The sequence below is a fragment of the Aptenodytes patagonicus genome, chromosome 4, assembly GCF_965638725.1.
Source record: "Aptenodytes patagonicus chromosome 4, bAptPat1.pri.cur, whole genome shotgun sequence".
In the NCBI taxonomy this organism is placed as follows: Eukaryota; Metazoa; Chordata; class Aves; order Sphenisciformes; family Spheniscidae; genus Aptenodytes; species Aptenodytes patagonicus.
In genome coordinates, this window is record NC_134952.1 from 81,374,867 (window position 1) to 81,446,955 (window position 72,089).

Here is a 72,089-nt window from a genome sequence, read left to right on the forward strand (position 1 = left end):
TTCACCAGAAAGGTCAACTCCAGACACAACATCTCTTTTCCACTGTGATCCTGATTTCACCAAATAATTTTGCATGCTGCTGAAGTTTTCAGGAAAAAGACAAGATTAATCAGCCGTTTCAGGGGACTTTCAGCAAGATTCTGAAATATTGTTACAGTCATGGGCACATAGCAAAGTCATTCTGGATGAGATTCAGCTTGGTGTCTTACAGGAAGAAGCTTGGGAAGAGATATCATGAGGTGAGAAAACAGCTAGCTGGAAGGAGAACCATTATGAGATGGGACATATACAGTTATTAAGTTGGAGAATTAACCCTTCAGTAAGAGAAGGATACAAAGCGGGTTTATAGCCTAAAAATGTGTTAGTTAATATTTATAATGTGCATCCGTCTTTCTCTGTTTCTTGGCTGTGTGCTTAGCATCGGTCTTGGCTGGTCTCACATCAAGTGAAAATGACTATATAAACCAAAGTGATTAATGTCTATTTGAGACAACTGGAAAGTAGTTTTCGTCTTTTACAGTGCTGCTTTATGTACAACATATATGCACAGTACATGAGGTATTCTACTAACAACACAGAGAGATGTTTTATTGATCTCCTCCTGTTCCACTTCATTAACTATGCCTATTTTCAGTGAGGCATAGCACCAGGTTAACAAGTATGCATTTAATGTTACGAGTGCACGCAGCTATCTGAAGAAGCTAGGTCTAATGAATTCAAAGAAATAGCAGACTTCTAAAACTTATGGTGAAGAGAGGAAGAACAGGGGAAAAAAAATAATATTCTGAGGTAGTGAGGTTAAAATGGTTTAAAGCACATTGGAGACCTAAAAATACGAGTTGTCATTTAAAATGGCAAATGCAAATTGTACTCCGAAATTAAAAGACATCTAGGCAGATTTTGAAAATGAGAGTTGTATGTTCTAAGCCATATATATGCTCTTGAAAACACTCACCCAAACTGACAGATTCTATGCAATGCAAAAATAAAGCAAGAAGAGAGAATTATTAAGTAGAATGGTGAAAAATAAAGGGCTTGTGTCTGTATACATTTTCAACATTTTTTTCTACTGGGACTTTCTATATAAAAATGTAATTACTTGGTAAATATTGAAAAACATAAATGCTTGAGCTGGCTGGAAACACAAAAAATGTGATTAGAATCTGATTAATTATTAAATAACAATTTTAGTAATATATTTTCCCTGTAGACATAGTTATAGTTGGTATAACACATATTAAGCTAATTGAGAAAAGCGTGTCTTTATGTACAAGAGTATACATATTATCCAAATGGATTCAATTAAACCCATATCAACAGTCAGTGTCTCAAATATTAGGAAATAGCTGATATTAGCAGTTCGAGGGCATACTTAATTTATCCCCACTTGTATTTTAGTAATATTAATTGCACGGCCATATTATTTTTTCTGTAGAAAATATTGTAAGCGTACAGCAATTTTACAATAAGTTGAAATGTACAAAGGGGAATGAAACTAATTAAATGAGCAGAAGAATAAAACAAAAGACAACGATGAACGCTTTACTCAGGAAGCGGACTCGTTCGAGTATCACAAGATCAGCTGCTAGATTTAGTCTTTCCTTTACATTTTTCTTAACAACCCTGTAAAAAAGTAAAGGGAATATCAATTAAATTATTAATTAACTTCACAGTTCATACTCCATTGTGAAGTGCTAAGATAACAGTGCGAAGAGAAGTAAATCGAGGTTTCCGTGTTCCAGGTTAGCATCTGGAGCACTGAACTGTAGAGGGAGACTTTTATTATAAATCTGAGGGAAAATGAAGACCTACTTGATTGTAAGGGCGTTTATTATATTTTTAGTTTTCATTGTACTGTGCCATAATTTGGAAAATCTTTAAGAAAGATGGTGGTCTTAAAATTACATCTGAAGCATGCTGTATGCTAGGATTTCCATGAGTATAATGCTGGAATAATTACGTCTAATAGGGTTATGTTGGCCCTAAAGATAGTTAAGTGCAAGTCTAGCGTGATGAATTATTCTGCTTAGGTCAGCTGAACTACATTTATGCTAAAAATAAATGCAGGTTGGTACATTAAGAATGAATACTAGTTTCAAATTCTAAGTATTTGTCAAATATGATTCTATAAATATTTTAAGTGTTATGGCACTTCGGATTACTTGTTTTAATTGCTTTTTTGCAGCGATGTTTATGTAGTTTTTCAGAGATGAGAAGGTAATTAGTGAACACTGTTACGCAAAGTGTAACAGGAACAATTTATAAATTGTGAGAGCAATTTTTAAGTCTTGCAAAGGCATCTTCTCATTAGTTCTTGACTAACCAAGTTTAGAGTAGTGGGAGAGTTCCCTCAGTTAATTCTTCATTTCCTTCCACGTGTTGTCATGATCTGAAAGCATTACAGTGAGCCCAAACCTGTCATTGTATTGGAGATCAGCATCTTCGTGACCCGTTTGTCCAGCTGTGGCGATGACCAACTGGGGTTTATACACCTCTGTGAACCTATCCATCTTTTTTCAGAAGTGGACCAACCTGAAACTGCAAGTATTGTTGTTTTAGGGGTAGTCAGTGTCTCAGAGTCCTGGTCCTGCAGCTACTCTGATTCTCTCAGCTAGAGATGAGAATACCAGGCAGCTCTGTCTGGAAAAGTGTATGTAAGATCATGTTGTCTCCTGGACATCTATACCCATTAAAAATTTTTTGAATTACTCTTACCTAAATCTCTAACTAGAGCTGATAGCAATATCAAATTTGTTGTGAAAGTATTTCGTCTGAAGATATTTCTATTTGGTGGGAATCACACTGAATGCATTTTTCAATTTGTGACTATTTTTCATCAAGCACTTAGGAAAGGAATGGCTGATCTTTCTCGTTAGAGAAACAAAATTCATGCTGACAAAAGCTATTTGAAATAATTTGAATAGTTGTAATTGAACAACTTAAATTGTGGGGAGAAAAGGCAAAAGTTACTCAGCATCTTTTTCATTATGACTCGGACAAAAGGGACCTACCAGAAGGATGTCAGCTTCGAGGCTGAGCAGTATTACAGCACTGAGCAGGTGGAAGTGAAGAGTTTCTACAGGAAGAAATTCAGCATTTTTGAGATTGGAAAGCTGTTCACCTGCAATATAGTATTTTTCTGTTAGGATCCAGGCAGTGGTAAAAGACATCTGGTCAAAGCAAAGAGTTGTGATCGATTACTCAAAATTCTTGTAATAGGACCTCAGAAAACTGCTAAGAAACATGCGGGAAGGGAATTTAACTGCGTAGGATGTAAATATGTTTTAAAAGATTTTTTTAAGCATTGAATTTGGCAAAGGAGTTGGTATAGTCTCACTGATACGTAGAAAACTCAGTTGTGTTTTCCTCCTAGAGAGCTATGAGGTACCATTGTTGGATTACTGGAGGAGGAATTTCTTTAGTAGTGTGCATGTTTTGATAATAATAAGCTAAATTTACTCTAAAACTTATGTTCTGATAAAGCCTCTCATAGAATAATGTATGATATTCAATACAACTTCAATGCTTCCAAGATTAAAATGTGCCACTCCTTTAATTGATATGTATTTTGAATGTATCCAAGTATTGTATTGGTAGGCTCTGTTGTTTATGATATGAATATGATAAAAAAGGAGCACTAGCTCTCATAGCAACAGTGAAATTGATTTCGCTCGTGATCTTGAGTGTCAAAACAAAGGAGAAGGAAAACAAGCAAGGTAAGCAGTGAAAATTAGAGGTTTAACATCTTGTTCACGTTAATAGTTTAAACTATTTGGAGTAAAATTTTGACATAGATGGTTTATATGTTCAGACCATAGATTTTCCGTCATGAATGTCAGAACAATTACGTTTAAGGAAAAATCAAATAAATGTGTTGTTCTTGTTTCTTGAGACGGACTTGGTTCGTTTTTTGTTTTCAAAAGGTGCTGCTACTCTGGGCTGGTTCTTAATGATCCATTCTTCAATTGCTGGTAATATCCATGGATCAAGACCCTTTGGAAAACTGCAGGTTTTTTGATGGGGATAACTAACGTAAGGGCATTGGCTGGTAAGAAAACTACTTAAATGTAGCAAACTGATAAATGCTGCACGTTTTTGCATCTGTTTTTTTTTTTTCTTTTGTCTTCATGCTAATGAGATGAATAGTGCTCTCTGTGGTTGAGTCCTATAGTGCTCAATAGTGGTTGAGTCCCCATCCCTGGAGGTATTTAAAAGACGTGTAGATGAGGCACTTAGGGACATGGTTTAGTGGGTGGTGGTGTTGGGTCAACGGTTGGACTCAATGATCTTAGAGGTCTTTTCCAACCTCAATGATTCTATGATTCTATTCTATGATTCTATGATTCTGTCTACATGAAAATGAGAAGGATTGTTCTCTAGCGTAAATAGGTACAAGATGCTATTGAAGATGCTTGTGGCCACATGTTTCTCTACCATCACCACCACTTGTATTTTTCATTTTGGGGATTACAAGTTGATAGCAGCCTCTGTCAGGAACACTGTTCAAATCCCTTTGGTTTCATATAACTCCATTTTGGGAAAAGCACTGTTTTTCCTTTATTACTATTGAATTTCTCCAATGTCTCTGCTTTGAGGATGTCCTGGTTTCGGCAGGGATAGAGTTAATTTCTTTTCTAGTAGCTGGTACAGTGTTTTGGATTTAAGATGAGAACAAAGTTGATAACGCACCGATGTTTTAGTTGTTGCTAGGTAATGCTTACACTAGCCAAGGACTTTCCAGCTTCCCATGTTCTACCGACTGAGAAGGCTGGAGGTGCACAAGAAGCTGGGAGGGGGCACAGCCAAACTGGCCAAAGGGACATTCCATACCATGGGACGTCATGCTCAGTACATAAACTGGGGAAAGCTGGCCGGGGGGGCCGCTGCTCGGGGACTGGCTGGGCATCGGTCGGTGGGTGGTGAGCAATTGTACTGTGCATCACTTGCTTTGTGTAGTATTATTATTATTATCATATTATTATTATTATCATTTTATTGCAATTATTAAACTGTTTTTACCTCAACCCACGAGTTTTTCTAACTTGTGCTCTTCCAATTCTCTCCCCCATCCCACCGGGTGGGGGGGAGTGAGCGAGCGGCTGCATGGTACTTAGTTGCCGACTGAAATTAAACCACGACAGAGGACATGCATGTCTTCTGCATAAATAGAAACTGCCATAGTGAGTCTGACTGCAGAGGTAGATATTTCAGTATAGCATCGGCTATAATGATCTTCATTGACTTATTTCAGAGGAGGTACCAAAAAAAGTCCAGGAGGACTGTAGTTAATGGTTTAATGTATGGAAAGAGATGTTTCCCCCTAAACTTTAGTGATTGAACGTTAGCTTGTATCTGCTTCAGAACAGCTGCTGTTTCTTTCATACATACCTTACAGTAATTGAATAGTCCTGCCATTTACTACACAAGTACCCACTCCTCCTTTAAATCCTGCAAGTTCGTACTGGCTGAGATAGCTTTCCTTTCCCATTTAACGCCCACCTTTTTGCCATGCCAAATCCTTTATACCCAAGAGTTTAGATTTTCCTGCCATAGCAACCAGGTATGGTTATTATGTGTTTTGTCAATACCTCAAATAGCAGGAGCTATTTGTGTCAAAGGCATTGAAAGCCTTTGGTGATTTTTACGGGAAAAAGCAGTGCTTAATCACAAAGCTATTATGAAAATTACTCTAAAGGATGTGTTCTGCAAGATTCAGAGCCTTTGGTTCTCACAGAAGGTCACCAAAATGTTCAAAATGAACTAACATTGAAAATCGTGTATTTATGAAAAGTACTAAATCTGAGAATTACTGAAGTAAACTGGTGTGAGGGGAGAATTTTTGTACTGAGTCAAAATATTGTAAGTCAATATATGAAGGAAGAATGTACTAAACTGTATTATAAAATTACAATTAATACTATGCAGTAATGAAGCTGTAAGTGAAACTGCTCCACTAGCAACTGTAATTATTCCATAAATTAAAGAAAAAAACGCTTGAGAGAGAATGCTTGTCGGGCACTTTACGCAATCAGGTTACTTTAACTGCATTTTTCTTATCAACTATACAGTCCATAGGTGGTAATGGTTTCTAGGCAGGCGCAGATTTTTTTTGAGATATGTGTGCTCTGCATTTTTTTAATGTGTTGTGTAAATACTCAATTTGCGAGTTAGTTAATAATGATAAAAAGGGTGATTAAATAAAGGTGCTGGTTTGGTATAATTAGCACAGCTGTTCGTGGCTCCATTTCAGATACCAATGATGTTTATTTCATGACAAACATGTAAGACAGAATGGAGCTGTTGGGATTAGCTTGATTCCGATCACAGGAACTGCCTCACCAGCAGTTTCTTGTCAGAAGTCAACCAGAGGCCCGAAATAGCAAGGAACCAGGCACCCATCGCTCGGGCTGCCCATCAGCTAGGGGAGCAGCAATAGTTAGACGCTGTTGTCAGAATTGTGCAAGCAGGAGGGAGGCATCCCTTAAACAAACCAACCAAATCATTGCAGCATCCAAAGGTGCTTCTTACTTCTTAGGAACAGCAAGCCTTTGCGTACGTATTTGAGGGTAGGAGGTGACAAGCGAGGAGGACGAGTGCACGAGTCTACAACGTCGTGAAAACATGGAGCATCAGCAGTAGGAAACAGGTCGGTCTCAATCAGTCAGCTATTATCTGAAGACTTGTGGGTTTTTTTCCTCTTTTTTTTTTTTTTTTTTTCGTCTGGGAGAAGTGGGCTAGTTTGTGATTGGAACCCCTCGCTTGAATTTTGAAGCTTAACAGATTAGACTTGTCTAGCTGCAGTACCCTGCAGATAAAAGGCATCATTCAGCCAGCCCAGTCTCCAATAATTAGTACCTGAGCTTCATAAATATCTAATTTTATCAATGCTTCTGTGACTATACGTGGATGAAGTCATAAGCTACTCTGGGTGTAGACTATAAATGAACTGGTAATATTAACTGGATGTGATGTAAATCAGGGCTCATCAGTGAGCAGGAATCAATGTTAAGGAAATTGTAAAATTTCAAATATTTTTTCTCTGATAAATAAATTGATTACTTTGGGCTCTCCTGGGAGGAAGCACAGCATAATAGTTCTACTAGCACTGGAGTGGAAATCTGGATATCTGCTTTTCACCTTGCTTTGCTATAAAATAGTGACAATACCAGTAACATATATTTGCTTGAAGCTTTCTCTATAAACGCAGTCCTAGTGGTTTTACATCCTTACAGTCTAATTTCAGTTAATGTTCATCATTTACACGCACAGATAAATATATCCTGGGGATACATCCTACCTATAATAAATAAATAGAAATATTTATAGTTAATAGTTTCAGGATTAGAATAACTCTGCTCTTTAATCCATATTTCTCTCTCTCACTTCTCCAGGTAACTGGAATTTTTCCACATTTCAGTCAGTGCAACAAGTCATTTCCTCTTTGAGAAAAGTGCCAATTATTTCTATTCTGAGAAAGCTCCCAAACGAGCACCTTCTCTGGCCCCCAAGGCCAAGATTATCACCGTTCTCGCTGATCCATCAGATCAGGCGTACTCCTGGTATCAGGTATAATGATGCAGCCTCTTGTTACCACCTTTTATTGTAGTTTTTCCCCTATGTTAAACTATCAAAAGAGTGCGGTATGACACCTACCATGCTATATCTGGAACAGTCACATTTGTTTATGTCACCCACTGAATACATTTAGCATGGTTGTGGTACTGTTACGACACTCCAACAATGCATTAGGATTTAAAAACAGTTTTCCAGCAGCACCAGGGCGTGCTTGAGGATCCAGCAGCCCTGAAACACACCTTCCCTGAAGTGGTCACAGCGGGACCGCACAGCCCAGGGGGGATACAGATCCTGCAGAAGGGATGCCTTGAGCCTGGGTGGTACAGTACTCGCATAGGAAGATGGTTGTCTTGCGTTCCCTGCTTTGATGGGAGAAATAGAGAGCTAGATCCTGTAAGTTTATTGAAGGTCCAGCTTTCCACATTCACCATCTAGGCTGGGCTGCTCTTTTTCACGTATAGATATAATTACCCGCACATAAAATAACTCACATTCAACATTTGTGTCCATCTATTATACCTACTTCTTCTAGTGCAGACTAGTGGCTGTGTATGAATGCTCAGGTCGACACTGAGGCTTCTCCTTCTGTGCTTTCTGAATCTTGGTGGCCTTCCTCTCCTTTTGGTGACTAGAAGAGGAAATAAAGGTCCCAAATAAACGGGTGTGCTGTCTTCCTGACATTAGACAGCACGTATGACCATAACTGACGATGGGTGTGGAAATTAACTCCCAGGCTGTGAAAGAGTCTGTCTCTCTCCATCTTTGGACATGAGGAAAAATGTCTTTACTGAAAGAGCGGTTAAACATTGGAACAGGCTGCCCAGGGAAGTGGTGGAGTCACCATCCCTGGATGTATTTAAAAGACGTGTGGATGAGGCGCTTAGGGACATGGTTTAGTGGGCACGGTGGTGTTGGGTTGACGGTTGGACTCGATGATCTTAGAGGTCTTTTCCAACCTTAATGGTTCTATGATTCTATGATTCTCTCCACTCACTGTTGAAAAGCCTAATGAGACTAGCCTCCTAATTTAGGCAGCCGTGTTAGACATCTAAGGCTAGATAGAGCAAATACTCCTAATAATGGAATTTGAATACATGATAAAAATAACAATGACTAAAGAAACTGTAGTTTCATTTAGTCTACTACCAACAGTAGGCTGGTGGTAAAACCTGCTCTTAGCAAGTCTAATCAATGCACACCACAATTGGTATCCTGCACCACCTATGCTAGGGCTCCCAATATTTTTCATATCCAAGTGGCTGAAGTTATGGCAGCGATATTAGGAATTACTGCAAAAAAATTCAAAGGCAAGGAAGGAAAGCACTGGAAAAAGAAAAACCTCGCTTGCGGTGTTAGAGGCTTTATTATATTTAAGCAACAGCTGAAAGAACTTGCATTTTGTTGGGGTTTATTTTATTCCCCCATCTGTTCTACCCTTTTCACTACTTACTTTCTTTTTTCATTTTAAATTCAAGTTCTGATGATAATGGAGTTTTCTGAAAGGCTTTGGGGAAAACATTTGTGTTGATGAAATGAGAAAACTTGTGAAAATAAAGGTTTTGAAAATAGAAGTGTTTTTTAGTCAGAATGTTTAAAGAAATGCAGAAAAAAAGACAATAAAATCATCTGAACATACAAAGACATTGTTATAATTTTGATTTCTTTAAGAAAATTCTTCAGGCTTAGTGATTCCTCCTGAAAACAAGGAAAAACAGATTTTTCTATTCAAAGTAATTGTATAATAGGGCAGATGAATATACATTCAAATCACTGTTATATACCACTTTTAAGACAACAAAGACTTTCTCAATTCATTTGTTGAAATAGCCTGTCTTTTTTTCAGGACCTAACCCAAGCCTAATTAAAATCAAAGGTAGAACTCCAGTAGCTGATAAAATATGTTAATCTACTAAGTTCTGTTAAAATGAGTATTGGGAAAAAGATTTCAGACGCAAGGACGTGAACAAATTTCAGCTAAGAGAAAATTTTGGAACTTTGTGGTTCAGAAATGTCTGCATACCAGCACCTCATTATTGCTGGCAATGTTTGCACAGCTTAGAGGTGTGAACCCCTATTTAAATGCATATTCCCTGAATAGTGGATTTTGAAAGTCTGTCAGAAAATCAACCCTCTTAACACAGCATTTAAATCTGTACTCAGCCTTCAATGTTGCTGAAATCTCCGTGGGACTTAAACTTATGCTTAAATGCTGTCCTTAAGAGAAATTTTCCCGAGGAAGTAATTTTCTGAAACATGGCCTGTAAATGCTCTGAAAAACAGCAAAGTGTCTTTGTCTTCCTATTTCACGAACCTCAGATCGATTATAAAAATACCAATTTTTAAAAGTTCTGCAGAACGAGCTCTTTCTGTCATGCATGTGACACGCGTGTCAGTCACATTTCTAGCCGGCAGTTTGAAAACCAGCCTGCAGAAGCAGCTACCTTTGTCATAAATTTAACTCGACATCTTCTCTGCAGGGCTTTCAATTAGGATCTTTTTTTAAAAAAAAAAAACGAAAAAGAATGAAAGTGTCAGTCCAAATGCGATGAGCAAATGCTATTTTACGGGAGACCTACACATACTGCTTTTTGTTCAGACTCCATGACGATCAGGAACCTGCAATGCCACGTGTTGGATAAAAAGCACTTAAAAAACTCATTACAGCGACATAAAAATACCTGCTTTTGCCGTTTGAGGGGATGCGTGCATTGGATGCCGGGTGGCACCTGAGGCCTGGTGGGCTTTCCTGCCGAGCTGAGGGACGAGGACAGGAGGTAGCGGAGTGGATCTGTGACGCTGCTCAAATAATCCCATCTCTCTCACTTAAACTTTGTATGCTCGATTGGAGGACGTTTCAAAAAAAACCCCTTCCAATTTCAATGTTGGTTGCTGAAAGCTTTGATTAAGAGGCGGCGGGAGCTCATGTGCCTGGAAAGAGGTAAAAACCTCAGGCACGGTAAAAGCTTTCTGTGCCTCAAGTGCAAACTGCTAGGCGGTGTTGATACGATAATTTGATCAGCTTGTCGTAGCTGCAGTCCCTGGCAGCTCTCCTCCCGCGGCTGCCTCCCAGGAAAACCCTGGCTGGTTTTTAAGTCACGAGTGATCATGTCTGACCCTGCGTCAGGATTGCCACCGCCGCCTCTATCAGTCGTGGTAAATGTTATCTTCCGGGCTTCAGAACAGAAAGTTTTTCTTGTGAAGCGTGGAGAGAAAATGTATAATTAAGTTTCTATCTCAAAAAGTGGTAAAACTATCCTTGAAGCAGTCGTTAAATGTAAATCGATTCAATGATTTCTGCCTGAATCTTCAGCAAGCCTTAAACAACGGGGATGCAGGAGCCCCTGTGTCTGAATGAATGGAGGGCCAGTTTCTGAAATCACGTTGACTTTATATTCACCACTGAAACATATGACTGGAAAACTGATAAAAACACTTAGGATAGGCACAAAGGGTGAATGTACAAAGGAGGCCGAATAATATCCCCCCACCACCACTCTTTGGATGTGTACCACACTGGCGTTCCTCACCCACTGCCTCTCTCTCTTCTATTAAAGCTGTAACTGTGGCAGCTTAACCAGGCATGTGCTAAATTTATTGAAGATATTCTTTTCTTTTTACAGCTATTAATTACAGACGGGCAGCAACTGAGAAACGGTGCAACTGTAGAAATGGATGAAGTTCAAAAGTTTGTTGGAATTTCTCTGCGTTGTAATTATTCTGATGTCTTCACGTGATTTATACGATGATTATCTTGCAGAAAAAACATTTCTATGAAAATGTTTTCAGACACCATTCAGCAGGGGACATGTTGAGGGGGGCTGAGCGATGGTAACTTACAGCCATCAGGTCCTTTTGATGGGTGTTCAGAAACTCTCAACAACCATTCCTCTAAGCACGGGATTTTTTCTAATTCATGAATTCTGAACTTCAGGTCCTTCCTGGGTAGCTAGAAAATGTCTGAGACTGTTAATTGCCAAATTGTCTCACAGCACTAAATCTCCAGCAAACAACCAGTGTAAACTAAAATTTAAAAAGAGCTAGACTAAGAAACAACATTCTCCTTTTGAAAATATCAAGACTTTTTTTTTTTTTCAGAATCCATATTAATTCTTTAAACCAACTATTTCCAGTTAATATTTACATTTCAAGAAAGGAAGATTTTAAATTAAGCTTTATTTTCAAAATTCTTGCTCAGCTCTTAGTATCTCACTATTTTGAAAATAATGGCACCTGCTGAGAGCCAGTCGTTATAAGCCACCATCTTTTGTGGCAAGACTGAGAATCAGAGGCTGGAAGAATATGGGAAATGTCATTCACTTATCAAAATAGTTGGTATATGGATATAGTTCTGAGAACATTATAAGAAGGTGGAAAAAAGGAGAGATCATTTTCCTCCGAAGACTCACAGAGTGAAATCTTACTGTTTTGGAACTGACACCAAAATTAATGTTAAATACAGTGGGGCCAGCCAAATAGTTGGCAAAAAAAGACGAACACAGGTTAAGTAGTCTTATTTTAAAATTAACTAGAAATCTGTCAAAGAATTCAAGCATCGAGGAGGACTTTTAAAAGTAATAAGACACCTAATTTTGTGACTCTGCACATCTTTCAGGTTAGAAACCTGCTGGTTTCATGTCCTCAGGAACAACTTTGTGGACTTCTTAATGCTGTTGAAAGGAAAAAAATCAACGAAAACATTCATGATTATTTTCTTTTGCTGTTGCATTTTGTGACTTTGTGTTAGATATCTGTATAAACGAGATTTTTAGCTGAACCATATATTCAGCTCAGTGATGCTTTTCTGTTTGTAAAACTCTTGAAAAAGTCTCAAGTAGCAGAGCTGAGATTTTCCGAGTTACAGAATTTCAAAGTTTCGCTTGTTGATACACAGAACTTTGTTGCATTTTCTGAAAATGAAAGAAAAGGAGACATTAGGGACATAGTTCTGGATCTTGTTAACAAAGCCATCAGATGTAACCAGATTTACAACTGTCTGTAGATACAGGAACCAACTTCTGTAGCCCTCCAGTATACCAGTCCCCTGAGCTCTGCCATTTCTCAAGAATTGGGTTTGACATTTTGATGCTGTGAACGAGTTAACTTCTAGAAAAGAGAAAAAAAAAAAAAAGGAGGAGGGCGGGAAAGTAGAGAGAAGATGGAAGGAGGAGGTACTAAGATTGTAAGGTAGTTCACAGGTACTTGCAGGAGGTGAGAAGGTGGTTTCTAAAAGGTGAGGGGAGGACAGAGAGCGCTGGGTAGATGCACTGAGCTGGCACAGCAGGGGAAGAAAGACAATATTCCTGGCAGAGAGGGTTATTATGGAAATATATTTATTAGCTCTCCCCTGCTATACACATGTAAGGTCTACTTTGCCCAACCACCCCAGCCATGCTTTTCCATTCTGGTTAACTTTAGCCCTTAAGCCAGTTAAGAGTGCCTTAAAAAGCTCCCTTGAGCTGCTCTCTGGAACAAAGCCGATGACAAGCTCTGTTCAACAGTTTTGACACCCTCATACTGAGCCAGTGTGTGTCTGAAGGCAGCAGGAGGAAACGGCTCCGTAAGCCTTTCCCACTGTCACTCCCGAGTGAGTTTGTCACGTCCAAGGGTGAGACAGCTCTTCCATAAGTAACGCGCCGGCACTCAAAGGGGTGCTTCACACAGCCTGTAACTCAGCACAACGGGAGCATATTTCATACTTTTAGAAAGCGCTGTTACCTGCTTTAGCGTTAACACCTCAGTCGGTCTTTGCTGCGTCAGTATTGACTTGCTCCTCACTAAAAATAAATAAATAAAGGGCAGTGCATGCCTACAGGTGTCTCCTTCCCCCTAAATTTGACAAGATGAAAGCTTACAGTTGGGCCGTATGATTTCACTAATAGCACTGTAATTGCGGTCTCTCTGCTGATATTCTGAGATCTAAAAAGAAAAATGAGGCACGAGAAAGAACCGGCTGACCAAGTCTGATGTTCACTGAACAGTGCTTTGTTAAACCAGACATCAATATTTATTGAGCATCTATCTGAAAGGTAAAGGTGAGAGAGCCCAGTAACACTACTATCAGATTGCCATTTTGGATTCAGTTAACTTGTGTTGAAGTTTTCCTGCTGTTCCGCACCTCATCTTCAGCTGTTCATCAACCCTTCCCTGAAATTACCAGCCTCTCAGAGATGTCAGTGTCACTGCACGTGTAGTCTCTCCGTGAGCCAGTTTTGCCGAACTGAGCTGTGTTAGATAACCCCTATTACTGGAAGTGTTTTAGCTGTTGGATTCATTTAGACAGAACTGGGTTAGAAGCAGTTACACATGCCATTACGTGACAGTTTGGAGAATTCTGTAACCTCCAGTAGTGATGAAATGGGAGATGGGATCAGGAGAAAGTAGAGTGATAACCTCTTAATCTGGCACAATTGCTGCCCAAATAGTCTTACTTAGCATCAAGGACCCTACGTGGGCAAGTTGCATTCGTTAATACTGAGAAGGTAATATAATTATTATACCTGAAAACCTGACAGTGTTGCTGTTCTACCTGCTACTTCCTAAAAGTGGCAGAATCAGACTTGCAGTTAGGCTCATAATTTTCTGTTACATGAGGAAAATAGTCTTCTATCAAGAAGGGATGTTGTGTAACTCTGGAGCAGTCAGTGGCTAAAACCTCAGCAGGTTACCTTCTTGCTCATTAGGTAAAGAAAACAGTTGTCAGAAGTGTTTTACTAAACATTAAAAGTAAGGGAGTCAAACACAACTAAGATGACGTGAGTTACAGCAGGTTACAGCATCTTATTTGTGTGAAACTTTCACTGAGTATGTGAGAGAGAATGAGATTGGAAGACGTGTCATAAGCCATGCATTTTTCCTAATAACCTATTAGTATGTGAACTAAAAAGTGTCCATATTTTTATGTATGACATTATTTTCAAATTTGACCATGAGAAGGGGTTTTGGTGTCAGCTGCTAGAATAAGAAAAGTCTAAGTGCACAGAAGAGTTTGAAAACCAAAAACGTGTCCATGGACCAGGAGGTAACCTTTAAAAAACTACAGAAGTTTTAAACTTCAGTATTTAGGGCACTGCAGTATTAATGCAGCCAGAGGATAGTACCATAGATGCAAATACTATCTAGTACAGTATAGTAAAGTCTAGAACAAGTCTGAATTTATTTTAAAAATACACCTGATTTTCAATGCAAAATTGTATTTGCACTTTTAACTTGATGGAGTCTTTATGAACAGTTACGTGAAGGTGAATATTTTTCCTAATGACACTATATTTTTAAATTTTCTCAGTCCAGATCCTTTTTGGCAAGCTTATCACTGGGCTGTCCAACCTGCGTTGCTGCACAGATTGGGGCAACCTCTCCCATCCTGACTGAGACAGGAGCTATAGAAGGTGAGATGGCATTGAACACGGAAAGGAAATGAAGTGCTCCTGTCACATGGGAGACTTTCATACAGCCTAAAAGATAAATATAAACCAAAACCTAATTCATTAGGTGCAGACACTTGGAAGCATATTAGCATTTTCATGTTTACTTAGACTCATGTGTAATTAGTTTAGTGGCTGTAAACTTCTCTCAAGGGAATAAATTACTGAAAAAAATCCCTTCCCAAATACTGTATTTAGTGAGGTAAACCAGCAGATCTTAAAAGAACCTCAGCAATCCAGACAAAATGGGACATTGTCATGTAAAGCATTATCCCATTTTTTTCCACCAGGAAAATGGTTCCAAAACAGGAAGAAAAGGAGTAGAACTCCAAGAAAAAGAGGCTGCTTCTGACATTTTAAATCGGTATTTAAGAATGGAGGTGGTAGGACGTTGGCTTGCCTCTGAAGGTGGCTAAAGGACATATGAAACCAGGCAAAGATACTAATTTCACATTACAGTTTCTTCTAAGCAAGGTAATCCCATGTATGTCCCACTGACAATGTGCACCGTGTTGCATATGTCCAGATTGATTAAAATGTAATTCTGAGCATTAAATATGGTACATTACAGAAGGGTAAAAATAGTGAAAGATCCGACTCTGGGGATCTTTTTAAAAAAATTGCATGTGTTTCTGGCTGGTAATTCTGCCTTGAAGAATGAAAAAAAAAAAAGTTCTAAAAGTTATACACCCCCCCCAATTGAAAGAAAAGCAATTAAAGACAAAGCCTAGACTAGGACTGACTTACTGACCGGAGCACCTGACCACATGTTTAAGACCCAGTGACGAGAGCAGCATTTCAGCATGTGTGTTGAAGTGTATATGCTTTGGTGGGTACAAGAACTGTTTCTTGGGCTGACAGCAGTGGCAGGAGAAAGGAAAAAAAACCTGCTTGTGGGAGGGCTGAGTCTCTTGGTACTTCTGTGTATTACGTTTTGTAGTTCTGTCCGAGTTCTGTGAACAGATGTGTTTTTATAAACCTAAATAAACAACCCAGAGAGCTCATAAACACCTGGGATGGCTACCAGACGGGTGGTCATCTGTTTGAGCCTTCAATTGCATTTTCTCTATAATTAGTTGTCTAATTACTTGTCCAGAGTTGCAGCTAATGTATTTACACGTGTAATTAATTATACTTTAAAAAAAAAAAAAAATCAAACAACCATTTTCAGTTGTTTGTCCTTTTTACTTCATTTGTGGAGTGTCAAACTATCATGCTACTGAACTATTACCAGATTTATTTATGGACTACATTATGACTCCATTCTGGATATGTCTGTAGAAGGACATATGATACCTAATTATTTCTCAGGCTAAGTAAGGAAATAATGAATATCAATTGCAACTAAGTTAAGCATTGTGGCCAGTGGTAGGCAGGGCAGGAATACCTCAAGAGTACCTCCAAGGCTGGGGAGAGAGCTGAGACATGCTAACTAGCCATGATTTTTATTCTATTTTTTATTAATTAAGAAGCGGGCCCCATTGACTTGTAACAGTATGTTCAACTTTCTGAAAGCTGAATTTGGAGAGGGAGCTTAGACTTACCAGTTTCGTGAGACTCTTGGCAAACTTCTGGTAGTGGGCAAAATTTTAATACTCACCTGTGAGAGAATTCTGTTATTACGAGGTGTCCAAAGAACAGCTTTGCAAACGTGCCTTTCTCCACTTTGTGTGGTGTAGGTGGTGGTGGTCACGGTGTTAGTGAGACTGAGAGCATGGGACAGGGCAGCTGCGTGTTGCCTGATCCCCAGATGCACACCCTTCTGTTTCTGAAGCCATGGCAGCTCGGGGCTCTGGCTGAGCTGCTGGTTTTCCTCTTCTCAAGTCTTCTTCTCTCATCCGCACTTAAAGCTCTGTTTGTGCTTTCATTTTTGCTCAACTCCAGGATCCCTGTGGACATGCCCTTTCCCCCTTCCTCCCCATGCCAGGATGTGGATATCTCTCACTGCCCATTCTTCCCACGTTTCCTCTTATTTCCTCTTTTGTCAGGGATCTGTGAAGCCACCACAAATCCCACCTTTCCTTCCCGTTGTCTAGGATATGTCATCCTGTGGCCAGCACTTTTAACTCCACCGTGACAGAGAAGAGAGACCGGGCAAGCTGCTGCTGTGTTACTCAAGCTGCACAGTAAAATCAAAGGCACATAAAAGAGAAAAGCATCACTAACGATTTTTACAAGTCTGTCCAATATTAGTGTAATTGAAAAGAATTGCAATTTTGTTTTGAAGACCGCTTCAAATATTGATCAGTATTTCTAGAATTAACTGAACTTTGGGGAAAACTCACCAGGTTTACAGATTTTGGTTTTGTCTTTAAAATGTTAAGCCACATTCAATCTGTGTTATAGTCACTGGAGAGTCTGAATGAAAAACAAAGGCTGAGGAGGGAACCTCATAATAATTAAGAAATATTCCCAGCTGCTGAATGGTTTCCAGGACAAATGGCAGGGAACTGATATGTCTGTGACACTGTGAGGTCAAGTGCACCCTCCCAAACCCATCTGGCAGTAAGTAGTATTAAGAACAGTTGTTATTGTGTTCGGTGTAAAAGACTAAAAACTGACTGTATTCTGGCAATAGGACTACTCAGGTTGCAGACTGAAGATCTTAGGGCATAAAAGGTATTAGATTAGATACTATTCTCTGCTTTGGTCTAACACATAAATGCTTTATTGTGGTCAAACTCAACTCTTGGATTCAGAGTCAGTACCAAACAAATCAAACAGAGATATCAAACAACAGCGAATCGAAACCTCATCCAAAAAACTCACTGAATAGATAGGTGGAGTTTCATAGGGCACCTCTGCATGGACCAGTGCAATGCTGTGCCAAGAAATTGGCTCAGGCCCAGAAAGCGGCCGCAACCCCCTTGGCATCGGCAGGGGCTGTGCCAGTGCCATGGCCAGCGCTCCTTCTGCAGGAGCTGAAGAGATGCTGCTCTCTGTTCAGCCACATCGCGTACCCACGGCGTGCGTGGGCTACTCCAAAGGAGATGGATGAAGGAAAGAAAGCCAAAACAAAGTCTTAAGCCACAAATAATGAAACATCTACAAAATGTTGGGATTAGGAAAAAACTGAAATCAGAAGTAAAACTGGCAGGACTAACTCATTGAACTACTAAAAATGAGGACTAGGACACTGTCCACTTACTTCCTTCTGGTAGACCTATTAAAATTAAAAACACTTTATTTGCCAGCTCATTTTCCATTAAGTCTGTAACTTTAGTGACACGCTAAGGGTGAACAGTGGTATGTTGCAGAGCTTAGCAGGTGTATCAAAGGACCAGCACTCACAGACTCTGAACCTGGTAATTACAGTATAATTAATTTTTCATAGCTCTAAAATATGATATCTATACAAAATCTAAATTCACCTTTATTCTTAACCATTAGTTAATTAATATAGCCCCACTTTGAGAAGGATATGAATAAATTACAAGGGAAATGACTGACTCCGTTAGCTTGTATGTCTCTGGCCTAAATCTTATAGTTGTATCTAATATTAGAAATAATAAAGTATGAAAGCCTGCTCTTCAGAAAACTATCAAAGAAAATGAAAAAAGTGAACATGCAAGTCAGCAGACAAAGAAAATGGGCAGGCTGTAAATGCAGCAAAAGGAAATACGTCTGAGCAAGAAGATGGGCTCAGTGACTGAGCTAGGCTACAAGATCACTGGTGATGACTAGAATTAGACGGTTTGGGAAGAGCTACAGAAATTCTGCAGTAGGCAATTACAGATTCACCTTTCAAGAGGATGAATTTCTTTCAAACCCTTGTTACCCAGAGACTCCAGATCTGTAGTATGAGATTTTATGTTCTTTCTAAAGCTGTTTAAAGATAGTTAAGAGTTAACTCTGAAGGCTCTTATTATCTATAGACAGATCCCATTCATCCTTGAAGCCTGCTAAACCACTAGCTTCAGTAATATGTTGCAGTAGTTAGATGAAAACTGCCTTAAGAATAGAAGCAAAAAGGAGAACCTTTAGGAACTTAAAGAACTTGGGATTGATTTTGCTATGTACTTAACTCACAACGACACTGGCAAATAACATTTCATTAGAGAAGATATAACTAGGTCTCAGCACCCCCCAAAAAGAAAAAAAAAAACCAACAAACCACACTTGCAGTGATTTCTATGGGCTTTAGATCAGGAATAAAAAGACAAAACACAGAATAAGATGGCTAAAAAAAGATACTGGCTTTCCAAACTCTGAAATAGCTCCCAGCGAATGGGTGAGATGATAACAAAGATGCTACATGGTAGCTTCAGTGGTGTGGAAAAGATGGAGAGCTAGACTAATTTGCCCAAACCCAGGCATCAGGGGAGATGCTCTGCAGTACCTCAGCGAGCTGCTGCCGGGGGATGATGGACCCACACCATGGGTACCAGCCCCAGGTACCCTCAGGGGCTGTGTCCACGTGGAGCCGGTGGCCACCTCCTGTCCCTGGTGGAGCCGGGAGCCACTCAGAACAAGAAATGAACCCAGATCATTTCCTCTGATTATCTGTATATCAGACTAATGATTAGGTGATCTTAAAGAAGCAGTTTCACCGCAGTAAGCGGCTGTGATTCCCGTAGGTAAACAACTGAATGAATATTCTGCAGAAATTTCTGCACTTGATTATTTCAAGCTGTTTACACAGTTAGATACAAAACCAAATACAAGGAGTTGATTCTGTACTGAACTATTTACCTGAAGCCATTTGGTGACGATAGCTAATACTCACTACTCAAGGTAAAGCTCATTGCATTGCTTCATTTCTGTCATTATAATGAAATACTGCTTTGCTTCAGATCTGAAGTGTGGCATAAGCTTACCTTCTTTCTGACAGATTTTCTTCTGGATGTAACTGCTTCTTTATGCCATTCACCACTGAGCTATATGTATTATTTTTTTCTCTCTGTCTCTTTTTTTTTCTCTTTTTTTTTTCCCCTAGTTTAATTAATATGATCACCTGGCTTATCAGAAATGACCTGCGCAATATACATGAATCACCTTTTTCAGTTGGTAAGCTTATTTTATGCAGCAGCTTAAGGCATTGTGCAACAGCATACAGTCTTAAATTAGGGCTGGCAATTTTCAGGGTATTAATCTGCTGGCATAATAGAATAAATCAGAAAAGATTTGATAAGATAAAACTTTGTTCTTTCGTCCCATTTCCAGCTGTAGGATTTCAAAATGCTTTTGGCTGTGGCTGCTTTCAGTGATGGCTGCTTTCAGTACTGGCTCTCCAGGCATCCTTATTCCAGTCTCTTAGGTGGGGAAGGCAAAGGAGCGGAGAGGGAAATTGTCTGAAGCCATTGAAAAAAAGTCTGCCAAAACTCAGCCGAGAATTTTGTGATCTTAACAGCGAAAGATCTCGCCTCACTTAAAGGCAACTGTCTGGGGACTGGCAAGAGGGGCAGAGAGACAAGACAAGCGCGTAGATGTAGGTTGTAGGTATGTGGGTGTTTAATTGACGAAAAGGCTCAATTCTGTAGCCAGAGTCCTGTGAAGACACATTTTGTGTATCTAAAGCTTGTAATGGTTCCAAAAATCTTTAAACTATTTAATTAAAAAAGAAGCTATAGCTCTAGAAAACTGGGGGTTTTAATACAGTTGCAGCTTCCAGAGGTTTAAGTGGAGAATATGGGGAGGGTTGCGGGGGAGACTAGAGAAGTCAGCCATGACCTTAAGTACTTGTTACTTTGAAGATGCAGTCCCCACTTTGTGGTCTGCCTAACGCGATTCACAGTGGGAAGACAGACATTTTGCCTGCACCATAACAGCTTTTGAAAAGGCAGATACCTTGGGCTGTCTTGCGTTTTTTTTATTTTATGATTAATCATTAACTGATGCCCTTTACAAAATAAAAATCAGGCACAGCAGCTGGGTTATTTGCCTTTGAAAAGCTGTTACTATGCGCACAGCATGCCTTTCTTCTTGTCACTAATAATATCACAAAGATGTAAGGAGGGAAAATGCTACACTGACATCATTTCTTGTCCAGTACAAATGAAAGTGCCATAAACATTCGGAAAACATATGAATAGGAACAGCTTCGCTGACAAATGCTTCCACTGGGCCATCATGAAGGATGATATGAAATGCGTGGTTAGTATGCACGGATAGAGGCTCAGGAAGCATTTCTATACAACTGTCAAGCTATTTTTTTAATTCGTTTCTCTTTGCAAGTCACCTATTTACCTCCACATTTTTCCTATTTTTGTTCCTCAAAGAGCAATTGAAAAAGAGGTAGAACTCATTAGTGGATACGCTTCTGCAGCAAGACCTGAGCCCCTAACAGCATCTGTCCCAAGAATGTCCGTGCCCACTTTGGTCCAGTCAATGTATATGAAACCATAATGCGCGTGAGAGTCAATGTAAATCCTGCCTCAGTTAACTATGCTGACCCTGTGAGAAATACCGGCATATAAAATGTGGGGGGGAGGCACTGATTTGAAAACCACACCATATAATAACATAGGAGCTCCCACTGAAGTCAGACCAAGGTCCATTAAGTTCCATTACTTAATGGAAGAGAAACTGAAAATTTGTGTAGTCATCCTACAGCACCCTTCCAGATCTCACTGGGAACATTTTGAAGCCTGGAAATGAATTCAGGATTTCAGCCTACGCTGGGGCATGGACAAAGCAACCGGTCCCTGATAGTCTCTCACAGTTCTGCCAATCGATATTGAACACCTTGAGCACAGTAGGAAGAGTTAGGGGATAGCCAGGTAGAACCGAGCGTATTGCTAGACACTATGCAAATATTCATGATTTGCAAATACAGTATAAATACACACAGGCAGCAATGTGAACATATATTACAAGCCAAACAACTAATTCAGAGAGGCCAAGTGAGTATATGGGTAACTGAGCGCGCACACACACACACATATATACGTATACATGTGTGCAGGGGTATATTTAAATACATGAGAAGCATTGTAAAGAGAAAAGGAAAGTGAGCGTGAAAGAAAAGCAAGCATATGCGTGCACGGCTAGTTCAAGATTTCACAGCAGTGTGAGAAATAGTGATAGTATTACCCCAGTAATCATTTGGGGTTCAGTTTTATGGTGCTGGTGACAGCAGCAGAGCACTGAGTTATCAGCAAGAATTTAGGTGTGGCGGTCAAAGGTTGGTAGCATCCTGGGGGTTGATGGGAGCCACGTCAAGGAAGTTTTAAAGTATTTTGAGCAGAATAAAAAGTTTGCAGCGGGGTCAATGGATTTGGGAGCCTCCCTAAAGGAGAAGGTGAGCGGGAGCCTGACGGCAAAGTCCTATGAGAGGCTTTAGGAGTCACTCCTTCCCCAGGGGCTTTTTCTGTTTTTCTCAAATCGATGGGGTATGGACACCTACCACCCTCCCAGCTGCCTTCTTCCATCACGAATGACCACCACCCTCAGTCCCTGGCAGAGGTGACCTCCCTCTCCTCCTGGTGGCCTCACCTGCCTTCTTGCTCTGCACCTGCCGCTCAGGGCAGGGGAAGTAGCAGAGCCTCCCTCACTCCTGGGGGGGCACAAAGAAGGGGCTGAGGAACCACAGAGTGGGATTTTGAGTCCCTGCTTCACCATGTGTTGGCAAGATACCTGTGTCCTCCTTGCTTGCCTGATCCTCGGTGCATTATAACTTGATCTTCTCAGCTGTTTCCTTCAGATATGTGTAACAAACAAATGAGTGTTTGTGATGGACAGAGCGGCAGAGAAATCTCAAACAATTTATTAATAATAGTCCATCTGCACACACACAAAAAATCCTAGAAGCGTGTAATCTATTTAATTTTAAAATAACCTAGTCTATTTCTCTGAATACTTTTTATATTGTTAAATAAGATTAAAGTATAAATGATGATCTCCAGATCCAAATCTGGGTTTCTAAACTATCCAACTGCATCTACAACCCTGTCATGAGAGCACCCTGTCATCAAATGCCACATCTTTTCAAGGCAGCTCACATGTTTCTAAAGCTCTCCTTAGTAATTAAATGACTTTATCACTATTATAACAAATGTCACTCATATTGTTAATGAAAGCATTAGGCTAGTGTTTCAACTAAGAGCTTAGCAGGGGTTGTTAGTATATTTTGGATTCTCTGTTTTAAATTTTTTGCCCTTTTTTTTTTTAATTGGAAGCCTAATTTGAATATAGAAAATGCAGGTTTTAAAAAGTTGCTTAGCATTTGAATATTTCTTTTTTTCCCCTGCAGTGGCCTTTTCAGATCTGTTCTTAACACATTTAGTACAAAAGTCAGTTATCAAGAATAATACATTAAAAAGATGGATGAAGAGATGTAGAACATTAATATATGTTGTTGTTGGTAAGCTTGACAGCTGTCATCTTTGCCTGTGTGCATTTATCTCATACTCTGTATTATTTATTCATCTAAAACACATTTGAAAATGAAGCAGATGAAAGGTAATGTAAGATAAATTAAGCCTGTTTAGGGCAACTAGAGATCAGAATGGGATAAAATACTTGCAGGAGCAGAGCACCTGGGTATTGGTGGCTGTTTCCATACATGAAGTGTTTCACTTAAAAACATGACTCGAATTATTCAAGAGTAGATAGCATCTCTAACCCCAAAGCATCTTTAGTTTATTCTTCTGAATGTGCGCATAATAAATATTTTATATTTTAAACTCTGAGGCTTCAAATGATTGAAGGAGGCAATAGGAGGAAAAAAAAGTTAAGAGAAGAAAGCAAGCAAAGAATCATAGAATCATTGAGGTTGGAAAAGACCTCTAAGATCATCGAGTCCAACCATCGACCCAACACCACCAAGAAGCAGCAATCTCAAGAGAAAGATGGGTGCATCCAAGATACGCTTATTGCAGGATTCACCTTGTAATAAAACACCACACCCGCATTAAGAGAATGGGAAAATGCAGTGCAGGTGAGGATACGTAGGCTAAGCAGGTGTGTCCTGGCACAAGCATAACTGAGGCCAGATGGTGATTAAGCATTCTTGCGTATCTTTTTATGCTGAGCGAGATCACAAAGTAAAAGTAGTGGAGTTTCAAATTTTCTCATCTCCTTGTGTTTGAATTGTATTTGATTTCATGTAGCTTAGCTCAAGGCAATGGAATTGTTTGGGGTATCCATATTTTTCAGCTGCTGTTGGGTGTTGAGCTGGTGTATTGCCATTGCTGCTAGATGTTGCATGAAGGATGGTGGGTTGACCTCTGTCTGCATAGCTTTATGCTGTAAAGTGTTCTTACCACTATGATTTGCATTCCCCTTGCTCAATTTTATCCCTGTTACATGGTAGTAAATGGCCTGGGAAACCTGGGTAGAGTCGTATTAATCATAACAATCAAGGGCTCTGGCTTGAAAAATCAACGTTAAGTGCTTCAAGCTGGATTTCTTTTTAAATGGCTGGTTAACTAATCCAATTAAGGGCTCCTGTACTTATTATTTTGCTGGTTTATTTATGTGGGCAGTAGGATTTTAGGAACTATACAGCATACAAGTGATGAGAGTTTGATTTATTCTCATCTTTTCTGTCCCCTCCTACCATGTTAAGACCTAGCTGCTCTTCACAGATCAGTGTTGTCTTAGGAATACATCTGCAAGCTAGAAGCTAATCAATAAGTGAAATGATTGTACCCCTGTACTTGGCACTGGTGAGGCCGCACCTCGAATACTGTGTTCAGTTTTGGGCCCCTCACTACAAGAAGGACGTCGAGGTGCTGGAGCGTGTCCAGAAAAGGGCAATGAGGCTGGTGAGGGGTCTGGAGAACAAGTCCTATGAGGAGCGGCTGAGGGAACTGGGGTTGTTTAGCCTGGAGAAAAGGAGGCTGAGGGGAGACCTCATCGCTCTCTACAACTACCTGAAAGGAGGTTGTAGTGAGGTGGGGGTCGGTCTCTTCTCCCAAGTAACAAGCGATAGGACGAGAGGAAATGGCCTCAAGTTGCGCCAGGGGAGGTTTAGATTGGATGTAAGGAAAAATTTCTTTACTGCAAGAGTGGTGAAACATTGGAACAGGCTGCCCAGGGAAGTGGTGGAGTCCCCATCCCTGGAGGTGTTTAAAAGACGAGTAGATGAGGCACTTAGGAACATGGTTTAGTGGGCATGGTGGTGTTGGGTTGATGGTTGGACTCGATGACCTTAAAGGTCTTTTCCAACCTTAATGATTCTATGATTCTATGATTAATAACTCTACAGACTCTTGATGGCTGATTTAATTATAGATCTGGTTAAGTCAATGATTTAATATTGAATATTCACAAAACTCAAAACATAAACCAACTTTTTTAGTTGAGTGCTTGGGTTCTTCCTTACAAAAAATCAAGGAAGCCTTTGCTGAGATGAATACAGGTAATAATGGCATTTTTTGAACCCAGAAGTCTATGGTTAGAGTTTTCTGTCAGGATGTGCGTGCACCAGTGTATCTTTTTTCCTTGGCATTTTGCACTTAACACCTTTGGAGCTGGGGAACCTTGTCAGAAATAAGTAGATTAGTTTTAAAAGGGTTGTTTCTCTCTGTTTTTGATAAGTCTACCCCAGGTTATATAAGTACGTGAATATTTATTAGAACAGTGAGAATGAATGACTCTGTAGTCAGAGGGATCTACTGAGACAAGGGAAAGATCTGGATTCCAGTTGCTACTTCAATTAATATTTAACCATATTATACAGTAGAAAAGATTGACGCATTTCTTTCAGCCCAGTTATTAGAGACTATATCACTACCATGTTGTCCCTCCCTCTCATCACTGGGTATGTTAACAGAGCTACACCGCTTTTATCTTCAGTGGTTGCTCACAAGGAGCAGGCACTATCTTTGTACACTTGATTTACACATCCAAAGAGGCAGGTCAGTAACTATGTCTAGCTGGCAAATGGAGTTTCTTGAAACTGGAGACTCACTGGACGAGGCAGGTTTGGCAAATCTGAGCAAGGGAATTATGCGCTGACATTCATTTCATTCACAGACACAAACCTTGTACTGACTGTATTCTCCTTGGAGTCCAGGAACGTACTGGAATTAATGAACTTTCATTAAGTAAATATTTTTCAGCTCTTTTTCAGGATGGAATTGTTTCTGCTTTTTGATTTTAAAGATGGCAAAATTCTGCAGACAATTCTATAAAAGAAAAATATATTTTGTTGTAAATTAAATTTGTTTTGCTGTATCGCCTACCCACATCCCTTTTTACCTCCTTTTTGAAATATGGACAGAAATTCAGGTATTCAAAGCATGTAACATGAGTACTGCGGTCTCAGAACGCATGAGGATTCTTAGTATCGTTTACCACATCTCCATAACTCACATGTTTTTATGAAATTTGAGATGAGACATTCTTTCAAAATAATTTCTATTTGTATTCTTTTTTATGTAATAAATCTATGTGGAAAGCTGTGCTCCTTGTTCAATTGAAGAATCACATTACTTCGATGCCTACAATTTAGTTTCTAAATGGCGTGAAGATTTATTAGTATGCTCTTAAAGTTGCCATTCCATAGTGTGAAAAGGCTTTTCCTGTCCTTTCAGGTTACTATGTGACTGATGTTGTTTTAACTTGTGTTTGGTATTAGTCATGTGATTTTCTTTTTGGTTGGAATTGCCGCAAACAGCTTGAACCTTCCAGACTGCCTACATTATTGGTTAATAATAACTAAATTTAGCAATACCTAATAGTAAAAAAATCTGTGACTTTAAATACTTGTGTTATACAGGCATATTTAAAGAAATCTAACTTTATTTAGTTCAAATTTCTGTTCTACAATCTGAATAAATGTATCCGATAACTATGACCTGTTAAGTAGTACCATTCTGTGGTACTACTTGAACTATTCTTGCTTCATCTGTATCGTAGGTGTACAAATACGAAAAAACAACAGACACTGATTAAGTGGCCTTTGAAAAAAATACAGCTGGAGCTGGTCCTCAGATTTTGTGTCTAGAGCTGGTTTTCTTTCTAAAATGTTTAGTTTGTAAAGCCTAACATGGCTTTCATGTAGCTCAGTCTCACTAGAGGTGCTCAGGGGTCAAAAATGGAAGACAGTCTTCCAAAACATGCAATCCTAGCTTTCCCAGCAGTGCATTCATCCAGTCTGGACAGAGAATATGCTCCCCTCCAAACTAGCAGTCGTATTCAAGTTTCATCTCGCGCATTTTCTTTTTGCTGGTGGAGTTGCTGGGTGACACCCTGTGCTCGCTCGCTGGGCTGGTGGCAGGTATTCGCTTGGGGTTACTGGGAGGGATAAGCAAGTCTTCAACTTCACAAGCGTTTGTGAGGTGCCAAGCAGCACAGCCTGCTGTCTCTCTGAATTATTTTTTACTAGATTAAAGATGCCTTCAGTTTATAACTGTGTCATTTCTAATAAGTGCGCAGAGTTGAGGCGACAGCAAGGAAGAAGACTTGCCAAGGGTCTCAGTTTTGGGGGGCTTTTTGCTTTCAATGCAAAGTGACTTTTTTTTTTTTTTTAATAATCTCATTCTATTTTGGTTTGATACAGACTAAAATGATGGTGGTTTAGAGATTTATTTTTCAGTACGTAAAGGAAATTGATTAAGCGATGCTAAGAATGGAGTGACTTCTAGCAGTAGAAATGGAAATGGTACCATTGCAAACCAAGCAGCCATGATGCAAAGAGAGAATAGTGTATGATCATGCCACTTGATCAACTTCAAGCTAATGTAAATGTACCCCCATTTCTTTTGTGAAAAAAAAAATTGTTTTATTTGTGGTTTTAGGAGTTATCTGAGTTTGAGATGAGAACAATGCAAATCTATGCAATATTATCTTGAAGAGTAGATTAGTGCATACTGGGAAATTAGTAGACTCCCCTAGTGCTCCAGGACAAATGAAAGCAATGCTATAAATCTCCTTACCTTTCAGAGAGTTTCACTCATCCATCATCAGCAATTTTAGGATGCAAGATAGATGTTGTCCTTTCAGTAATTGTATTAGCTTAGTTATTCTGCTGTACATTAACCAAATTCATTTAGTTTACTTAGAAGAATAGGTTAGGGACTAGACTTTGCAAGGTGTACTCATAAACAAAACCAAGAGGTGCTATATTTTCTTTTGTTTATTAACTCTACTGTGTACTTCTCGATGCAATTTTTATTCTTGAGACTATGCCTTCATTGAGATACATAAGAATGAATATTTGTGGACAAATACGAGAAGTCTTCAAAATACTAGCAGTGTTGCAAAAACTAGTTAAAGTTGCCAAGTGACAACAAGGAATTCATTTCCAAGTCCCAGGCTCTCCAATGCGTGGAAGTAAATAGTTAAGGCCATTACATATTTTTAGGCTAACCACATGATGTTTGTGCGACTTAGCTGAAAAACACTTCCATTTATACTCTTCTGAAATTTTTTTTTTTGAAAATTCCATGTTTTGCAACCAGTCCCATCCTTTTCACACTGAGTGTGGCTTCCCACGCTCCTGGGTCCATCCATCCCCTTACCCACGAGAGGAGCAGGTGTCCAGATGAACAACTTGGTTTCTGGTACGACTTCAAAGCAGACTCTCAGAGGCCTTCTGAAACACAGCCCTGTCAGGTATGTTGAGGCAGGGAAAGAACGTGAACTTAAATTGAAAAGCAGACCTCAGGACAGGCCAGTCTCAAGAGCCTTCAATGTGGGAACTGAGGGAGGTGCTTCAGGGCAGAGGTCTGGAGGACAAGGTCTTCTCCACTTAATCCATCAGTGGGATCATGCTAGACCCAAGTCTGAAACTGCTTTGACACATTGAGCTTAACTTTCATAAGTCTTTGCCTCACTTTTCAGTTTCTCCATCTTTAAGATGGGGGATAATAAAAAACCCCTCACTTACCTGTCTCACAAAGGTTTGAGAAGATGTGTTAGATGTTACGCATAGGGCAATTTGTAGATGAAAAGCACAAAAGAAATGCTAACTACTATTAATTTAAGTCCATACAGGGATGAAACTGTAGTAAATAAAGTATAGATGTCCCAGACATTTAATAGATACACTGCATGGAAAGTTTAATACCCTTTGAATGCTTCAGAAATCAGTTCTCGGTAGTTCAAAAAGTCCAACTCTTTGTTTCATTTTTTTCCCCCTCAGTAGAAAGTGACAACAAGCTGAAGTATTATTCCAATAATCTTCTTGTTTATTGTTGTTTATAAAAGGGCTTCTGGCTAAATGTTCATTACAATTTTTTTTTACGTCCCAACTAATATATATCATGACTTTATGGGTGCACTAAGTAAAATGACCCATTTAAAACTTTTGAAGACTATGTGAAAAGCCATTATATGCTGGAAAATTTTATATACGCTCTATGCAACAAAAGCAAATCTCCTTTTTTTCATATGAAGGAAATGGCAAAATAATAAATTGTGACTGGTAACATTTCCCTATGCTACCATCTATTTGTAACACATTTAAAGGCTGCATTGGCCATATCTATTCATCTTCTCTCCTGGGTCAATTATGCTGTTTGCATTCAAATCAATCCCTTAATCAAGTCCGTTGATAATTGCAGCAGTGCAAGGCAGATATTTATCACAGAAATGTAATGAAGGCACTTTGTTCCAGTGCAGCCGAGTCTAATATTGTACTGCCACAGCGGACCATTTATGCATATGTGTGTAGTTTATTTTCTTAATCAACACTCTCAGACACAGGCATGCTTGGAGCTCACCGATGGGGTTAGATGGGCAACATACTAACCTTCAGACCACTGTCTTCAGGGTTTACCATATTGTCTCTTGGCATTGCTAACTACACAAAATTTCAATAAACTTTGGAAGGATAGAGGCATCTACACAAAGAGAAGCAATCAGAATTAGACCTTGCATGTGCTCATTAAATGTACCTTGCCAAGCAGCGTGGAAGCGAGAAGGGGATGGGCTCTCGAGTGCAATTCAGACCTGGGAAGAGAATTAACTGTAGCACCGTGGAGGTTTTCTGAAATTTAAATTATGTCCTTGCTGCTGGAAGTTTGGTATGCTAGGACAGGCAAAATTATCTGATCAGTCTCCATGAAATATGCTGGAACTGTCATCTATTATCACTGCAAAATCATCAATTGTATTTAGAAAACAATATTGCTGTCCAAAGGCTCTATTGCCACTGACTTCAGAAGCTGTGGTAATTTCAAAAACCTGCTTCTCGCTCCAAGGGATGCTTTGTGTAGAGTAATTAGTGGGAATACTCTTGTATGTGTGATGGTGTGAGGCTGGAAAGAGGTAGGGTTTGTGAAGAGAGATAATATCTTCTATTAGATTAAAATACGTAACCAGGAAAAGCCCAGTCATGTTGTTTGGATCACTAATACGTTTCCAGTCTGAAACAGAAATAGCAAGCTTTAATCTGAAGATAGCACTTAAATATTTTAATTCCTTTACACAAGAGATGAAATGAACTCAGGTTTTTCCTTTCTGGTAAAACCATTGTAAAATCTTGACTTTTTGTTTGTTTGTTTGTTTTAGCTTTAAAAAAGCATTTGTAATAGCTATCTCTTGTTTAACCTGCTATGAAATTCTAACAAAAAGATGCTTATAACTGTCCTTGACCAACAAAAACGTATTGCTTTAATAAAGTTCATGATCTGCAACTGTAATTTGGAGGTAACGAGCTGAAGCAGGCGGAGCCGTAAAGCCAACATGGCTTTGCCATTTCTGACTCCTCCAGTCTTCTTTGCAAGGTGTGTTAGGTGGGGCCAGCTGGCACAGACGGCTGGGTCCGGGGGGTTCAAAACAGAGCCCGTACATCTTTTGTGACAGCTCTTGCCCAATTTGCTGACTGCACAGTGCAGTGAAAGAAAAGGATGAGGAGGACAAGCCTTCCTCCCAGTCTCATCTAATGAGAGCAGTAACTCGCACCTCCAGATTGTACACACAGATGATGCTGAAATATCTTCTAGTTTGTGGTGTTCATCTTTTCCTCTCTCTTCTGCTCTAAGAGGGCTAGTTAAACAGGGTTCGCCTTAGTTGCATCCTCTACCAGTTACCAAAGTGTAAGTAACACTAGCCAGTGAATTTGGGTTCCTTATAAGGGAATTCAACAATGTTCTTCGATATTTCAGCTGATGGCATTATGCGTCTAGATTCCTTAGTGTCCTTTCAAAATTTCCTCCTGCAGCTTTAATACTGTACACTCTTTTGTACATAAAGTATTGTCCCTAATTAAAAACCGTCATTGTAGATAACTATCGTTCTGGGAAAAAACATTTTCATTGTAGAAAAACAAGCAGCCCAATTCTACAAACAGAATGCAGTTCCTCAGAATATGTTGTCATGTGTAACATCAGAACACAAGCTTAAATGAGTGTGATGAAACTGAGCTTACAGATACTAATTCAAAAGAAATGAACATTGAAACTATTTTTGATGATTCCGTTTATTAGCGCGTACTTCTTTGTGCAGCCAAGCCTAAAATAAACCTGTACGGAAGTTTTTATACATCACTTAGTGAGGGTTCTTTGAACCGCCATTCAGCTCAGCAATGTTCCCGAACGGCCTCAGTTCCAATTTCACTTTATATTTCAATTCACCAGGCTTCACCTCCCTCCCCCCCGCCATGTATTCTCTGGGGATCCTAAACAATCTACAAAAATTCCATTTTATTGCCCTGGTAATAGTGTTATTTGAGGCTTCAGATTGTTTAGGAGCATCCCAAGTAAAATACTTAGCAAGTGCTGAAACTTCAGGACAGTAGTTAGATGAAAGCCAGGGTCCTTGCTTTTTCTGTTCCAGACTACAGCTGAAATTCTGCTGAATTTTGACTTTCCTGACACTTATCTGGGTTTAGGTTTATGTGAGTAGCCCAAATTTAAACACAACTCCAGGTTAGATATACATGCAAGATCTCTGCTGGGCCAGCTCAAAATAAAGGAGGCGATTAAATACCCGTTCACATATATCTTTATAGCAAACACAAGAAAAACACTAATTCCCTCGACAACCTTTTATGACAATTATGGTATCAAGTAGAAAACCTGAATATTGATGTGGCAGCTAGGCCTGACTTTTCTAATCAGCTGGGACAACTCAGCACTGTCTTAACGACAGGTTTTTCCCTTATTTTTTGCGTTATAAACCAAGTCATGAGCAACGTCGATATTACTAACACAGAACGCGAGCAAGAGCTGTTGGTGGGACTTCAGTGTCTCAGCTGCAACCTAGTGACCTAATATCGGTGTGGGTTTTGGGGAAGCGGAATAGAAGCCAGCTCTGATACCAAGCGGGGACCGCAAGCTGCCTTAAATTCAAATCTAAACCTAAATTTTGCAAAACTGCCAGGGAAAAAAAAAAAGGGTTAATTAGTTAGTTGTCTATAATAACTCTCCCTGTAGTATTAAACACACTTCGCAGATCTGCCTGCAGGGTTCAAAAGCAGTGTGGTTTTCTTGGTCCAAGTGAACAGAAGCACAGTGCTCCCCTTGCTCAGAGCTGCTGCTTCCTCCTCCTCCTCCTCCTCCTCCTCCTCCTCCTCCTCCTCCTCCTCCTCCTCCTCCTCCTCCTCCTCCTCCTCCTCCTCCTCATGCCCTTTCCAGGCACTGCCATGGTCCTAAACAGCACTAGCCACGTAATATAGCTGGGGCTCCCGATAGAGATGTGAAATGCTCTATAAATTAATAAGACATGACTCTTAACACAGCTCATTAATTTGGGGTTGGGTATTACGTGAAGTTGGTCACACATCTCCTGGGCTGCTTAAACCTACCTCACTTCCATCTTGCTGCAAAAGCCTCTGTGAGATGAATCCTCTGTTATTGAAATTAACCCCAAGTTAGCTGAAAAATAATGTGCATGTGTCTCTTGTGCTGAAAACTGGCATTTTTCTGAACGCTGTGAGCTAAATTAATCTCAACGTAACTCCCAGCCTATTTGGCCATGAGTTCAGTTACCCTATCAGAAATTACAAGTATTGAAGTCACTGCGAATTGTGCATTTGACAACAGCTTTGACCTCATGTGGCACTATTACTTTAAGGAGAATAAACGTTCACTTTCAGCTGGATAATCTTAGGTACCTTTCAAGTATCAGTGAATTGAAATCATAATTGTTTGCTGTTCAGAATATCCGTTTTTAAGATTGTTGGGCAGAGAGAATAACTGGGAGTCATTCGTTCTTACTGATGGTCAGGATTTTGTATTGCCAATTTGTAATGCATTTATGGATAAGGAATTGGGAATAATAATGTTGTTTTAATTCATTATTGACCTCCTTTTGTAGCGACACTCCTAGAATAATTTGTGAATGATTTGGGATGCTTTCATTTCTGAGCTGTGGTTCCTTGCTGTTTAAGCAAAATAAATTCCATACCACCAAATATTGCTTGGGTCCAGAAGGCAAATCAAGCAGAAGACAATAGCACATGGTTTGATTCATAGGCAAGTGTAAAGCATACCACAGAACAACAAGGGCTTGCTTTATTAGACTCAAATAAGAGACCCCTTGCTGCCTGAAGTGATTGACAAGAAAATTCCACATAAAAATGATACCAGTGTTAAAGTATTTTTAAAAATAAATAAATATGCTCTGACTTTGATTTTTGAGCCCCACGGCACTGAGCTGTGTAAAAGAGCCTGTGGACTCTGGAGTCACTGATTTGTCCCAGCCTGCTTCTCCACACCACACCATCTCCCAGATTTCGGTTTTGTTTGGGCACGGCGGTGTTTGTGGCGGCGCACGTGTGTGCGCGAGTTGCTGGCCCTCACAGTCAATAGGGTGTAAAGTGCCTTTCGGAGACTGTGACTCTGAACTGCGGTTTGCTGCATTCATTTTAGGGGTAGCAACCCCGCAAGGAGCCTGAAATGGTACCTCAATCATGCATCAGCGGCTAAGGGTAAAACTGTGGTACTTGGTCCCTCTGAATGGAGCCTACCACCATAAATAGGACTACTGGAGACAAAGGAAAGACAGGCATTTTTCATAATCTGGTACCAGTTAATCAGAAACAGCCAGCTGATGTGACTAGTAGTTGTTGTTGCTTGGCTCTTCAGTTCATTTGGTTTCGTTATGAATATTAGAATAGAATGTAAAGCATTATAAATGGTGGGAAAACTTGTATACCAATTGTAGTTTGTACCGCTGATCAAAGTAATGCTAGCAAGTCGATTAATAGTAGACCGCAAAAGCTTAATATTCTCCTATTATGTTAACCTCCGCTTACATTGTCATGGGCCATAAATCAAGTGTTTTCTCTGCACCTTTCAGACAGCAAGGGACAAAGCTGAACAAAACCACGCTGACTAGGAATTTCGGGACAGGTTATATGATGCCACTAATAGGCTATGCATTTCACAATAATTTATTGTTTATAAAAAGTAGTCTATTGCTTTTTTCTGCCCTGTATCATGAGGATTAACAACTTTGGCTTATGTTACCTATCACCAATGGAATAAACCCATTTTCACAATACCATTGTGAAAGTAAGTAAGTTAAGTATGTAAGTAGGTTAAAGTTGCTTAAGTTTAGGTAACTTATTTTTCAGGCACTTAAATATTGGTAAATAGTGGCAGGATGATAATGAAATGTGTTTTTCAATTCAGGAAAGTGCAGTAAACCAAATTCAAAGAGAATTATCTCTTTAAGAAACATCTCACTGTACTGTTCTCAGTTAGTTCATAATGCTTAATCCAGGATAAATTGTGACTTTATACCTTAGTATTTACTTACTCATCAATTATCCATTTCATACCTGGGATTTAACTCTGCCTGCACTATAAATAATATGTGCACTCATGCAAAGACATCATAGGTCATTAGTAACAATTTAAAAATCACATCATAATAAAGTTCTTTAAAATTGGTGTCAGCAAACCCTTTACTAGCTCAGCTGAATGGATTGCTTATAAACAGAAGTCTATTGCTCTTTTTTCCTGTACCTTTGGAATGATTAACTTTGGCCTATCCCATCTACCACCAATAGAATAAAAAAAGTGACAAACGAGATGATCATTTAGAGGGTTTGCCCATTTCCTCCATCTCCTCTCCGCCATCTCTGACTCTTACACATGCTCCTGTCCTGGTTTCGGCAGGGATAGAGTTAATTTTCTTCCTAGTAGCTGGTACAGTGCTGGGTTTTGGATTTAGGGTGAGAACAATGTTGATAACACACCAATGCTTTAGTTGTTGCTGAGCAGTGCTTACACTAGCCAAGGACTTTTCAGCTTCCCATGCTCTACCGACGGAGCAGGCTGGAGGTGCACAAGACGCTGGGAGGGGGCACAGCCAGGACAGCTGACCCCAACTGGCCAAAGGGACATTCCATACCATGGGACGTCATGCTCAGTACATAAACTGGGGGGAGTTAGCCAGGGGAGGGGTGACCGCTGCTGGGGGACTGGCTGGGCATCGGTAGATGGGTGGTGAGCAATTACATTGTGCATCACTTGTTTTGTATATTCTTTTATCATTATTATTATTATTTTCCTTTCCTTTTCTGTCCTATTAAACTGTCTTTATCTCAACCCGTGAATTTTACTTTTTTTTTTCCGATTCTCTCCCCCATCCCACTTTGGGGGGAGTGAGGGAACGGCTGTGTGGTGTTTAGCTGCCTGCCGGGTTAAACCACAACAGCTCCTGTTCCTGCTGACTGCCTGGGGTCAGGAACCTGGCGTCACCAGTGCTCTTGCTTTTGCTTTTCCCTCTTGCTACAGCTGAAGTGGGAACTCTGTGTCCAGTTTGTTTCCCGCTATCGCCTACGAGGTCCCGAGCAAAAGCAAGAACTGGAGGGTGCTCAGGGTGGAGGAGCCCGAGTTCCTGTCCTTTCAGAGGAAGGACAAGCAAACAAAACTAAGGGCGACTTCTTCACATGACATGCAGTTAAGCTGGAAATTAATGTCACAAAAGAGTTGCAGATACCACATGTTTTTCATAAGGGTGAAAAAGAGATCGGACAAATACATGAAGGAAATAGCCATTTCCTCATTTCCTAAATTCAAAGATCACATCTTTGCTTTATGAAATCTCTCCGCTGCATGCTGCTAGAAACTGGGAGAGCACAGAAGAGAAATATGGCTGTATGCTTGATCTAAGTCCCTACACTTCGCTATTATCTATTATCAGAGACAGTATCCTGGACAGATTTTTGCTGTGATTTAGAAGAGTCATTCTTAAACTCACAGAAGCAAGAGTAGAGCCTTTTTCCCGTCTGAGTCCCTCTCAGATCTCCTAGAGCAAGCAGTTCCAGCAGACGTAAACACAAGGAACGTAAGGGAGCTGGGAAAAGTTTTGATGAAAGAATGAGTAAATATAAGAGATTTTGAGAAAATAAAGAGCCATGTAATACCTTGATTTTTATTTATTTGTATAAGGGGACTGTCACTGTCACTGGTTAGGGAAATCCTGACACCGAGATGTTTCTCAGCTATATTGCTACAAGTTGGACATAATAAAAATATTTCTACTCAGATTTATGATCTCTTTAACACTTGGAGGATTATACAAGGAGGCAGTTACACAAAATGGACATCTGATTGCTTTGCTGTGTCTTCCTGTGTCAGATCTCAGCCCACCTGTGAGAGACGTGGTGGCTTGTGCTTCTTTCAGATACCCACATGCAGTCCTCTCTGGGTCAGTGCTAATGCGGAGCAGCCAGCTCACTCTGAAATCAGTGTTTCACATATTGCATGGCTGTTTTTCCATAGGGAAAAGCCCTTTTTGTTTACCTGAGGTATTAGTTCCTTTCCCTATGACTAGGAGGGTTATTACGATACCTTTCAGTAAATGTTAACTATCAGAAATAATTAATATCAAGCCTGGTGGAGAGGATCTGGGGGAAAATGAACTCTGAAATACTATGAAATGATTCTGTAACGTGATGGGTAAAGACCTCCCCTGGATAATGAACAGGAGAAAAACAATTCATGCTGCAGTATCCATGGGTCATTCTTTTAGAAAAGTGGAAGATAAGTTTACCATGTTTTTCAGGTAACTGTTGAGTGGCTTTTGTGTTTCTTAATATAGCAGGTTGATCTTCCAGGAAAGCTCACTATTTAGCGAGTCTTTTGTCTACAGAAAAGATAACCTAACATATTCAAATGGAGTAACTGGATTTTTCCACATTTTCCATAGTAATCTAGTATTAGGAATGTTTCTAGGAGGTGCTGACAAATACAGAGCAAAAAGTTAGATAGTCTTTAAAGTAAAATTAGTTAGTATTAGGTATGTTGCTATTCAGTTCAGAGGACAGATGGCTGTTCCAAAGCTGTATTTACTTCTGAAGAAATCCTGTAAGGCTACAGCCAGAGAAAGTTTCCCCTCGCTGTGGAAGGTCCTGGTTTTGGTTTAGCAGTGACACCTCCCCAGAGAAGCCATTCGGTAAAAAATGAGGCCCCCCCTTTCACTCCACTCTGCCAGAGGCACCCAGCGAGGGTGGGTTTGATTCCTGTGAAGAACACACATGTTCATGGTGGTGATTTCGGCACCACCTTCTGAAGGCATACCCCATCTACTCACATCTCTCCCAAGCCCCCGCTGCAGTCTGCATCTAGCTTGTTCTCCCATTTAAGAAGCAATTTGCCTCCTTAAAACCAAAGCCAGCTTGCTACTCTTTCATTTTGCCTTTTTTTCTGTGTCCACCAGGCAATAACGTGGAGGTGGGCTGTGACGGCCATTTCAATGTGTTATTAGAGCACGGGAAATTGCCATGTACCAGGACCAAGGTGAAAATGGGCTCGGTGCCACCCCTTGCATGCCCCAACTGCAGTCGGATTGAAATAAATGAGGCTGCTCCCAAGTGAGCAGTCGGACAACACAGAGACAGTCAGACAGAAGAAAGATATCCCCAGTCTACGTAGGCTATATTTTCCAGCTCAGCAAAGGAAATGGTCCCCTTTTCTGAACGGTACTTCCGTCTCTAACACTGGGAGAGTCTAAGGCTATTAACAGCTCCGGGAACTGGAGCCGAATATCAGGCAAGCACTAATCCATCTGTTCAGGCAAACCTTTCTCCTCCAAACGTAACTCCTCCATTAGCTCCGTTTCATCTCCGTTTGTGCACTCACACGCTGCCCGCACCTGCGATTCCTGACTGGCAGCTGCCAGTCATTTTCTCCTCCTTTCCCTTGCCTGCCCGTAGTGTGGCAGAGATGCTCAAGGCGCTGGCTGAGACACAACGCTTGCAGCCTCAGGCCACCTCCGCAGGCGCAGGGGACGATTGATGTCGGCTGTAACCTGCTGTAAGAAAACAGAATTGCCATCTTGCCCAGAGCCGGCGTGATATGTGACTGGGACGCTCGGCAGTGATCAGCGGGGCAAACTTTATTATCACGTCCGCACTAAGGAAATGAGGTCCTGATAGTCTGTGCTATAGAGCTCCCTGCGCGACATAGCGGTGATTCATTGTCATTGTATGAATAAGCTGCAGGGACTCCTTAGCCCGGAAGAGATCACATAATTTATTTAGTGGAAGTCTCATGTGCCCTGTAAATGCACATATATCTGGACACAGGCACTGACACGGTTCTGGAGAGTTTTTTAATACATTCAGATGAAAACAGAGTTAAAGTTAAGTGGGCGTACCGAGAACTGCTCTACCATACATAGATAGCATTGTCCATTTATTCTGTCGTTTTGGCTTGATCTTGGGATTTACAGCAAACCCAGGAGTGCCATTACAGGACATGGCCTAAAACTCAATGATTTTTATGCAGGTTGTGATCCTCTTTGCATTAGGTCTGTGAAGGTCTTACTCAGAGAAATACCAGCTAGGGTAGCAATGGGCCAGAAATTGGGTTTCTTTCCAGTTGTATCAAACCTAGGTCTGATTCTTTCAGCCACACAGCAGCGACACCCCTTTATATGGAGAGCCTCTAATGTACAGATACTTAGGCCATCTTCTCCATCCTGATACAGCAGAGATGCAGCCAGCGTTACAACGTACCTGATGAGAGAAAACAGGTTTCTGCTCATGGTATTTCCAGTTCTTAGAAATCCCTCTCAGTGCAGGAGCAAGGGATCACTTCCATAGCAAAAGAGTGTGACTGGTCTATGGGGGTGTTTGAAATCACAAAACCTTGGCATTTCTCTTTCCAGCAAACCCATTATCTTGAAGGGGAGTGAAGAGTGAATGCTGGAAAACAGTGCAGATGTGGTTTCTTTTGCCGAGACTGGATTAACAAGAAAATTAAGTAGTTTTGCTTTTGAGAATGTCGGTGTCTTCATCAGCCCAAGGGAAACTCAGTACTCCTGAGGAACAGAGTTACTTCCTTGCTCCTTTTATCCCACATGTACAGCACTGATGGAGATAGCTGGGATATCTACCTGCAGCAGCGGTGCCGAGAAGTTTCCGTGGAATCATCCCACCACACACAGATGAGCCACTCTCCTTCTCTCTCTTAGAGAAACCTCATTTACAGCTTGGGAAAAATAAACTGGCACACTTAATCCATAGACAACTGTATAGGGAAGCCTGATAATATGATATTGTGAGGATATGCTTTTGCTTAGTCTGAATCTTTTCACCTACAAATGTTGGAATATTTGCAGTAGATGTGTTTCCATACAGGGTAAATGCTATAAACCCCTTTTTTGGCTAAAACTGGGGACGTGTAGGTTTGAATAAAGCCATTCATGCTCTGAAATGATATGTTCTGGAAGGTTTTACTTCAGTATTTATTTTTGCTGTCAATATTTCACTGGGAAAAAAAAAAAAAGCCAGGCTCAAGGAAGACCTTGGTTATTGTTGCGTGCTGTGATCAGCAGCGGATTTGTGTTTCCTGTTAGCTTGGCTTCCCGGTTCACCGAGGCGGCTGAAACTGGGGTCTGAAAGCTACAGGGACCAGCTGCCTTCACTTTACCAGCTTTGCCAACTGGAGCAATAGCATAGGCCTAATTTTGTCCAACGTGGAGATTTCACAAGAGGCGAGGCAGCGGGACAACAAGCAGGGAGGAAATGGCAGAAGGAAGGAGGAACTGATGACCCTCGGGTAGGTAGCGCTGCCATCTCTCCATGCTGTTTGCTTTCTTTAAAGATGCAGGCACATGTAGTATTCAGGAAAGTGAGGAACAGTAATCAAACCTCCTGTAGACATGAATGGGGTCAGGACTTTGCCCGCGTGCCCTCAAGTGGAGGGCATGGTCCAGGTGATACCAGGGCCCCAGGGCACCCCATGTTCCCATGACCGCACCATGGGATCTTCTTGGCCCCTAACAAACAAGGGCCCCACTTGAACAATGTCTCCAAAGGCCTGATGTCCTTCTAAGTGTGGGGATGTTTCCCACTGTCCCTCTGGTGAGGTTTCCTGGTGGTCCTCGCTGGTTACAGCTCCCTGACTTTGCACTGCGGTGAAGCCGGAGAGCTGGCTGGCACAATGGTAGAGCTGCAAGATGGTGGCACAGCTCAAACCTTCTCTGAGCAAACCCCCTGGAGTCAACCCCCCACTCCCAGCCTCAATTTATGCCCAGAAAAATCCCCGGACTGTTAAATTTCTCTGGAGCAACAGTGACATCTTGTGGGTTAATTTTAAGTGTGCTCTATATGGAAATGTTTGTTCCCGTCTACTCCGCCTCTGCTTGCGCGGAAACTGGCAGTCTGAATTCAAGCGACATCCACGGCCATCTGCTCAGCACATCCCTAGACCCGACAGCAAAATAGCTGATGGATGGCAGAACTGCTCATAAAGTATCATGCCAAGGGCTCGCTTGGAAATTCAGTTAGCAGGATCATATTATTTGGAAATAGTATTTTAATTGGAAACTGATTGGTAAGTGGATATTACACAGATTTCATTAAGACGCATAGAAAGCTTAGTTCTACATGGACAACAGGACACGGAAATATTTGTTAACGCGTGTTTTCGAAGACGACGGTGTCCTAGTTTTAACTTGCGAGAACGCAATTAGATTAATGTTGTTTCAGGTCTCCATTCTCATAATGGTAACACTCCTTTTTATTTTGGTTTTCATCGCTGAGCATAACTTTTGCTACTGTTTTTGCCAATTTGCACCAGTCTGCTTGCAAGGCTTTATTCGATTCAGATCTAATTTTTTTTTTTGATCCTGGCATATTGAATTTGTTGCTCTAGAGGATTTTTCATTCCGGCTGGGCTTCAGTTATTCTCTGATTCCCCCAGGGCTCCATTTTGAGTCCTACTGTGATTTGCATTTATAGACTTTTGATGGGTAAACATTATAGCTTCTCAAACTCTGTACTGTCACATCCTTTCCAATGGCACTCAGCTCCTGCTGATCTTGTAAAAAAGTGTGATGCTTTGCATAATAATCTGCATGACATTCAATTATGGCTATCTTCACATTTAAAAAAACCCCTGTAATCGAAAGAAGAGCGATCTGCTATTAATTAGCTGTCTGATGCACAGGACTCATGTTGATAGTAATGGTTCCATTTGCTTATGGTTTTATTAATCCATAGGAAGACATGCCATTATAGATATTAAAAATTCATTTCAAAAGAATACTGCCAGCTTGAAAAATAGAATGCATTCTTTAATTTATTAATCTTTTAATAGAACAGTTTTAAATAACAAGTTCTAGATTTGTTTAAAATATTTATTTCCAGCAAACTTGAAGATAACATCTTCGTATGTGTGTTAGCACATATTTGTGCACACAAGCACTGAAATGACTGCTTAAGGAAGCTTTGAAGTCTCTGTTATTGAACATACACAACCTTTAGGAATGGATGAGGTTTCTAAAGATGAACTTCCCAAGCTGATGGTTGAGGTCCTTTCCACCTATTTCCTCCCAATATGCGCCTACCCAGACCTACGCACGCAAAACCATGCCCACAGATTTCTGCACGTACATGCAAACTTCTTTAATGGATTTTTGAAAATGAGTGTTAACAACACGCATCTCCTGATCACCTCTTCTTCCTCGTCTCCTTGCATCATCCTCATTTTAAAATCCAATTCCTCCCTTGCCATAAATGCATTGTATTGGCCTGGATTAAGGACTGCCCTGGTACACCTACCCAAGGGAATCGAAACCTTGTCCGAGAGGCAGGCATTGCTTCCTCGCAAGGTTTCCATGGAGGCTGGCCAACCTACTACTTTTTTGCCCATGCCGACAAAGAGAGAAGCATGATTTTCAGTACCACCACACATCACCTTTCTTGTAAAAGCAGCAACATCTACAAGGATTTTCTTCTTGGAATCATAGCTGTAAAAGTGAATACATAGGAAAGAGAGCCCACAACCCAATAATCTACTAATCTTCTGAAGTGGTAATTTATCACAGTGCCATCCATTTAGAAACATTATAAATCAAATGCCTTCCCTGTACCTATTATGATGTCTATAGCAGAGTGGTGGTTTTTAATCTATTAAAAAGAAATTAAGGGAGATAACAACCCAGGAATCTATCAGTTTCAGAACTGCATTCTGTTGGGCGTTAAACATCAATTAATAAAATAATATAGGTGCAGTTTGTCATTGCTATAATACATTTTTTTAGTGCAATCAATGTTTCTCTTTTATAAATTTCTAAGGATTGTGAGTTCTGGTCATCTAGTGATACGTGCACATTAATAGGGCAAGGAGATGCATGTCAGAGCAGAATATACTGCTACATTGTCACTTAGAATTTATTCTACTTTCTTTGAAGGAAACTTATTTTTACCATGATTCATTTTGCAGTACAATGCAACTACTGCTTTTTTTCCCAGGTTCTTCTGGCCTTGTTAGTATGCATTCACCAATTTTCCTACCTGCACTTTTGCATGCTTACTAAATCATGAGCATAATTATATTGCTGGTGTTTATTAGGTGTAGAAGTACCCTTAATATGCAGGATGTTCTCCATGGGAAGGTAGTTACAGACTTATACGGGTTATACCCAGGAGTTGCTGATTTGCAGCAAAAAATACATAAATACATTTATGCTCATTAATACTCATATTGTATGAGTTGCAAAGACAGAAGAAGTTTCTGAAAATTATTCTCTAAGTGCTTTTAGATCTTCTACTTTCTGTCTTTTAATGGAAGGAGAACTTTCTTCCAAGGGAAACAAAAGGCAGTTTCTTCAGAAATGCTGTCAGCAGTCGTCTTGTGCGTAGCTCTGTCCACGCAGCAGGGGTCAAACTGGTCCTTTCTGTGGCATGAAGTTATCTGCCTTCTTGACGTTTCCTTCCTTTAAGCTGTGATCTAAGAAATGTCTTTAATTAAAATCCAACAAAATTATGAGGAAAGATGTTGCCCATGTGCTCACAGTTTATCTATCTCCAGGTCGGTCCAGCTTTCCCTATGTTTGGGATGATTAGCACCTGAGACTTTGATTTTTTTTTAGTGATTTTTAATGACTTGGAAGCTAACTGGAAAATTCAGATATAATTTTTCCTAAATTTGGGAAATTCGAGCTGCATTGCTGTGATTCAAGCAAATTTCAAGCACAAAAATTTTCTTCAACACATCTCACACTCTCACTTACCTTCCCATATTTGTAATATATGGTGCTGAGACACTTTTAACACATTTTACCCTGGAATTCAGGTAAGTTTGGGATTTTTCCAGGTGTAGCTGAGACACCACCAGCTACCTTGAAAATGCAGTGAATTAAAAAAGCTCCTGATATTTCAAAAAACAAAAAAAGAAAAGAGAGACTGACAGTTGTGTCCTGAAGACCTTGTTACGGCTCCTTAATAATTTGCCTGGTTTTCAAAAAATGCAAAGTGCTTGACAGCTGGTGAGGAATGACATTTAACAAAACAGTGATGGAAAGAGGTAGAGAACCTGAGAGTTTCTGAAATGCAAATGGTGATTGCTTCTAACTACACGCTTGGAGAAACTGGATAGAGTGACTCATTTCATGTCATTTTCTAAAACATGACATTGATTTAAAACTTTAGATACAAAAATGAGTGACAGAATTTTCTTATTACAAACTTTAAGATGCTTTATTGCTTTTTGATTAAAGGCGATACTAAGCTGCTTTTGTTCCAAAATGCCAGCTCTACCAAGAGGGCAGCAGCAGCCACAATTTCTTTAAGTTCAGCAACTTCACTGAAAAGGTGAGGAGGCCTTGTGCACAATGCACAAAGATGGGCTAAAAAAGAGGAAGAGTGGCCCCCCCTTCCCCAATAAATATTTGTAGACACAAAATCTGGAAAATTAGAAAATATTTTTCAACAATAACGGCCATGATCTTCTCTCATGAGAACATGCACGTAGTTTTGCTGTGTTTGAAAGGAAAAGAGTGTGTCTAGCTGTAAGGTTTTGGGGGGATGAGGTTAGGGTTTTTTTCTTTTTTAAATAAAGATGCGCCATTTAAATAATGGAAAGTATGAGGCATCGCTGTGTACTTTTCCATGTGTGCCAGCTGGTATCTGTTTCTGGGAAGGGAGTGGGAAAGAGGTTTCTTTAGTCTAGCATTGCATGCAGTGTTATAAACTGGGAGAAATACAGGCTCATTATAGCAATGAATGAAAGCAGACGTCTACTGTACCTGTGAATGGTGGGTGTTCTCTCACTAACAGAAACAAGTGGCAATTTCTTCACGGTTGCCTCATCTTCTTTTTTGAAAGTGCTTTCTTGGGAAATTAAAAGTGAAAAGCAGTCCAGATTGATGCATCTTTGGCATTTACAATAGAAAAGACACCGAGTGGGACAAATCCTGCACATCATCCTTGGTGAATTATTCCTCTGCAGCTTGGCCATGCATACAAGAATGGCAAGATGTGTCCTGCTGTATGAGCGTCCACTTCTTGCACCATTTTCTTCTCCTAACAAGTCAGCAGGCATATGTCTTCATCGTGTACACAGGGTCCCAGAGCTGGCTTCTGTTAGAAGAGGTGGCTGTCTGTCCCCCTTACTTACAATTTATTTATTTTTCACTTAAAATAGACAAAAAACAGTAATTCTTTCCTCATGGCCTGATGGTCTTTCACATTCCAACAGTATTTGTTTTCTCCTCTTTGTTTCTAGCAGGTAAAAAGTATTAAGAGGCATCCAAATAGTTTACTGACAGAATTTCCTATCATCTGATGAGTTTCTACATATTTGCTGTAGGGATTGAGTTTTGCTTATGGGAAAGGCAGAAGCACTTTAAAATTAAAAAAAAGGGAAAGCTGAGGTCTTGAGTGTCACCAGAGATACCGTCTTTCCCACTTGGGTGGTGGGACCACAGCAGATAAGCGTGGTACTGGTTGGTGAGGATGGATAAAGATCGCTGCTTTGAAGGTCTGCAAGCCATCCTGCAGGTTTTGGTGGCACTGCCTGCAGGCTGGGACAGAAATCAAGAAAATGCTTTGAAGAGACATGAGAGTCAATGCTAGAAGAAATAGCTGTTACTAGTTTATTCATGTTTTCTGGAAGACGATTAGAATCCACTCTATATAAGCTAAAAGGGGGGGGGGGGGGAAATTGTGGATAGAAGTGAGAAATCAAGGGATTTATGAGAGGGACAAAGATTGTGGAATATTTTAATTTTTTGTTTGCTTGTTTTGTTAAAGAGGAAGAACTGATTGGCTTCTGGAGAGAAAACATGAAACACTTACCCAGAGGGTGCTTTATGGCCTGCTAGCTGAAGCACACAACAAAACAATTCAAAAAAGTCTTGTATTTGTCAAATACGTGACGCTTTTGTCACTGTGTTCCTGATTTAAAGACACAAAAGAAACTAGAAGAGGTAGAGTGCTAAGACCGCTGATTTGAGTTCACATGCAGCATGATGCCCTGCAGTCAGTGACCTACAGATGAAAAACACTGCCGTGATGTATGCAGAACCTTCATACGGAAATAATGAAGATCAGTCAATATTTCTGATGCTTGCAATAACTTGTAGGAGTTGTCCACAGACAATTTGTTCTTGTTCTTGGCATGTAATTATTCCAGTGTATTTAGGGTATCTTGCACTAAGTGTGGTTTAGTAATTGAATTCCCCCTACAATTCCACGTGGAGATTTCAGGGGCAGGAACACGCATTTTACCAGACAATTTAGCTTTTGCCCACTGAGTTTTCTATAATATTTGATTTGCGCTCTTTTCCATTGCAATGCTCAAGAAGTATTATAAAGGTAATAGTGTACCAGTGGCACAAAAAGGCTCAAAAGAAATTGAGATTAACTTTATGTACTACAACTATGACTGCATGAGACACTCTCTGGTTGTTTTATTATTGGGAATTTCTTTTTATAGAGGAATGCTAGTTAGCTGTGTTGGCTTCCTATTACCACAGTGAATTTGATGAGAGAACTTGCAAAGTGTATGGATAATCCATGACTCACTCCTCATAGTAAACTTTGTGTTAAGAAGACTTCCCAGATTTTAAAAATCTGTTGAAGCTGAAGTATTATGCTGAAGTTAGCATTACAGTAAGAGCTGTAATAGGAGCTAAAATTTAAACAAATAAAATATCTATAGCTAAATTCATATCTAATACATTTCCCTTCATAAACTTCACATATAATATGAATTTAGATCAACATCTTTCAACTTCCATATCTGCAGAGAAGGCAGGCAGAAAAAGGTTGTGTGGTTTATTTGACAAGGATGCATTACTTCCTATCAACTTTTCTCCCCCTAACTCTCATTGTTCATTCTTCATTTAAGAATCAATAATAAAGTGTAAAATTTGTTCTAATCTTCAGATCTTTTTGATTCATTCAAGTTCATTTTTGCAGGCATGATTTGGGCTATAATTCTAAAAACTCTTTGACCCCGTGAACAACCCCTCTTCCCCTGTGTTCATATTAAACATTTAATTCTAAAGTGAATATATTTTGAAATACTGAAGCAAGGGGTGTGGGGGAAAGGATATTTGTGAAGCCAAAGATTTCTTGGGGAATGTTTTCCTGTAAGTCAATATAAAATCAAAGTACTTGGTCTGGACACAACAAATCTGCTATTCTGGGTGAAGATGTGATGTTTTTTGATATGTTTAAGATCTATCTCTTTCTGTACTTCCGAGAGATTTATTTATTTATTACGATGTTATGATTACTGAAGAACGCTCTGGGGTTTTCATGTCTGACCCTAACTGCAGCAATACCTTAATGCCATGTGCATCTGAGAAAGTGCTCTAACAAAGTCCCTTTTCACTCCTTTTATTCACCATCTAAAAGCCTCTCCTGAGCCTCCAGACTCCTTCAGCCATCCTGGCCCTGGGCAGCTCCAGAAGGTTGCAGCAACGATGCAGAAACAAGTCGTTGACCACATTCATCTGCTTTTGCTCAACGCCGTTGTGCTGGTGCAACGCCAGGCGAGGGGCTGAGCTGATCACCTCTCGTCAGGCAGAAGGAAGCTCCAGGGCCTCCTCCTTCCTTCCCAGCCTCTCAGCGGATCCGGGGGAGTCCTGAGCAGGGGGTATATAGCCACTTGCACCATGGAAATCATGGTGGAAATTTCACGTGCAGTTCTGAGGCATTCATCAACGTGATGGTAAATGAAATATTAATAATAATCTCTAAAGCACAAATCCACATGAAACATAAGTTAAGATGACCAGTATTTTCTTGAGAAGATGGACTCATTTCTGATTCCTTTTGCTAACCGTTGGTGCAGCAAGTTTTTCTTTGGCACCTGGTCAAAGATCATCACTTAATCCAGCTCCATTTATTCATTTCACATAATTATGACTGTGGATTATGATAACTTCAGAGCCGCTTATATTCACTATGATTTGTCTTCAAGGTTACTGAGGGGTATATTTTCAAAGACTGAGCTTTTCTAACATGGACACTGAGTGGTGTCGAGCTGCATTTAGCAAGAGAGTAAAGTAATTTTTTTTTGCAAATACTGGGTGCTCGCTGGTCACCACACAATACTGGCAGAAAGGAAGAACCAGGAAAGCTGGAAGAACAGGAGCAGTTAAAATCCCCAGCCAGCGATACCCTCCAAAGCCTGACATGGCACCGGCCTGGCAGTGGAGGGGCACTGAGAGATGTACAGCCTTGGGCTGAGTTTCGGAGAGCAAACCAGGACACAGCCCTGCGGACCGGCTGTAGCTGCAGACCCCTCCCAAGTACCTTGCACAGTGAGTGATCTATGGCCGAGCGTCTAATAGTGCACCATAAGAGCTGCGGGAAATGGATTATGTGTATTTCATTAAAAACATCAGTTTGATTTACTCTTTAGAGAAAAGTACAAGAAATAGCGCTCTATCTTCTCTGAATCCAGTGGCAAAATATTCATTGGCCTCATTGTGAGCAGCATCAAGCCTTTTTCTTCAAATATTGAATCACGCCATGAGAACATAGAGAAACTCTATGGCTGATATATTTTGTGAAGAAAGACGTTCCAATTTCTGGGGTAAGCACCTAAGCCCTCTTCTGCGAGAAGCTGAGTGATGCTCCCTGTCAGGAGCACACCCCAGCTAAGCACTCTCAGTGCCGGTAAGAGCCACGAGTCTCTTTCAATGTCAGTAACTTGTGTAATGCATTGCCTCATGCTGCTGCTTTGACTAAGTAATGCATTATGTATATCTTGAGGTTGTGGTTAGTGTAATATTTATGCATATAGGTATCTGTGAGAGTCACCTTGAGTACGGCACAGCCTGCAAAGAGCAGATGAACAGCATTAGGTACTTTACTGCAATCCAGCATCTAGACTTTACGTAAAAAAGATATAAATGATGTAAGTTCACTCATCGGTTGGTTTCCTAATGATTCCTCCAGTAAGGAGAAAGAAGTGTAATGTGGGATCTCATCTAAAATACATGCTTCTAGACTTCAGCTGCAATGAGTATTTTAGAGACATGAATGCGATCATTTAAACCACTTGAACTCTCCTCACCCGCTTGAAGGAAGCAGGAAGAGTGAGAAAATATCAGACAAAACTGGTGCTGATAAATGATGCTCCCATATAATGAGTGCTGTGTACAGTTCTGGTCTTCCAGCTTTACCATTTTGAGGAAAGAAGGTACAGACAGGTGTGACAAGGGTAGCCAAAAGTGCGGTAAACTTCTGTGTAAGCAAAGACTAAATAGTCAAGGACTTTTTAACTCTGCAAAGGGATGAATATATGTAGTGTGAGGTATGTGTAGGAGTACTGGGGGGAGCGGGGCTGTAATGGACTTCTACAGTTCTGCAAGCGCCATGGAAATTTAACAAGGCCTACTTTTTCTCTGCCTTTCATTACATGAACCTGGGAGGCATCAAATGAAACGATCAAATGGATCTTTCAAAACAACCCAAAATGTGCAATACCTATACTCAGGTGTAACCTGTTGGTAAATTCCTTGCTACAGGACCTCGTGGATGCCAAAACTCCATGTGGTTAAAAATTGGTTAAATAAACTTATAAAAGGATACATCATCTTCATTAAAAAAACCCAAACAAACAAACAATCAAATAAACAAACAAACCTCAACCAACCGAAAAGGTAAGTCCACCTCAAGCTGAGGATGTCCCTGGTTTGCAGATTGCTGCAGGATGGGGCAATATTGGGAAAGCGTCGTACGCCAGCCTTTGTGACTTCCTCCATGAACATGTATTACTGGCCACAGCTGGGACAGGGCACGGGGATCTCCTGGCCTTGGTCTGGCCCTGTGCTGTCATTCACGTCGTCCTACATTATTACAGGCAGCCCTAGAGCCGAGGGTTGGCTGACACCGAATTGGCTTGCGGTAGGGGTTGAACTCTTACCAGTAGCTGAGTAGCAGAGGGACACAGCCACAGGCGGGGCTGCCGCTGCTGCCATCCCTTTGAGCAGCGACTGTCTGGTCTTGGTAAGAGCCAGAGCTCGGTGTGACAAAGTGTGGGCAGGGACAGGCACAGCCCCACGCAGCTTGGCCGCTGTCCTCACCAGGTTGTTTAATTCCAGGAATCTTCTTAAAAATGTAGGCTGAGCGTTGGTGGGACGCTCTTGCTGCGGGGCTGGTAATAGCAGTAAGTGTTCAAGCCTTTCTGAAACTCACCTCCGGCAACAAAGCGCACCCAGGCACTGAACAGCATGCCAGTGTATCGATCTCGAGCTGAAGTACCGCCATTGCTCCTTCAGCTCCTGAGGCTTTTTGTGAAGTCTTCCGTCCAGATAATGAAGAGGTCCAACCCTCCCGAGGTTATAAAACCTGATGATTTCATGGTATGGATCAAATCTAGCTTAAGGCTCAGCCTTGCTATTCCAGCTTCATTATTGCTGTATATTTTGGGGTGTGTGTAAACCATCTAATTTTCAGCTACGTTATTCTCAGGGTAGAATCAATAGCGGCTTGATCCTGTTTAGCAGAACAAAGGTTAGCACTTCTGATGAGGGTGAAGCAAACAGAGATTTGCCCTTTTATTTTGAAGAATGAAAACAAGGCAAGTTTGCCTTTAGAAGTGTGAGTTTTCCTGTGTTTATAGCAACTCCCTGTCCTGCTTTTTCCTTTTTTTTTCCTTTTTTTTTTTTTTTTTAACATAAAGCAGTATTTCTTTCTGGTCCACAGCACAGAAAACAGAAGAGGCTCACTGGCTAAAAGCTGGGTGGTTACCTGCTGCCTTCAACCTTGTTCTGCAGTGTGTTGTCTGTGCAAATACTCTACCACAGCACCTTAACAAGCTGCCGATGGGAGGAATCCTTTTGTCTCGTCTATGGTTTGTAAACCCCTCACTCCCACTGACAAGCCAGACTTCATGAAAATCATCCCACTCAGATGGACAGATTGACACGTTAATGACCCAAGACAGGAAGAGGTGAATTCAGATATTGGCCCAAAATAGTTATTGTCATCTAACCACTTGTTAAATATGTAATTTTTCAATTTCATTTAGTTCTTTTGTTACTGCTAGCATTAGCCTAGCAACCAGCATGCTGCAACAATTTTCCCTTATTTTTGCTGTATGTGCTACAATCCCTTGCAGTTGGATGAGGCTGCACTAGGCACTGACATTTAGATCACATAATTTTTACTAACAAGGACTAGAGGTGGTTCAGTAGCTGTCTGCACCACACTAGTGGCGCATCATTCATCATCTTTTCTGCTCTTTCCTGAGCCGCAACAGTGCCATTATTAGGCTTGACAAATAAATAGGCAGGGGTATAATTGTCGGAGATGGTGGGCAAGAAAAGGCTACTTTTCTTGTTCTCAGGAGAGAGCATTTTCCGGAGAGAAATACAAATTCTCGCCTGTTCCCCGGGGGCTATTGATGGCTGGATGTGCAGACGCAACGGCCACATTTTGTGGCTTAGGCCTGCAGGACTATACACCGCTCTTGGCATGATTACTGTTTAACAGGGTATCGTTAAAGATTCAGCGAGCTTAGGATGTTTGAAGAGGGGGCCATTAAACATCGCCAATAATTGGGCTTCCCGAGCCCGCACACCATTACACCAGCTTAATGGCGGTGAGACTCCAGTGAATACCTGCAACAGCACTGGCATCAAACAGGTAACAGTGCTGAAATGGGCCACAGAGACAAAATCTTAATAGGATGGGGACATAAGCGAGCTTTTTTTTTTTTTTCACCCTGGAACATCATCCTTCTTTTTCCTTTCCCTTCATATCCACTTTTCTTATTTTTCTCTCTGTTTTCAGGTTTGTGTTAGTGCATGCCTGTTTCTGCAGCATGCGTACTGCATCCTCCTCTGGACTCTTGCTCTCTGCCATCCCAACATCTCTATCACTGCCCAGCCTTGTTGGTGCATCGGGTGGGGGGAGTGCGGTGGGGTTATCGGCATCCCCCTGGGATCCAAAATGAGCCACTGTGAAATGGGCTGCTCCTGCTAGCGTGGGGACCGACATCCTCAGCGTACTCCCAGCGCACCAGCAGTGTAGTTTGCCTGGAAAATCTGTCAGGCAAAATTTGTTAGGTTTTTCGCAGCTCTGATTTCTCTATCCCCGAGAGTGTCTTTGCTAAGAGAAAGCATTGATTTTTGCTATCCAACACACACACGTATGAATATGATTCATTCCACCCCATTCCTCAGAATAACTTTTGTGAGTTGTTATCCCTGCTAAAATGAGCCTTTTCACAGTTCTGTATTTCCACCTAGCACACACAATAAAATTACCAGAAGTGAAATAAACTTTCCTTGGCTTGAGAAGAAATTTTACGCTGTTGTAGGGGACTCTTTCTGAAGAAATGATGGTTAGTTTTATATTATATTCATTTATATGTAAACCCAGCACCATATTTATTTGGTGTAAATATAGGGTCAACAGAAGCAAGCATGAACAATTTGAACCAAAGGTCCACTTCATAGCATTATACTATACTAAAATAAAAAGTATCTATTAAAGGCCAGATTCTACCATACAAACTAAAAATTTCAAAATCTGGCTAAAAAAATAATAATACCATTATTCAATGGTAAAAACACAATGTTTCTTTGCATTAGGATTTTCCCAAGTGTCTACGCATTCAACTTTGGTTAATAGATTAAAGCAAGTGCAGCATTTCGGTAAACATTTTTAAGGTGTATAGATTTTATACGTTAAATTGGTGAACACGAACATATACTAAAAAAGTAGGGATTCTACAAAGTGAAATAAAATTTAGCCCAGCAAGACTTAGTAAGGAAATACTTGAGTATTTTTCTGGAAAAAAGTGGGTAGAGTTAAAAACTGCATAGTTTGCACCTATCCAGTGCTATGGCAGGATTATGAGACTACACCATGTACATGCTGTTCTCCTGTTTTCCCTCATTTTCACTCCTCCACATTGAAGAAACTGCAGAATCACATGGAATGCGAAGTGGCTGGACCCCGACAGGAGACCTAGCTTCTTTTCCAGGGCTGGATTAACTGGTACTGTGCCAGCTGTAACAGATGTTTTTCAAACTTGTGTTTGAAGTCGTTCGGTGAGAAGACTGTGAAGCTTCTTTATCTAGATCTCACTATCCTTACAATAAGGAAGTTCTCTCTAATGTGTAAGCTCAATCTCCATTGCTGCAGTTTGTCTTCTCTCTACAGATAATTAAAAATTGACTACTGCCTTCTTTGCAGCAGTCCTTTATGTATCTTAAAGATTTTTACTGTTTTTCTGTAGGCTACCAAACCCTGAGTACGCAGGCTTCCTTGTACATTGCAAGATGTTTGCTCATTCTTTGGGCTTTCTCCATTCAGCCATGCCTTTCCTTGAAGAAGGATGGCCCAAAACAGAGGGGACTTCCCTTCGGCTGATGCTAGAAGTGCTGAGTATGGTAGAAGGATTACTCACTGCATATTACAAGCCACGTTACAGACCAACATGACTAGCATTTGCCTTTGCAAGAGTAGAACATACTCATCTCGATTAAGAATTTTTCTGAAGACCTGTTGTCTACCTACTCGATATCGACCCTATATTTATGCACTTTACCTCTGCTGCCTAGGTTTACAACTGAGCGTTATATGCATAGAGTCGTATACAATATTTTCATATAATTTCTCTAATGTGTGAAAACTGTTCCTTGGATAGGCCAACGGGATGATTTGACGTACAGTCTTGAGGCTTATGTGATTTATGTATAGTACCTGAACGCATCTTTTCTCACTTTGCTCTTTTCAGCCATTTCACACTTCATTCAATTTTCAGAAAGACAACTAGCCACAGCTCAAAAATTTCACCAGCTGGTTTTTCAACATTCATCAGGCATATTAGCCAACACTTTCCAACAACCTGCTAGTCAGATGATTTGAAATAATCAGAACTATCTAAGTACTCTTTGATCTGTTTCTTCTTTATTTGAGATCTTGTCTTGGAGATCTTTCCTCTTTTTCTCTGTGTTGACAACCTGATCTCAAATGACATTATGATACAAAAAACATTCAACAGTTTGACCATCTGATGATAATTTGTTGCCAGCTTTCCTCTCCTGTTCAATAGTGAACTTTGGATTTACTTTAAGTACAGATATATTTTTTTTTTCTTGTAATTGCTTATAATTTGTTCCTTCGGCTGTTTGGCCACATCTTAATAATGTGGGCTGCTTTCTGTTACTTATAGACTTCTTCATCATTCCAAAGGTTAACAAAGTGCTCATATTTTGGCCAACTTTGTTTCTCATTATCTTCCCTTTCTGATTTTCTCAATGGATTAGGTTGTGCTTGTGCCCTTGATACAGTTTCTTCAGGAAACCGACCAACCTCCTTAATTCTTCTTGCTCTTACATTCATCTCCCAGGAGAGATCATCTGTCAACGTTTTGAGATTATTGAAGTTTGCACTCCTGAGGCCAGCTGTTTTTCTTTTGCCATCCTTTCTCTTACCATCCCAAAAAATAGGAATGAGGTTACTTCATGGCAGCTCTTGGCAAGCTGGCTTCTACCTTGCTGCACTAAAGCTTCCTTCTAGCGTTCAGAAACACATCTATCATCAGAGCTCCCCACCCCATTCTCTTTTACCATCTTGGCAGAAACAAATGTAACCAGTACAACCCACAGCCTCCTGGCTAGCTAGTGTCCCATTGCACTATTTCTGCAACAGATATCCTAAAAGTCCAGTGCTCGGGTGATTTTGACCACGCACAAAAAGTCTTATCTACCATACCTACCTACTACAGCACTCTGTTTTCTTTGGTTTCTTTTCTTTTTTTTTAATAAATCCCCAACTATGATATCGCCCAAAATCTTTGCAAAGTTTAAATCATTGAGAAGGAAGTCTTTGTGCTGTGCAATTTTTATGCACGTCATCCAAAAATGCGGAATAATTTATTTCTTTTTCATGGGTTCGTATAATCTACCTAAGCTTTTATATAAGCAACTCAAACCTTGCTTAGCTTTTGAATGTTTAATTTCATTTATGAGTTCACATTGTAAAACTCAATGAAGAAAAGACATAATATCTGGATTATACACCAGCATCAATTCATGAAGGAGCACACCCTTTTTAAAAAGCTGTTAAATTCCACAGAAGGTGAAAAGATAGAAATAGAGGGGTTTTATATATATATAAGGTGTCATCATTTATGTGAAATTCAAAGTTACACATGCGAAACAACTAATACATCACATGTATCATCAAGTAGATCTAATTCAAGTTCGCAAATCTTCATCCTCAAGTAACTAATTATTTTGTCCATGATTGTGGACTGTTAGAGAGTAATTGTCTTGCTGGAAAACTAAGAACTGAAATTAGGATTACTGTGCACAAAAGAAATGATTCAGTTGAAAAAAAACCCTTTCAGCTGAGAGACAGTATTCCTGTAGATATGACAGTAAGATCCTGGTATTTCAAGAAACCCACCATAGTCAGAAAAAAAAGGTGGAACAGAGGCTGATAAGGAATGTGTTTGGGCATGCTAAGAATAGTAGCTGTGAGGTACAGAGGCAGCAATCTCTCATTCTCATTTCTGTCTAGAAGTAAGACTTATGCTGTAATGGAAAAACTGTGAAGGCTGAGGAACCTCAGTTCCACACAAAATAGGCAACGCGCACTTTTGTTTTTTTCATTAGGGAAAACAAATTGTTTTACCAAGTGAACTATCAATTGTTTAGACATGGGAATTGCAAGCAAAGGGATGAAACAAGAAGGTACCAGCTAAGAATCTGGCCAGTGGGAGCACTGGAAGCCCTGCAGAAATGTTATTAAAAAAAACCCCAAATAATCCAAAATTTGCATTTCATAACGGAGAAATAAATAAAATCTTCTGTAAAGTATGACAAGCTTTTCTGAACAATTAACCTATAGTAAAAAATGTCTGATGTAGCAAAAATTCAGAAGCAAAGACCACTAAGGACATGGGCTACTGAAGAAATCCTATAAAATTGATTGTATACTACATGGAGACCTGAGTCATCATTTTGTCTTATCAAAATGTCTTATTCTTTCAGTTCAGTTAAACCTGCAAACGATTCAACCTCTAGAGCTTTAATATTTTTAAAGAGACACTCATGTACAGAAGATGTCTTAAGGTGTTTGTTCTGTCAGGCTGGGTTTGATATCCTTATTAAAAAATATATATGGCTCACTTGATGAGAAAATTGCCTTCAGAGAGAAGGATTTTTCTTCAGCTTAAAACCTGAAATACTAAAATTGAGTATAAAAAAGTGAAGAGGCAAGTCGTGAAGCAAGGGACAGAAAAGAAAAATGACTGTGAACATGTTCTACTGAAACTGTTATTTTTTATTAGAAAAAGTAAAGCTAAATTCTCTGTTAGTAAGCTAATTAGAATTATTTATTATGTTGAGGGTTTTTTGTGAGAAATCTGAGGGAACAACTTGAAGCAGGAAAACTTACTTTGCAAGCTGCAATGATAAATATAGATCTTTTTTGACTGAGTAATGAAGAGGTAAACAGAAAGGAGTGCAATGACCTTAGGGCTTGTATTCTAACAGAGAGCAGAATATGCTTTAGCGTATAAAAAAGAAAAACAAATCATAGCATTCTTGAGTTTTACCTGGTAAATAGCAATGGTCAAACTCTGGCTGGTTTTGTTACGGGCATGGCTGGGCAGGCACTGGTAGCAAAGTACCAATAGAGTGGTGGGTAAATCCAGCGTGGATGAAGTTCTGGGCACTGAAAGGGAACAGAGTCGTGCTGCTTTTTGCAGGCTGCCAATTGAAAGCACCAGAAGTTGCGGCACGTGGTGACAGCTGGGAACACAAGTTGGGAGCTGACGATTTCAGCAGCATGCACTCTACCTCTTTCATACATGCGTATGAGTATATATATATTCAAAAAGTGCAAATGAGTGTAAACAGAAGTCCTGGCATTGCATCCTGAAATCCTGGAGTATTAACCTGACTTGGTGTGATCTTCCATTTCTATGCATCCTTTCTAGTCTATCCTGTGCTGACATTTGTGGGGAAGAGTCACATTAGGGGCTGGCTGCGGGCCCGCCTGGTAGCAGGAGACCTTTGCGGTGCGAGCCAGAGGACGAGCCCAGAGCCCTCCCCAGGACAGGCGTCAGCCAGATGGCCTGGCAGCCATCCTGCACCGCCGACGGGCAGCCTGGCATCTAGGGCCTCGTATTCGAATGACACTACATATTTCATTTAACTTTTCTAGCAGGCATTGGGAAGGGATGCGCTTGTAGAGGATGGCTGTAGCATTCACAAGAAATGGTATAAATTAAGGCAGAGTTTTAAAGCATGAAGCTTTGAGACTTTTGCCTTTAAAAAACCTTGATGCAAACTTTTCCTTCATGTTAATAATAATTTTCCCCTTAACTTCAGTGGCGGCTGGGTCAAGATTTTTGTTTGGTGCTACTACTTCCTACGAAAGAAATGTTTTCTCGATACAGACTTGGAAGGAAAATAATGCTATATTCTACATTATTTTTTAGAAAGCTGCAATCACAAAAACAAAAAGCATGGACCTAGGACACTGCTGTTGCAGTGGTTCATGGAAGGAATCCAGGTAAATATAAAAGGGGCAGGTTATTCTTCCAGCTATTATTGTGAACTCTGATGCCAGATTTTGACTGCAAATATGAGTGGCGACGTGACTGTAGCAGTCTGAACAGGCAAAGGTTGCCTGTCTCTAAATAAGTGCAATAGTGCTGCAGTGATGTTCTTCACCTCGCCACTGCGATACATTGAGGGTGAAGATAAATCCGCTGTTTGATGGGCATTTCCTGCTCAGAAAACTGCATCCTACATCTTCTGTGCTCGGCACAGCGTAAGAGCAGTGGCAGGCAGGCAGAGAAATGCGGAGTGGTTATGCACTCTTGCGATACAACGTTCACTAAGGAAGCATAATCAATGGCAGAAGTTGAAATTATTTGTCAGTAGCTCAGACCTTCACAGGAGCTATGAATTTGGGTATAGGTGAAAATCAATCCCCGTGTCTTTTGTGTTCAATTTCAGGAATGAAGAACTAGACCTGAGCTGAGGGTTGACCCTCTCCAGGACTGGGGAATCATATTTTATTCCTGGGTAGAGGATTGTCTTTGGAGCACTGTTTGGTTAGATGAGGATCTTGCTGATAAGGCGTATGATTGGTGCTCGCAAGGCAGCTGTTCAATTTTCAGATTTGTCATTGAATTTCAATATGATTTTAAGGCAGTTCTATATGAGCTTCGTCACTAAAATGCTTGATCATCCGAAGTAGGAAACAGTAAATGATCATTCAGCAAATTCAGAAGATGGATGCAATTACTCAGATAGACAATGCCAGGCCTTACACTGTTCCATTCGATCACGACGGGTGATGGTATGAAATAAAAGCTCATCATTGGTATTTCAGTCTCTTACAGATTTTCTAATAGAAATATTCTGTAAGACAATTTTAAAATACATGCACTTATCGAGTACCACATAATGAGGTAATACTGAGTGCTGTATGCTGCATAAAAAAGACAAACTCAATCTGGCCAAAGAAATTCAAGGAGAAATGGATTATATCCACAGACACCTGAGGGTATATTTAACTCTGCAATACCCGTAGCAAGCAGAGTTTTTTCATGTCTTTTAAGAAGATGAGCAAAAGTAAGGTTTGACTCCCACTGATTTTCAGTAGGATTTACGTGCCCAGCAACATGAGGATCCCATCCAAGAAGAACTAAGGATTTTTTAATGTTTTTTAAATTACTAACTTTCAATGTTTCATTGTGTAATACCTGAAATGGTATCTCAGAACAATGTTTTCTTTGAGGAAGTGAATAAGAAACGTAACACAATGTTGGAAATAGAAAAGCAGAGCCTTATTTTACCATATTGCAGGATATGCTTACTACCAGGCCTGCTTAAAAAAAAATTAACAACATGAAGTCAGATTTTCAGCTGTGCAGAACTTTGCCTGAAGGGGATGACAGGGATGAAAACATGGCTTTATGTCATCTTCTGCTGCAGATCTCTATACTTTCCTGAGCCTAATTCTAACTTAAGCTCTGCTCTTGAATATTAACCTCCACTCTTCCTCACTACAGAGTGGACTGGCCATTTTAATGGCAATGTTATCATTATTTCCGGCTCCAGAATTCCTTTTTAAGAGGTAAAATACTAAATACCAAGATACTGAAATGGAGAATAAATACTTCAATAATATTATGCCGTCACTTGCTCTGTTGTTAAAGTAAGATTTAATGTATTGCAGAAAAGGAATGGAAGAAACTGTAAGAGAGAATTTTGTTATGAAGCTCTGGTGTGCAAAACTATTAAAATTATGACCTGAGATCCATTTATTTGTTGCAACATTGTATGTGCTGATCTCTTTTACGACCTATTAGCATCATTTTATTTGTCCCTTTAGCCTGAAGTGGTCCAAAATGATCTGCCTTCCTTGTTTACCACAAAATATCATAAATTCAGAAACAGATGATGTATCAAATGTCAGCTAGAAACTGAAACACGGGAGGTTCTGTCAGAACATAAGGAAAAATATTTTTCCTGTGAGGGTGACCAAACACTGGCAGAGGTTGGCCAGAGAGGTTGTGGAGTCTCCAACCTCAGCCATTCTGTGATTCTGTGAATACTTATCTGTAATCTACCAAAAGGTGAGACTGGCTCCATACCTTCATAGATTGAACATGAAAGAAATGAAGTAAATCAGTTTATTTTAACCCTGATAGCATGGGAGAAAAGGATAGAGAGATAATCTGGGAATTCCAGTTCATTTAACTTACTTTACAAACTCACTAAATACGGCACACAACAATCCCAAAGCTGAAGTCTTCCAAGGTTAAAGTGACAAAACTGCAGAAAGTCAGGCCACTGGGCCAGTGGAGAGAGTGCTTTGTCTACACCAGTCATTGTTTTATTGTTAGCCCTTTCCTTGCAAGAATGTTAAAATTCACCAAAATATATTTAAGTAAAGCAGGTATTTGTTGGTGTTTGCCACCGACGTTTCTAGGAGAAAGAAGTCTTCTGAGGGGCCATAAGGATCAGTGAACTCTCACTCTAGAGTCTTGGTAATGCTGTATCACATCTATTTTATCTGAGTTTCTGATCCATTTTGACAACATCTTACATATTCCTGTCTTAAAGGTCAAACCTGCTTCTTGCCAGCAATAACTGACAAATGAAAATATCAGTGTTTTAGAAAAATGACATCCATAATAGGTTAATCTCATATTTATCAACTGAACTTGATAGGATGCTCTTCAAAAGTGATTGGGGATATTCACCATAAGCATTTCTGAGTCTGTGAAAAGCTCAACTTAAGCTTCCATTATAACAGACTGTAAAACCAATCAATGTGATATCTGAAAAATATTGGTGGATCAAGGCAGATGCCAAGTTTTCACAGTCACTTACGATTACTCTATCAATGAACTTGACTGCATAACTGAATCTGCAAAGGTGCCCTCCAGAACAGGTCAGTTTTTAAAGGACCTTACTGTCAAAAGAGCTCAAAAAAGAAGTACATTGTATTTTTCTAATATGTGTTTCTGGATCTGAATAATAGACAAAGGAATTTTAAAACATCTTGAAAAAAACCCCTGAACAAACTCAGTATATTTCACGTATGTCCATAGTGGCATTGCAGGTGTAGCTGGTGTGTTCGATACAGTAAAATTAATACGGCTACAAAGATTGAGAACAAGGATGATTGGGATAAGGAACAGGAAAACTAAATGGCCCACAACTCTTGACGAGGAACATCTCTAGGAACAATGGTTCACTGTTTCCCACAGCTCAAGAACTAAGGGTCACCAGATGACATCACGTGACAGGTTGAAAAATGAGAGGTACTTAACCCACCACAGGCTGCTGCTGATGCAGTAAACTCACATGAATTCAAAGAGCGATCAAGCAGACACTCATGGGAAGAAAAAAAAAAAAAATCAATACTTGCTAAACAGAAATCTCTGCTATGACCCAGTAAATTTCCAATAAAAAGAGGACCTTAGCCTGGGAGAGACCAGGCCAGTCCTCACAATAAAGTGGTTGTAGCCTTAAACTCTCCAGACATCTCTTACGGGCCACTGCCAGAGACTCGTTACTGGGCTAGGCAGACCCATTGGTATGGCTACATATTTTTCCTTGCTTCTTGTGGCTGTATTTTACTGCTCTGATTTAGGATGGTAGATGACATCAGGTAAATTACAGCTTTTGTGCAGGAAAACACATTCCTTTTATGCTGAGTAGGAAATAGTCCATCTGTTGGGGAAAAAAAAAATTGTAATTTGCATAAACATTCTTAAAAGGTACTTCCCCTCCAGTATCTCTGTATGTCTGGGTTCCTCAATAGCCAAACAAGTTTGGGAAAATAGAATCATAGAGTCATTTAGGTTGGAAAAGATCCTTAAGATCATTGAGTCCAACTGCTAAACCTCTGCCATCATCAGAAGGGAACTTGAATCAAATTTTATCTGAGTTTTTGAAATAAGCTCATAGAACATCTCCATCCTTTATCATATCCCAACCTGCCATTTCACTTCCAATTTTTGTCAGGATCTGAGCTGGGAACACAGAGCATCTCAGCAGGATTTATTCCTGTGAGTGGGAACAAGAGTGGGAAGAGTTGAATTCAAATCGAAAGGGATTTCTCTCAAAATTTAACACGCTTTTAAAGGTTCTAGAAATAACAGTGTTTCATAGCTGCATCTATCCCTAATATAATCTTGCCCTGATTCAGAAAAATGACTAAGCATGTGTTCAATTTGAAATGTTCCCATGCTTTTTCAGCCAAGAGAAAAAAACGGAAGCATCGCAAAACGCTAAAGTAAATGCCTGCACATACAACGATACATTTCACCAACACCTGCATTGGGTATGTACGTCTCCATTGTTCTGCAGAAGTCATCCTAAAAGTAGCCTTAAAAGGACAGATGATATTTTTGTATCAAAGAAGGTTTGGGCTGCCCACAAAGATAACACGGTGTTGGGTCTTGGGAGTGCCGTGCACTTCAGGCTGTTCAAAGTTTCGGCCAGCTCAGGAGTGATGTAACACATCATCCTGTCTAGAATAGATTTGCTTTGAAAGCTGAGAAAGAAAACGCAGAATTAAAAGGAAAAAAAAAAAGTAATCTAACTCTGTAAAGGATCAATCTAAAAATGATATACGGAAAAAATTAACTATGCCACTTCATAAATAATATTAAAGAAAGCAAACAGTAAATTGAAATTTTTCTTTATGAATGCAGTTCAAAAAGAGTTACTGTCAGAGCTGTACCCTTCTGCTGCAAAAAGCAGTCATTGTAGATGCTGTAAAAATGCTAAATACAATTTATAGATTCACTTTTATTATGTTAAGATGACACTAACATGGTACCATGATTATTAATTATAACAGTGTAAAAACCATCTGTGACTTGGCTTCTCTTTATTGATAGAAAAGATGTGCAGTAACGTATGGATAGTTTCATTCACCACTATATTACTCCAATTTTCAACTGATGTAAAATAATATTACAGCAGCATGAATATGAAGTACCACAGTGGGGAGTCAGTCCTCTGGTCTGCATTATTCCAGAACAATATGGGTAATATGACATATGGGTAATAGCATTATGTTCTCTAGGAGAGATGGTAAAATGTAAAATAAGAAACAGCATCTTCTAGGCAATTCCAGAAAGTTTAATTTAAAAGGTGTGATCTTACAGCTGTCCAGCAGATGCCCACTAAATATTAGAAAGGCAAATGGTGGTAGTCCAAGTCACCGTCCCGGTAATTGGACAGTATTGACAGTCTAAGGTGAATCCCTGTCCCTGGCAATGGGTGTGAGTGTTGATTTGGATGGGGGAATGAATTCAACCTCCAAGTACTCTTCTGTGCCTGTGTCTATCATAATTACTCATAGTCTGCATTTCCACATTGCTTAAAGAAGTGCCAAAGATAAAGCCTTGAGGAGCAGACCTTAATCTGACTATTTAAATAAGTTTAATAATCTCCTCCTTTAATTTTTTTTTGGAGGAAATCCTAATTGGCTTTGGTTTTACTTAACCAGAGCTAATCTGAAATATGTCTCTTCAGGCCACTTTCAGTCCTTGCATAGGTCATAAAACACTCCAATGCTTTTTTATTTAATTTCATTTTATTTTTTTAATTTATCTTTCTCCTTGCTGGTAAAAAAATGAAAGGAGTGAGAGATATTGTGAGTAGAGCTCAGTGAAGGCCAATTGCAAGGTTCTCCGCTATCACCTTGGAAATAATGAAGGAGAATATTGCCCAACAGTTAGAAGATTGAACTGATGAAGATGCCTTGTAAGGAATGTATAAGGAATTATTATATACAGAAAAGAAGTGAGTATTGAGGATGTAACTTGGAGATTCACTATAGACATTTCCCCCAAACATGTGAAGAAGCATTTTCTGATATTATTAGAGATTGTTAGTATTGCTATTACTACTGCTGTCATCATAACTTTCACCCCAGGGCTCAGGTCAGCAACAACAATTTCTACAAGGTTATCAGGATTGCTGAACATTTCCTTTTCTGCTCAGTGATGCTTAACAGTCTTATTTCTGGTCAAAATAATTTTATTGGGAACTATGAAGCATAAAAATAATGAGACCAATTTTCATAAAGACATCTTTCCCTTGTGAATGCAATGTGCAATCACAGCAGAGCAGCGGCACCATCTCACCATTTGTGCTTCCCAAGCAAAAAGTGTTAATGGTGCTGAACAACACCCTGGTTGAAGCTGTGACTAGTCCAGGTCATCCTTGTTCAGGAAAGAGGAAGTCAAACAAAAATATTTGCAGAGAAGGGCTACTAGGATTTTAGGTAGAAAAGAAAGTCTATGATTCTGAAAGACGCTCAGAAAGTTCAGTTTTGTAGAGGCAGTCTAAAAAAGGGATATGCATCCTTTTTAATACATATGTTGTAGGAAGAAGTATGCAAGATAAAAGACAAGCTGGCAAATGAAATACCATTTGGGGAGAAAAATCAGAAAAGCAGTTTGCTAATGTCTCTGGACTGGCCTTCTAATGTCTGCTATGATGGAAAATATTTTAAGCTGGATCTTGAGAAGTTCCTGGTGGGTCCAGCTTGACACTGGTGATACTGGAGTCCCGCAGACTGGCTTTGGCCACCCAGAAGCTGCTATCCATTTCTGTATGCTCTAAACCACAATTGTTGGTAAAGGTTGTGTAGCCGGCCGTGTACGTGCTCAGGTATGTGCCCATGGTTGGCTTTTGGTCCAGTTCCAAAGGGAGCCGGGGACACGGTCCCACTCAAATGTTTTTTTTCTATTGGCAATTTCAGCACGGTAAAGCTCTGAAAGATTTTTAATATGAACCAGTGTCTTCCCTTCTTTTGCTCATGGACCTAAATGAGCCTCAGTTTTTAGTGAGAAAGGGATTACAACAATCTGTGTTCTTTCTCCTCTTATTGGATTCCCAGCTGTAGAAAGAATTAAGCAATGAGGTGAAATAATTGTTTAAAATTACTGAAAATGAATCTTGATCACAACCTTAAAACTGAGAATCATGATCATTATATTTGCATTCTCATGAATGTACATGAAGTCATTGTTGTGTACCAGAGTATATATTTGTGTGTTAACTTTATCAAATTTAAGTGTTTGTGATATCTCAGTGAGCATGAAATGTAGTTACTTGGTTGCACCTGTTCATAATAATTGGATTCAATATTCATGAATGATTTTCCAGTAACTATGTGCATGAGCAACAATCATTAAGACAGGCTTCCAGCTCCCCAAGTGTTGTACTGCAAGGGATCTGTGAGCTCTGTGAAAACAAAGGTTTATAAAATATCAGCTGACATTTGGAAATGTATGCACAGGTGATTGCTCCTCTTGGCCAGGGTAACAAATCCCTGCTTCTTCACAGATGGGAATTCACCTTCATGTAGCAATTAGGAATGATGGTAAATGGAAAGGGATGCTATCTAAAGTAAAAAAGATCACGCTGAAACTAACAAGTGTTAAGTGAGCCGAACCAGAAGCAGCCTGGAAAAGGCAGAGGATGAAAATATTGAATGTTAAATGTGCCAAGACTAGCAAGAGTCAAAAAGCAAAAATCCAAGCAAGCAAGCAGAAGAAAACATAAACCGTGAAGATAAAAAGATTATTTAATTAACCTTGTAGTAATGAAATAAGTATTTTGTCTTCCAAGAGACCTTTGTTTATCCCTGAGCTTATCTGTCCTCATCCTGGACTATTTGAAAGGTCATGGGCCAAACCAGAATACTGTTTGAGCTGATAGGAGTAACACCTCAGGTTAGATGAGATAGCGTAGCTAGGGGAAGTGTCCACACACCTCTCTCTGGAGGGGCCACAGGGTGGGATGTGGAGGTGGCCAGGGATACAGTGGTTCATGCAAGCTGTTATTGTCACATTAAAAATCATTACTTAAATTGCACATGTTCGTTCTTGTTAGATCAGATTATTACAATCCCTATATTTGGTGAAATCATGCCCAAACAATATTTCTATTCTCACATTGTCTAGTTCATCTTTTCCTGATAACTGTAATGGTTCATATGTAAGTAAATTACTTACAGATGGAGATACGCTAATAAACCCAGCATCCAGGTTGGAAGGTCACTTACTGTAAAATTTGCATTTCTCTAAACACATTCCAGTTATCAACACTGTGGATGTAAAATAAATATTAAATATTAAAGCTCGTATTAAAGGTTTGGTAGCCACACATGTGCTATACGGAGGACCTATTCCTCAATGCAGTATGAGTCAGCTATAGCTACATAGCCATGCAAGAGTGGACTCCAGCACGGCCTTCCTCCACACTGTTTGAAATCAGCAAGAATGGGAGTCTTTCTTTGACTTCAAGAGGCTTTGAGCAGGTGCTCAGCTGGCTTATGTGCCAGGTCCTGCACTTCAGCCACAACAACCCCATGCAGCGCTACAGGCTGGGGGAAGAGCGGCTGGAAAGCTGCCTGGTGGAAAAGGACCTGGGGGTGCTGGTCGACAGCCGGCTGAACATGAGCCGGCAGTGTGCCCAGGCGGCCAAGAAGGCCAATGGCATCCTGGCCTGTATCAGAACTAGTGTGGCCAGCAGGAGTAGGGAAGTGATCGTGCCCCTGTACTCGGCCCTGGTGAGGCCGCACCTCGAATACTGTGTTCAGTTTTGGGCCCCTCACTACGAGAAAGACATTGAGGTGCTGGAGCGTGTCCAGAGAAGGGCAACGAGGCTGGTGAGGGGTCTGGAGAACAAGTCTGATGAGGAGCGGCTGAGGGAACTGGGGTTGTTTAGCCTGGAGAAGAGGAGGCTGAGGGGAGACCTCATCACTCTCTACAACTACCTGAAAGGAGGTTGTAGCGAGGTGGGGGTTGGTCTCTTCTCCCAGGTAACTAGTGATAGGACCAGAGGAAATGGCCTCAAGTTGCACCAGGGGAGGTTTAGATTGGACGTGAGGAAAAATTTCTTTACTGAAAGAGTGGTTAAACATTGGAACAGGCTGCCCAGGGAAGTGGTTGAGTCTCCATCCCTGGAGGGATGAGTAGATGTGGTGTTTAGGGACATGGTTTAGTGGGCATGGTGGTGTTGGGTTGATGGTTGGACTTGATGATCTTAGAGGTCTCTTCCAACGTCAATGATTCTATGATTCTATGATTCTATGATTCTTATATTATGTATTGAGGGAAGTCTTCAGTCCTAAAAGTACATCGTAGTGGTGCTGGCTAACTAGAACTTGGCACATCTGAGTCACAGCAAGGCTAAAACTGAATATCCGGGATATTATCCAATGGCTTTTACTAAAAATGTGAGAGTCACAAGATTCCTTGTGACAAGGAATTCCAGCAAGCACAGCTTCCCATGAGTAAGTGTGCCTATTTACTGCGATTACATTAGGCACTGTGGCTAGCACGTTTTGCATCATCGATGCCTGAAAATCAGGATGAAAATTGGTCTTTTTCTCCTCTCCTTTCACCTCTGCTTAGGTTAGCATCTTTCTATTTGGGATTTCCTGGACAGAAGTAGGCATCTAATACACCGGCTAACACACGGGCGGTTAGCCCAGTGTTTATAAGATACATTGGATTTACTGCAAATGAACAGATGATGTCCAGTAAGGCCAGTATTTCTGGAAGAGTATAAACACTTCTTGCAACTGATTTGTATGGGCAAGGCAACCAAGTCACAGATTTCTGGAGGACTGAGCATAGCTTGTAGGGTTCCTGTGGTTTCTTTTAGTAAAATGCCAAAACTCATTGCAGACATTTCCTATCAGAAAAAAAAAAACCAAAAAAACCCACCACAAGATGCAATGAGGTGCATCCAAATTTAGGATAGCCCTTTCTAGACCAGTAGCATATCGTACAAGTAGGCAAAACTTACAGTTTTTGCCTTGCACATGTTGAATGATTGTCTGGCTATGTCTAAATTGTTCCACCAGCCTTTAAATGTCCTCTGAATCACATCTGATCTAGCATCAGATGGTACAGGGAATAGGCAATTCCCAATGAGGTGCACAGTTTGAAAGATCATATAAACAGCTGGGGTTTGGCTCACCTCTGCTTTACTCTAACTTCACTTTGTTGTGATTCCACTGAAGAAAAGCAGATGTAGCAGGAAGATCTAAAACGACATGTAGGTTGATCCAAGATCAGCAAAAAGTAGGAATAAGACACTTTAAACCCTGTGGACTGCTACTTCCTCACGTGCTAAGAAAGGGCAAAGAAAGCTTAAGCGCTATTTTCTGTTTTGGTGACATTTTACAACAATATGTATTTTCTACAGGTGAAGACTTGAAAAAGAGCATCTCCATTTTTAGATCTGATGAAGACCAAAGCAATCAGCAGTCAGTTCCTTGGATAAACAATCGGTCAGGATAAGCCTGCACATTGGGGAAATTCAGGGGCTTTTACAGCTTCTGAGGATGGCTGAGAGTGACCCTGCTGGGATTACGCAGAATATCTAATGCAATGGTTATCAGTTACTTACGGATGAAGGAAGCTCTAGAAATGGAAATAATATTTAATAAGCATTGACAAAGAGGGTTTTTTCCTATTCTCCTGATTTAATGTGATCTCCCCTTAACAAGAGTAGTCAGACTCCATAGAAATGAACATCACAGAAAGCAGACTGAACTTGGGCTACATAGGTAACTATATAAAACTATCAGTTCATGCAAAAAAGAAAAGAAAGAATTATCAAGAAAAATATCCAAGTCTGGCTTTTTACATAAGTGCCTATATAGTGGCTCATGCCAAACGTGGTCTATTTTTTTGTCCCTCAGCTATATTTTTGGCTCACAAAAATAGAAGTACTGACAAAATAAATTTTCTTAAAGAACACAGCTATTTATTGATCCTGAATTCTGAAAACTCATGAGTTTTGGAGCCGCAACTAACCTCCGATTCAGTATTCATCATTTTGAAAGCTATTCATGAATTGTATCATCTTGTTTCACAGCTTCAGCTCCCAAAATTATGAACTTCAGATCATACTATTTATTGCAGAAAGAACAGAATGCAATTTGTTTTGCCATTATCTATTTGGTAAAATGTGTCCCATGCTAATGTCATGAGAAAAGATGACAGCAGGCTTTAGCGTGAAAAGCAGAACAGGTTAGATTTAGGTTATGGTAATGAGATTAGAGTGAGACAAAATACAAGATAATACAAGCAGAAGACCACGTGGATAAATACAGAGATTTCTGTAATGGCAAGCTAAATATGCAAAGATCGTACATCGTTTTTAATTTATCACTTTCATCTCCTTCTGCTTTTGAAATCTAGTTAGTAGCATAATATTGGCCTAGAGTTTTAAGGAAGAAAATGTCAGCAGGCATTATTAATCTTATTTATAGATAATTGTATTAAAAAAAAAAAGGAAAACAACATTGTTTATCTTTGTTTTGAAGCCTGCAGATATTGTGGTTATTTTGCATAATGCATATTGGTATCAGTTGCTGTGTTTTTTTAAACCTAAAATTAATATTAAATGCTTACAGCCAGTGTCTTAATACTTCTTAAAGAATACAGAGCAAGTTCTTCGCCTCACTAACTGCACCACCAGCTGCCCATGTGGCTCCGCGTAACACAGTCAGTGCCAGTCTCTGCTTGGGCACTCACATCTTTCTCCTCCTCTTCACAAAGCCTGCAGTGCTTCAGAAGAAAGGTGTCACCAAATGAATTTCATAGAATCATAGAATCATAGAATAGTTTGGGTTGGAAGGGACCTCTAATGGTCATCTAGTCCAACCCCCCTGCTGTGGGCAGGGACATCTTCCACTAGATCAGGTTGCTCAGAGCCCCGTCCAGCCTGACCTGGAATGTTTCCAGGGATGGGGCACCCACCACCACCTCTCTGGGCAACCTGTGCCAGTGCTTCACCACCCTCAGTGTAAAAAATTTCTTCCTTATATCTAGTCTGAATCTACCCTCTTTAGAACCATTTCAAGTGTGAACGCTAGCCTGCAACACTGAGCTTTGGCCTCTTGCCAGATCCTTTGATTTTGGCCAAGGGAAGAGAAACAAATTCTGCAGTGTGTAGTTGAGCACAGAGGTGTCAAGTCCCATGGCCGAGCCCCTCTGGTCACACCAGCCTCCCTGCGGGTCCTTCTGCTGCGTCCGACTCGACAGCCCACCCACATTTGTGCTGTTACTGCTTGGTTTTCCATTTTGAACTAAAGGATCTCTTGGACAACTTGCAGAAGGTGAGGCTACGGAGTTTGAAGCACCCTTTAATGTTGAGAGAAGAAGGTTCTTCAGGCATCCACACACTTGGAGCTTATCCACCCCCATTGCTGTGCACCTGCTCTTCAGGAAAACTCATCACTGGTGTATGGGTGGTATTGGAGGGTGCTCTGTAAATGTAAGGTGGTATCAGCTGGGAGAGCAACGGCAGGGGAGTTAAAAGGAGGAGGCACTAACTGAGGGATGTGAGCCCTAGGGATCTGGTTTGAGATTCCATGCAGGAATGCTGTATTTCCATCCAACATTTCTCAGTCAGAGGCACAAGCATACTGTCAAACTGTGTAACAGAAAACAAAAGCTTTCCAGTTGCACTAACCTGTCCTTGCATAGGACATCAACTGTCTCACACAGGTGTATTAGGTCAGGTATTTCGGGAAGAGGTGACTTTATTGTGTGCAGGCTGCACAGGTAACCTCTGCATTTGCTTGAGAAACTGCTGTACGAATGGCCGGGCAGGAGCTAGCCCTGCCAGCACTGCCAGGCAGCTGGAAACCTTGGAGGAGCCTAAAAACATCCCCCAGTTCTCCATAACTGTGTCTCTGACTGAGAAACGAAGTCATGCCCACGCACCTTTGCCCATAAATCAGTAAGTCAGGGGCTGCTGTTGCCACCACACCACCACCCTCACTGATGGTATCGAGACAAACAAAGTTTATAACCTTGCATTAGCCTATTGCTTATATCTGAAATACCATACCACACCACACAACACCACACCACACCACACCACACCATACCATACCATACCATACCACACCACACCACCAACTTACTGTCTTGTGAGGGCAAGCTTCTCCGAGTTCCTATTTCCCATGCGTATTTCGCTGTCTGCGTTGGCTGGATACCAACTCTTTGTCAAAGAAATATTAAGGGAACCACAAGTGGTCCTTGTGATTACACTTAATACCATTGTAAGAACCGTGTGAGAGACAATACGATGCGGTCAGCCGCCTTTTGAGCAATTTCCATGCTTCTTTTTTCACAACTGTACTTTAGCAGTGGCCAGCCTGCTTGTGGGTTTCTGTTTTAAAATGGGTGCTGATATTTTCTGTCGAAAATGGAGTTATTGCACTCTATTTTATTTTGAGGGAAAAAAAATCTTGGGTTTTTTTGTAGCTATGTAAACCTTGTTTACGTGAAACAGCTCCACACGTTTTTTTTTTGTTGTTGTTGTTTTTTTTTTCCACAGCAATGCTCTAAGCAGGAGGGAAAAATGCTCTGCAGATCTCCAGAACTGTGAAATACCAAATAACTTTTTCTCATTGTTTATTTTAATTTCTAGAGATTTTGCTAAAAACATTAAAGATCAAAATTCTTTTTCATTATTGATAGAGGGTATATTTTTAGCTAGAGGAGGCTAGCAGGATCTGTAAGTTATATTCATTTTGATGTTCTTTCAGGATTTTTAAACTACTTTTGAATTTTCTCGTCTGTGGACACTGAGATAAATTCAATGCAACCCATTCCACTGTCTCATAGAGAAATTCAAATGCTGATTTCAAGCAGTATCAAGCAAGATCTTTTTAGGTGTTGAAAATAACAGCCCCTCTTAAAACTGTTCCATCTGAGTTATTTTGAACTTTTTCTCTGGCACCTCATCTCACAGTGGCTCACATAAGTCTCACGCTTCTCGGTGTATTGGAAACAATAAATTCAATGTGACTTTGTGAGAAAAATTGATAGACTGATTATAGCATGCCAGCTCAAAATTCAGAAACGAAACAACCAGTTTTCATCACACCGCCGCTTGCTTAAGGCAGAAATTCACACATAGGAAAACTTTCGATACCATAATGTACATAACGTAACTTTAAATATTCTCTCTCATGCTTTCTTAGTAATATACGCTAACACAGTAATGTTTACATTAGAGATGGGCTTGAGCTACAAACAACAGATTCAGATTTTGCTTTCATCTAGAAACTTGCAAAATTTTAAGAAGATGAACTTTTATAACAGCATATGTGGTGGGGGGGGGAAAAATCCCGTTGAAGCAAGAAAATATAGTTATTCTATAGTCTTTGGTAGGTGCAATTGTGGACTAACAGACATCTTAAACAGTGAAACTGTGGGAATTATAATTAATTATATTGCTTTTAAATCATGTTCTCAGTATTATTGCACAGTTCCACTTATGCTCTGAATTTCTCTTTAGCTTTCTATGCATCCTGAATATTTTGAAGATTTTAAAATGAAATGAAATGGAGGTTGCTAACACTTGACAGACCCTTAAGCTGGGAAAAACATGGAAAGAGCAGCCTGGTTAACTCAAGCAGAAATTGCCGTAACGCGAAGACGTCTGATTCTTCAAGGTTTTAAAAGCATCTGTCTCAGTGGATACCTCCAAGACAGACTCACTGCAAGTGCCACGGGACAATTCAGAGGAACAAAGTGATCTGAAAAACCACTAAATGGGAGGGAAAGATGAAAAAAAATAAGAGTGGGTGATTTTTCTCTTGTGGGGGATGGGAATCATGAGTTACACCGGTTGGATTAACGCCAAGATTTCCTTCAAAAGAATACAGAAATAGAAAATACGCATTTCATGTTCAAATTAAGAAACCCACATTTTTAGGGGATGAAGACTAGTAGAAGAGACTGCCTGAAAACCAGACAATTAAGGAAAATAGGGAAGTCTTACTGAATTTCTTTAGCTGCGGTAAGGAGGTTTGCTGCAATACCAGTAATGGAGGAAAATTACAGCTCCTTCTTGCATTTAGGGACGATCCAGAGCACCAGTAAAAGCTTGGCCTCCGTTGTGCACAGGGATAAGTTTGTGGAGTTCAGGGGGAAGAAATCTGCAGGGAAATGGGGTCCTCCATCCCACAGATGTGTGGGGTAATACAGAGATGCTGGAAGA

The 72,089-nt window shown here is 40.2% G+C and overlaps 1 pseudogene; it reads left to right on the top strand.

Moving 5' to 3' along the window:
• Positions 1–7,395: 7,395 nt before the first annotated feature.
• On the top strand, positions 7,396–37,660 carry LOC143160155 (bifunctional heparan sulfate N-deacetylase/N-sulfotransferase 3-like; annotated as a pseudogene).
• Positions 37,661–72,089: the final 34,429 nt, after the last annotated feature.